At 38.0% G+C, this 72,089-nt stretch overlaps 1 protein-coding gene across 1 annotated transcript; it reads left to right on the forward strand.

The window, feature by feature from the left end:
• The first annotated feature begins 40,064 nt into the window (after positions 1 to 40,064).
• On the forward strand, positions 40,065 to 58,670 carry AQP1 (aquaporin 1 (Colton blood group)). Its single transcript, XM_026841615.1, has 4 exons — positions 40,065 to 40,552; positions 56,246 to 56,410; positions 56,799 to 56,879; positions 58,396 to 58,670. The coding sequence occupies exons 1-4, from the start codon at positions 40,169 to 40,171 to the stop codon at positions 58,573 to 58,575; spliced, it is 810 nt and encodes a 269-aa protein (XP_026697416.1). The 5' UTR covers positions 40,065 to 40,168; the 3' UTR covers positions 58,576 to 58,670.
• The last annotated feature ends 13,419 nt before the right edge of the window (positions 58,671 to 72,089 follow it).

Genomic DNA, 72,089 nt, shown 5'->3' on the forward strand with positions numbered 1-72,089 from the left:
TTGAGTGGATATTGTAAAATCAGAAATGGAACATTTCTATGACAATTAATCAGAGAATTTCTGACTTGCCTTTAAATATTTCTCAGTATGTGTCAGTATCACGATGTCTTAAATATGTCCTGTCAATATTGACATAAGATGTATAAAGTAATTGATAATAGAGCTTTACAGGCCTACACATTTCCAAGACCAACTAATGGGGCTGACTGCATCTCTACCATATGCTTCTTTGAGAAAAAATGTGTTATGATAAGGAATGAAGGAAAGTAACTCGATTTAAAATTTCGGTATACCATTAAAAATCTTTAAAGGCAAAATTCTATTCCTGCTAACATCAATATAATTAATTTGATTTCAAAATGAATAGAATTTCACTCAAAAATTAAAAAATCACCTTTGAGGTGCATGGAATCAAATAAAACTCCATAATTGAGAATGGAGTCTTAATTTGGTAGTTCCCAAAGCAATACAAATAGAATAGTGTGGAAACCAACTGGAGTCAAAGGTTAGGTGTTAGACCATTGGGCTAGCCTAGTGCAGGCTGAAGTCAGTTTCATAGCCGTGGTGCACTGTTAGTACTACGTTGAGGACCATGGTTGCCACACAATTGATCATACAGCCACTTTCAGATGGATTAATTGGGTGAACAGTTACAAATTCCTAGACAAAATATAGACTTGATTTAAACAGAAGAATTCTGTCATTTGGTATAAAATAGCTCTGGCCATTTAACCAAACTAAACTACAACAACATATTCTTTTTATCAGTTAATTAGAGTGAAAAATTTTAAACAGGGAGCAAATTGTTACATCCATGCAGTTTTTACCAAAGAAGGAAAAATGCAGAGTCCTTAGCCAGGTGAAAATAATCAGTCAGGAACTGACAAGTACAGGAATGTTTACCAAGGTTAATAGGAAAAAAAGAAAAGAAGACATTAAGAAAACTTGGAACTGAAACAACCAAATTACGGAGTCAACAGAAAATAGGGATGTCAGAAAACTAGTGCTGCTACTGAGGCAAACGTGCTGAAAAATTAGTCTGGGTCAGAGCAAACAGGACCTTTCCCTGCCCAAGGAGGCACAGGAGAATCATTATTGCCTAAACACTCACATAACATTCTCTGGGAAGCAATTTATAGAAAGCACCACATGCTCTCCTCCTCTCCTTTTAGGGAAGCTGTGTGAAGTGGATAATCATGGAGCATACTCATGCCAAGGAGCAAAAGGAATCAGTACTCTCTATCTGCTGCATTTAATTAATGTCTCCCTAGGTTTATTCTGTAAGAGTAAGAACTGAGAACAGACATGTCACACACGGTTCACTTTAATACCAGAATCCTAAAGACATCTCAGTTACCCCTTTTTTTTAAAAAACAAAAAAAACCAACCAAACAAACAAAAAAATTTAAATTAGTGACATTTTTAAATGGTTTTCACAATTTGAGAGCTGTCAAGATAATGAGAGCTATAGGGACTGTTATTATAATGAATGGACTTCCTTGCTACCTTTGTGCTTAGAAACATTGGACCAGATTGAACCCATTTCCATTAAAACATCTAATTGAGATGTCTAAGTATCATAGTTGCCATATGCTTCCAATAATATCCAGAGAGATATTATTTCAAAAAAAAGTATTCAGATTTCACATTCTTCTCTAATGATTTGGTCATGTAAGCAATAAGAGCTTGTTGCCACATAGTGGAGTCCAAGTGATTGACTTCTATGCTTTGAATCCCAATGTCCCAGGTTTTCCATTAGTAACAACCTAGGTGAGCAAAACATTTCACAGAATTCACTTATTTCTGTGACTTACAGCAAATTGTGCAAGTGCTGTCTGAATAATTTTCTTAAAGTACACTAATATATGAGGAAATGCTGCAAGCTAAATTGTAAACATTCAATTGAAAAGTGTAAGGGAAAACGTGTTTCTGATGCATGACAAATATCAGAAAGGACTCCATAACAGTGTTAAATCATCAGAGGAAAGAAAACCCAGCACCAAAATTTAGCTTCTTGAGTTTGATGCTTTATTCCAAACACAAACATCTCAAAAAAAAAGTGATCTGATTTTCAGAATTGTTTTTCTTCCTGAACATTTACCTACCCATATATATAAGCATCTCACTTGAGATATATGATAACAAAAACATGGAACACTGCATTGTAAATTAGAAGCATTAAGTTTTAGAAGGTTAATAATGGTTAAATTTATAATGGATACAAAAAAAATCTTCTGGAAACTCAGGTTAAAACAAGCCTGGAAGATGAAGGAATATTATTCCTTTTCCATGTTTTTCTGTTGATATTATATAATATCAAAGACTCAGTAACCACAGTTGAATCTGTACATCATAGTATCTGGTACCTATCATTCTTATCCCTTACTGGTTCCACAACAGTTTGGAAATTAAAAAAAAAAATAATAATATTCTATGGTAACTTTTCATTAGGTTTTATTTTACATGTCAGAGTAAAACATGGGTGCGACTCTAGGATGCACATAGTCCCAGGCAATGGTTTAGTTTGGTTAAAATTATTTGCATCTGTTAAGATGCATATGAAACTTACTTGATTTTTTTCCTCCTTTCCAAAATTCCTAGCACTACACCAAACAGATGGAAGTAAAAGTTCTAACCCTTAAGACTCCTGTCAACAAACGGAGGATGTAATTTGCTTTGGGGTTATTATAGCTCTGAAAAAGCCAAGTTAGATTTAACCTGATATTGTTTGAATGAATTTACAATTGAATAGAAAAACAGTGCTAGAGTAATGGCTTATATTTTTTAATGTAGGCATCTGAGATTTTTTTAATCAGCATAGATCAGCACTGTTGGAACACCGGAGAGCTTTTTAGATTATTTTCTTTTTAATTTGCTTAAGAGGCTTCATCACAAATGTTGAGCTTTTTGCTCAATTTTTCTCATAGTGAGGCTAGATACTGATGAAAATATTAATTTTACAGTAATAGAAGACCTTACAGGGAAACCTGAAGTTAAACATAACTCTTTGTGAAGTGAACATCTGTCTATTCTCAACAGGTAAGTTATTCTCAACAGGTAAGTCTTGTCAAGGACCTTCATGTTCAGCTCAGATGATTCCTCAGAAGTTCTTATTCGGGATGGAAACTTAAATGTTCTGGGAATCACCTGGGAACTTGCATAGTTTAATAACAATACAAAACAAAAATTTCTGGAAGTTACTTCTAAGGTGATCGGCATGTTCTGTGAATTTAAAATAGAACAAAGCTTGCTTAATTGTGTTGACTGGGTCTGAAATACCATGAATCCTACGCCTTCCGCATAATTCTGGCAGATTGATATTCTGTCCTAGCCAAATCTCAGTTGTACCACATAAAACATGTAAGTGAAATCATTATTTCACAGTTAGTCAATTTTTCACTTGTCAAGAAAGGTATAGATGAAAATTTAAGTCGGTTTTCATTTGTTCTAAATCAGTTTATCACCGAAAGGACAGAGCAGAAAAGAAAGATAATCATTCTGTGGGACTGAATCTATACCTTGTGAATAAACTTCTGTCAATGTTTCAGTTTATGATGAAGTGATTCAAATTTTATGCTCAAATTCTGTGCAGTACTTGGTTACCAGAAAGAGGGAGAGAGTGAAAATAGGAGATATATTGACAGCCAAACCACAGACTGCACCTAGAAGTGCAGAAGGTTTCTTGTGATTTCTGTCAAAAGAGTTTATGAAATTTCTTGCTATCAAGACCATTACCTGTGAGTAATTGCAAGAATTTGCTGCTGAATGACTAAATAAAGAATTTTGAAAATTTCATCTGGATTTGGGGAAGAGTGCTCTTTTAGGCAGTTTAGAAATCATAATAAAAGAAAACAAAACTGGAAAAGCAGAGCAGATTGTAAATGAGAAATGTAGCCCAACAGAGCTCTAGCAAACAGTGCTGTAGGCAAGCCTAGAGCCAGACTGCCTCTGACAAAACACTTTCCCAACTGTTCAGCAACTATGTGCATTTCTGCCAAGGGACATGAAATAGTTCATTATAAATAAACGCCTTTATCTATTGGCAAAGCTATTGAGAATGTAGGTGGAGTTATGAGACTATATCCTGAAAGTCAGAAGGGTCCAAGCCCCCACAAGAGGTGAGATTGAGGTTGCATGGATGCCCCTTCCTGCTCTTTGCTGAGCCCTCCAGTTTGAAACCTACCACTTTGACCTCTCCTGTCCTTTTTAAAACCCTTTAGAAGTCACCTCCAGCTATGTCTCTCCTGTAACTTAATCTGAGTTTCTGGTTACATGCCTCATACTACATAGCAACATTTCATCAAAACACATGTCTAATTAATATATTCTGGATCTGAACTCACCTTGGAGAAAAAGTCCAATTGATTTAAGTGGGAGGAAGATTCTTTGCTGTGTTCTTTTCCACTAAGAATGTACCAAGATCTTGTGAAGCGCAATCAAATAAAGCAATTTGTCTCTGACATTCTCTCCGTCTCTTATGAGACTTTAAGAGACTGTTCAGTTCATTAAAAGCACCTTGGAAATGTTGCTTTTGGAGACAACGAAAGGCATAAACATGATTAGCTGCAGATGAATAATTTCTTTTTTAAAATCAGGAAATTAGAATCAAGCTTTGGAAATCTATTTTGCTCTGGGACCCAGCAGTTCCTTCTCACTACACTTGAGAAGGATTATCTGAGCGATGTTACTTTCACAGTCACATGTTTCAAAGACGCCAATGGAGTGCACTGTAGCCAAGCCAAGCAATACACACCTCTACCTCTGTCAAAAGAGTCATGTTCTTTAATGACATTTTTTTCTCATGCACTGGTGTAACATATTGTGCTGATTTTCCAGAGCTGTAAAACCAGCAGATAATGGCTGGCAATGCACAGGAACATTTGCTGGAGGAATGATTGTGTAGAGACTGCATGCTGCCTTTGAGCTGATATTTTTCTTCAGGGGGGTGCTCATGACTAGTGATTTGAATTAATAGAAGCCAAATCAAAAGTGAATTGGAAAAAGACTTTTTTTTTTTTTTTTTTTTTTTTTCCTTATGGTAATATCTACAGGCCCAAATCAACTTTATTGCCTTTTGTCTTGGGCATTCTACACTTAAATTGGGTCTATGATGTTAAAGAAGAGCAGGGCTGGACCTACAATCTTCCACAGCGATCAAATGTTAGCACAGTTTTACTCCATGTAATTTTTCTCTTTCCCAGACAATGCTCTGAGATGGTTCAAGTAATATCACATGTCAGACACTGTTCCCAGTAGGTAGTATGTGTGAGGCCACACTTTTTTCCACATTGAAGAAAGTTTAGCGATACAAACATGAGATGAATCACGTCACTTGCCTTCAGGGCCAAGGAACAGGTCCTGGCCTGTTTGTCATACTTGTGTTCATGTATCCTTGTGTAATAAGAGAAAGGGCTTGCCTTTTAATACTTGTAATCTCAACAGAAAAGAAAATCAAAAGGGAAAAATCAAAGAAATATTATCATTTTCCAGATGGTACAGAGAGATTAAAGACATGTTTATTTAGTGCAATGGAGCATTATACAGACAACCTCAAGCTAGTGCTGACCTATTGTTGATACATATTTACCACAATAATAGATGGAATACCTTTTTTTTGTCTCATTGAACTTTAGAAGTTGGTTCAAATTCCATATAACCCAAAGACCACTGAGAAAACAGATAATAAGTATCAGTTGACAAGAGAAATAATACTATAACCCTTGTATTAAATCTGGAATGTGACTATATTAGGTTTGGTTCCATGCAAAACCTCTACTTCTACTGAGTAGTAGTAGCCAGTGTAATTTTCTGATGGCATTTCCCTGCTTCAGAGCTACAAGTCCCTTCAAGATCTGACACAAGAACCATCAGACTGTAGCAGTGCCTGCAAAACTCTTTCATCATCTTCACTTTTTATCTCCTTGAGTAATGAATTTCTTCACCCTTTTAAAATTTGAAAGAGTTTGAGTATTGATAGAACTGGAACATTATTTCTTCAATATGAACATCTCCTCATAGGCTTTCTGAAAGATTACAGATTTATGCTCATCATGTGCCAGTCCACTCTTTCGACAGAAGGGCATGTCCAATCAAAGTATATCAAGGAATCCCAATTCAACTTCCCTTTATCATGGGTGAATGAGTGGACTTCCAGCTTTCCAGGAGACACAGAGTGAAAGTATGCTGTTGCCTTCATACGCTCAGGAAGCAAATCTCATCCTCTCCAAGACCAGTTTGCAGGTTTCACATGTTTAGTCTTTGTCAATTAGTTAGAAACTTAGACCATGATTTGGCATGTAACAGGAGTTCCTGAGCTCCCCAATGAAATTCTCTAACCTTGATTTCTGCAGCGTACAGTAGGCCTCTTAGATCCGAGTACAACTTCTCATTAATATAATGAGAATTCCAGCAAAGATCATAGCTGTTCATACCTTGTCGCTAGCCATCATCTTGTTAATATCATTATGTTATGAGTGGAGAACCAAGAAACAGAAAAACTCCAGTTATTTTCTCAAAATTAGAGAGGAAGCCAAGACTGGACCAGGAGACCTGAGTGGACTGCATAAATGAAAGTCCATTGTGTTAACTACTGGACCATCTTTCCTGTAAAGGGGTTTGTGACCTGGTCCTATGGTAGTTTTAATATGAATAGTATTTCCTCAATTTTAGCCCCTTCGCCTTGACCACTGGTAATTTTTTCTAAAAACCTTTTGGCTGAAGACTTGTTCTATATCTCGCTTGTCCACCCAGTGGAATATTTGTGACTAAATTTATCTACCTTTTAAGTTGTTTTTAAATTGCCTTTAGTGTGTGATGTTTCCTTATCTTGGACAAGAGAAAGGAAAAAGGAAGGAGTCTATTTCTGCCATCTCTTTCCTCCTGCAAGAAATCCCCCTCCCCCTTCCCTTGTCCCTGCCTTCCATAGCTTTTGTTAATTTAAAATTAGCCCTTTGAGATGTTCTTGGGAAAATCAGACTCCACACAGTGAACAAGTCCCTGTGGAGAGGCCTGTTGCAGTAAACACGGGGCAGAATCTCAGTGAGTCACCTGGCTGGCGTTCCCCCACTGCGTGAGGGAGAGCAACGTAGGAAGCCCATAAAGAAACATGCCACCATCACCAGGGAATCCACGTGGGATACTTCAGCAAAATCATTTCCCATCCTATCCGGGCCTCCAACCAACTATTCACTGCAAGCGTCAGTCCAGATATTAATTAGCGGGCACTAGATGCCTGGCTCTGATCTCATTGCCATTGTTTGACCAAAGGAAGGATTCAAAACAAGGCTTGGGGCCAAAAATAAGTTCTGAAATGATTTTTTAATATTCAGGTTCTAATGCCCCCATGTTATTTTTTTTTTTTTTTTTAAAAAATTCCTTTACAGCTAATTTTTAGTGACACCCACTGGCCAAGGTTCAACTGTAATAAATCCCTGGTAGCCCTGGTTGGCTTGTGGAGAAGGTATTGGCTTGTAATACATCAGAACCATCTGATATATCTGTACAGACACTCTGTTCAGGCCAGCCACGCAGAAATACTTGGGAACACTGTTGCTTCCAAAAATGCCTTTGTCTCAGCCTGTCCCAATAAAGACATTGCAAGAGGGATGCGACAGACAAGCCATTCTTTGTGATGAAAAAAAGAAAGCACGTAGGATGTTTTATTCAAAGCACCTGTCATGTTTTTTTCACAGAAGCTGTGTGAAACAGGAAGACAAAAATACAGAAAATAACCTTTCTTGGCATCTTTGTTATCTGTTTTGTTGATGTACAGTGGAACACATGAATGAAGGCTTTGCTTTATGGGAGGAGCAGTAAAATAGATGATAGCAGCCTGTTTCAGGGGGTTAGCTAGGTGGAAGGTTTATAGGAGCTTCTGACATCTCTGAGGACAGAGGGAAAAGTCTATGCATCCATGAACAGGGATGATAAATATATTTAAGTCAGCGGTGATATGTGGGCAGTTTGGAAGATAAGCGTCTTTCCAATTCTCTTCCTTTTCTCACTTTCCACTATACATAGATCAAACTGCAGATTTTAGGAATCCCAAACCACCTTTCTAATGCTACAGTCATGTAGACCTCCAGTACTTACTGTGAAATACTGATGCTTAAATCTTGTTTTCAACAGCTTCCATACATTAGTAAACATGTTTGATATGAGTAAATGGAAATTTAGGTCTAAAGTCTTGCTGTGCATGTTTTTACGTCCTATACAACCATGGTAGCTGGTACCTTCAACCAAACCAGCTCTCATTCTAGAGGTGAAACAGCCACAGTAGCACAGATCTCAGCACAGGGTAATTATTTTGCCAAGGGATATTTTGGTCTTGTACATCAGACACCAGTGCTACTGCACTGGCATTCACTGCTCTCAACAGCCAAGGGATGCAAACAGGACCTTACTTTTACAGGCTGTAATAAATGTGTGGACTGTTTCTGAGCAAGTCCCCATTATTGTGGCACTTGAAGTTTACAGTACATGGTGGAAATACACATGTTTTCTGCTCCCCCCCTACCCAACCAAACAAAAAATTTTCTTCGGCTAAAGTTGTATATTTTCTTGGTGTTTTAGAATTGTGTGTTTTTATGGCCTGAACACAGTTATCATGAAGTAAAAGGAACACAAAATCAATGGTAGGTCTGATGTTTCATCCAGAATAGGGCAATGGCACAGAACCAGAGCATTTCATGTTACATTTCATCTTATGTTTTCATAGACATCTTTTACATTTACACATTTTTAAAGTGTCCAGAAGTTCCTTATAAAAAAAAATACCCCAAACCAAATAAAAATAAAAAGGACAGATGTCACCTGTCAGACCTATAATGATAAACAGTCTTTTCAAATCAAAGATTTTATCAAAATGAATAACAGTGCTCAGAATTGGGGCATATGTACACCATCAGGATAGTATTTTCCTTTTTTTTAAAAAAAAAAAAATTCCTTAATTTCTAAAAAATTTTCATTTAAAGATAAATTTTGCAGATTTAACTTTTCAGAATATCAATCAAATATAAAGAACAGAAAGTAATAGAAAATCATGCCTGAAATTGAATAATGAAGACATAAAGGACAATCGTCACTATGAAGTAGCAAAACAGGTGAATGAACATGAAGAAAACCAAAAGGCTTCATAGGCTGAGAGCTTGAGTGATGAAAATATACTAATGTATCACTCTTGCCTGGTTTTGAGTGACCTTTATAAACTTCTATATTTATGTGAATAATCAAGGACTCCAATTCAGGCAGAGTAAAGAAATGCAGAACTCAACTGACTATGGCTGGTTTACACCATATTTCCATTGTGATGTCTAACAGAACATGGAGTTTTATCCAAAAGAAAAACTTAACTCTACCCTAAAGTAATTCTCCTTCCCATATCTGATGGAAAGAGGACAAGTAATATCTCAGTGTTTCTTTTCCCTCAAAAGATTTTACATGGAAGAGAAGTTTGCAGCTATTATTCTGATGATCTTGATATTGTACATGGTAAAAGCTAAGACTGTTTAGAAATTTTAAGGGGAAGTTTTCTCTGCTTTCTAAAGATACGTTTTCTTGAGCACTGAAATTTATTGTTACTAGTTTCTGCTGCCCAGAACTATGCAACCCTGTACAAGGCAACAAGGAATTCCTTCATTTTATACTTGGAAACGAACAAAAAACCAAGCAACCAAACAAAAACCATTTTTTTCCTCCCTTTCATGTTTTGCTAAGGGTACAGTTTTCATAACCTTTTTGTTTCAGGATGCCAAGTCCCAAGACATAGCAGTAGATAATACTTTTTCCTTAAAATCCCTTAGAAACTGTATTCTGGTCTGAGTCATGGACCTCTATTGGGTAATTTAATGTGATGAATGTTGTGCTTTTGAGGTTCAAGACAAAATACAAACAGGCTGCTGTTGTTATCTACATAGGAAAGATGAAGTTGTGAGCCCTGACTGGATTCCCAGTGGCATCACCAAATGTTGACAAAAGTCCTTAGAGGCTTTTAAAGTTGCGGTCTTAACCGGTCTCTTTCTGTAGCTTATCAATCTCAGTGTGAGCGCCTTTCCCGGGTCACTCGCTTGTCCCTGGTCATGCCGTGGTCTTGACAGTAATGTAAGCAGTCCCGCTGAGCTCTCTGACACCTTGTTCAATCCTGTCTCACTGGTTTCTATCTCTCAGAAATCTTTCCAGGCTATGGTAGCAGTGAGTGTGTGGTCGTTCAATGAACTGTAAACCATCCACTTAGATTACCTTCAGTATGGTCAAATGTATTCAGGACTTGTCTTTAACAACTTAATTTCAGTGTTTTTCTAAGGTGAATAAAGAGTATAACCAGCTTTTAGAGGATAACCTTATTCAGCAGTGTCCACCACAGACTTCATTTTGAAGTAAACACAGGTGCATGCTGGAAGCTGGTTGCAAAGGTACATTATCTTGGTCTCCTTCCAAAAACACTTATTGAGAGGAACTCAATATTTCAGAAGGACCCTGGATATACCGTCCCCATGCATGCCTCTGATGTTATATATAACATGCTGTGAGCACACTGTCTCTGTTAAAGTGAACAAGTGGGTGGCTCCTCCATTCCCTGTCTGTCATAATTTCTCAGGATGCTTTTCTATACATGAAGGAAGGGGTGGGAAGAAAAAAAAAATCAAAAAGACCAGGACATTGCTAGGAGCATCTTGAGGACTGTCAGGAAAAATCAGATGGGACATGAAAACAAGCCCTCTAGCTACAAAAAATAGTTACTGCTTTCTTTTTAGAAAATCATTACAGATATTCAACCAAATTGAAGAAACCTCAGCAATAGCTTGTGGAATTAAATCATGTATTCCATTAGTGAATCTTGTTTGCTTTTTTTTTGAGCTCCGGAGAGAATTTTAAGATACTTCAAATTGTTTACCTTGACTTAAGTGAAGATTAATTGTTTTCCTTGGCTACAACTGGGCATGTCCAGAAACTGTGGGATGAGCATGAGATAAAAGCATACATGGTAAGTAAGTAGGCTAGCTTTTCATATAAATTCTGAGGAAGATCCCTCCAGATTGTAATATTGACTTGAAAATTATTAAAGGAAAAGGGGCTCTTTGATTCTCTTGATGCTTTTAAGATTTTCTTTGCAAACACTTTTCTGAAAAATGGTGTAAACTGATACTGTCACATGAATTGCAGAGAAGGAGTTAGTAAGTTCCATAGCTCCAAGGATATGTGTATTTTAAAGCTAAAATAGATGTTTTAATCATGTGGTTTGAATACTTCCTAACACAGGCCAGCATATCCAAGCCAGTAATTCCTGTGGTGAGTTTAATAACATCTTAACATCTGTTTGAGATAACCCAAGTGTTTCTTAACTGGGTTTCATAAGAGGCCTCTTCATCTAAGCCTTCGTGTCTTATCAGTATATGTTATTATATGAAATATTCCTGTTTTATCAATAGAATAATGGAAGCAATTTCCAAGGATGTCTCAGAGAGGGAAGCCCCTGAATTTCAGAAAACAGAGATTGATCTCAGACTTGAGCAACATTAACAGTTTAAATGTATGTTTATCAAAGGGTGTCTCTACAATCATAGAGATGATAAGGTGGATAACAAGCAAGACCTCCTCTCAAGCCTTTAAAACTTGCCTGGGGTGCTCATTTTCCATCCCTTGGAAAACTTAACATGTGGTGAGAATATAAACCTGGTTTGCAAAGCAGGAACAGTTCATTCCGAGCTGTTCAACACACCACTCCTTCTGTTTGCTTCATGTTATCAGCACGCTGGTTTTGGTTTCAAAATGCTCCAAATTAATCTCTTAGCACGCAAACAGGCTGGCTGTAGAGGTTTGCAGTGTTTTCTTCAGAGGGTGGGTTTACTCTGGAGGCCAAGTAAAGAGTTGCCAAGCAGCTGCCAGAACTGATGGATAGAAGGCAATTGCAGGAATGTCCAGAAATGTTTCATTGTTCTTTATTTGTTTAAACAAATGGATACAGGATGAACTCCAGGTTGTGCTGGGTGTGGTCATTGGTCAAAAGGGGGGAGTTTGCAAGTAATTTTGTTATTATTTCCTGTGTTTCTGCATTACTGATTGTTGGAGAATCCCAAGAATATAATAACTTTAGGTTTTTGTTGTTGTTGAAAGAGATTATTCAAATTCAGAAATTAGTTTAAGAAAGGGTTTGTATGAAATTGAGACCTAGTGGGCATAAATTTATTCTGTTATAGTGGTTGATGAAAGTGCTGCTGATACTACAAAAAAAGAGATACTATTTCTGTCACAAACAGTAACTATACATGTAGTGGTATCTTTTATATTTGAAGATTAAATGGTCCAACACATAAGGACATACCATGTGAGCACTTCTTATAGATAACGGCATTTTCCATTCGCAGCCTATGGGTTGAATAGGTTTCATACCAGACTGGCTTCTGGAACAAATGCCCCTTCCTGTAGTTTGATTGAATTGGAAAAGAAGTGGAAGGAAAAGTTATAAACCTGGAGTTTCTCACATATGTAAAATGCATGTGAAACACAAGTAGTTTATCCCTCCATTGTATCCTGGGATTTTATTATTTCATGAATATTCATTTACAGAATGAAGAAAAATAACCAAGGATCATCAGAGTGCCAGGTATTTAAACATTACAGATATTACAGAAAAATGTTGTCAGCTCAGAAATTAGGCTTCTAAATCTGTTTAGCAACCATCTAGCTGGCTGTGCTGTTGAAACAAACGGTGTTGCACATCTGGAAAATCTACCAATGTTCAAGTGCCTAAAAAATGGCAATTGGGTTATGATTTAGTTCTAAATAAATGGCAAAACATTCCTTTACCCCACTGAGGCAACATCAGGCTTTTAGGCAGATTAATTAAGTGTTGGCAGTGATACTGGCAGATTAAGGAATAACTTGCCTATAGAGTATTTGTTACTAATAGTCATAGCTGGTATCAGTTATTACAATTTTAGCCAGGCCAAGTATTACCTAAATAGGACAGTGAGGTCCTATGCAAGGTGACTCATTCTCTGCTATCTTAAATGGTATTTGAAAACTTTCTCATGTGGTTCTGGTGTTGTTGAAAAGGAATGCAATGTCTCCACAACCTGCAGTATGAAATATAATTTTTCATTCTGACCTTTTGAGAAGGTTCTGGTTTCTGGGAGGTGTTTTTGGTCTGGCTTATTCTGTGGAAAAAAAAAAAAAATCAGAGAAGGAAACAGTGAGTATGAAAAATAAGATTCTCTGAAATGCTTGCTGTGATAGAGACAAGAGTCCCTTCTCCACCTCACATTTTGTGCTTCTGGGCCACCTTGTTTTCTTGCACTGTCTTCTTTTGAAGACATTTTGGTCACATTAAACTGCCAAATAAGGCAGAATCAAGTCTTGCCATGAGGAAAATGCTTCTTTGACTGTCTTGCTTTTCTGTCATCATGTTTGTAGGACAATGTGCATCCCTCAGTAGCCTCCATAATACAAGGCAAGAGAAATTGTACTCCTTGAATTCTGGGTTGGAAGTTACTATCTTCTATCAGTATTAGAACATGCTGCCAGTGTTTCAATCACTTCATTCAGCTGTGGCACCTGGATCACCATTTTCTTGATGGAAACACACTCTTCCACCCTCGTGGCTAAGGACCTCAAATTTCCTGGATCCTTATGAATGCTGATTGTGGCAGATGTGGGGAGGCAGATGTTCATGTCATCTAATGTTAAGCATCAAATGTTGGTACAAAAGTCAGTAGTTTAGGCTCCATGTACTTCTCCTTATTCAAAGGAGAAGGAGGAGTGTTTGGAGGAGCCTTTACACCAATCATCTAGGATACTAATCACATAACTATTATCCCCTTCCCATAATAACCAGTCCCTAGGGACTACAGTATAGAGATTTGCAGCCCAGAAAAGGCAAATCCTGAGGAACAGATTTAGTCTTTGCAAAGTTGATAACTTCCAAGAGAAGACTAGTTATACTGCTGACCTTGGATTGGACCCAGTCTTGCTGAATCAAGCATTTGATGGATCAGGGAATTGTAGCTCAAAGATTCCTTTGAACAGGTTTTCTCCTACATGACTGGAGCAGAGGGAATCGGCACAGTCTTATGGAGGATTCCTGACCTAAGTTAAACATGTTACTTCTTACAAGTGCTGAGTAAAGAAATGACAGACCTCTCAGTGTCTGGAGTGAATCTTTGTGGCTGATACACGAAGGCTGGTTATTCAAGCTGTGGTACTGTGGCTAGATTGTGTGCACTGTGAAACCTGGATATTTGGTTGTATAGACTGAAAGAAATTTTAGTGAGCAAAAACTTTCCTTACTCTGATCTGTGCTTAATGCAGCTGACCCTGTGCCTGTGATGATACTTTCCCTTATTTCTACTTCCTTTGGTAAAAATATTTTCTCTTTCAAGTAACTGTCTTTAGCTATCCAGCAGGAGTGGCTTCCTTTGAGATTCATCCTCTTCCACATCTGCCTCAGTGACCACTGCAGTCCCAACTGGCCAGGAGACTTGTCTAATTTACAGTGAAATCAGCAGAATCCATTTTGTGGCCTTTAACAGACATTTTTGATTAGCCTCTGAAGACTGAAAGACAAACATGAATAAAAATTCTAAGCTACCACCCCATTAGCAAAACAGAGTAAAGCATCAGGAACACATTTATTTCACATTAAGGATAAAACTGTCAGAGAAGTCAGAATCATTAAATCTGGCAGAACAATAACATCTAGAAATTATTTGGAGGAGGTTGTCAGGGAAATCCCAAGATTGAAATATGAATTATGTTGAAACAGTGCTTATTTGGTGATAATTTAATGTTTAGAAAGACAACATCTGTGCAGTTTCCTCAGACTGATAAGTCCTGAAGCAATTCCATATGAAATTCCAGCTTCTACAGAGCCATCTTCTGTCTCATGTCCATCTCACTCTTGAAATGTTTTTTTAATAAATGCACAGAGAAGAACTGGAACAACATCAGAAGGTGATTCATAGGCAAAACCCACATGCAGTGGGTACACAAGCTTGTTTGTTGAGCAAAGCTGCTGCCCTAGGCTATCTGGTTGCAGACCAGGGTCTGGAGATAGATGGGTCAACAAGGGTGCACTGGAAAGAAAGCTTGGGGAAAAAAAAAAGAAAAATGATGTTTCTCTGCCTCATCAGTTTTGATTGTTTTCATCCTTGTATTTCTGATTTTTTCTTATGCAATTAATAAGGAATTAATGAACAGTGTTAATGACAGGGCATAGATCTTTACAGCAGAACAGTATGGGTGGTATAGTCAGATGTTATGTGGTATTAATCACTTCCACTCTTGGATCTATCATGTACCAAGGTGACAGGTTGCATAGTCTGATTGTGCTTGGGAAATTGCATGAACTGCTCTAGTAACTCTTCATCTGTTTTCTCACTTATGACTGATAGCAAACTACTGGAAATTAATGTCAGAATCTCTGTGATTCATTTGGCTTTTAGAGATCTTCACAGAATCACAAACTGTACCAATAGAAAAGGGCTAATAAATGGTCCAGATCCTTGCCAGCAGAGGTTTTCTTTCCAGTGCACACTTGGTTTTGAAAAAGCTCACGTTCAGTATTTCAAGAAATTGTGTACTCATCACTTCCCCAGGGGAAATATTATAATAGCTCTTGTTGGGAAGGTTTCCCCTCCATCTTGATAATTTAGCCTAGATTTTCTTAGGGTCTCTTTCTCTCTCTCTCTGTATATATATTTATATAAACATGTATATATACATTTTGATAGTTCTTTTGCCGTGTTTGCTGAGTTTTTTAAGTGCAGGTGTATGTTTCAGCGGCACTATTAATAAAAAAAATGCACCAAATGAATAAATGCAACACGGTTTTCCTGTTTCTAAGTTTGAATAAAAGAAAGTTGTCAGCAAATTACAAATAAATTCTATAAAATTATGGCAATAGCAGTAAAGGAGGTCTAAAACACCCTGAATGCTAATGAGAGAGTTTATTTCTCATGTATATGATACAGTTAGCAACTGGCTTCATACTTCTCACAGATTTCACTTTAATATAAATGTCAGGAATTGTGTTATGGGTGGGAATTTTAGATTAATGTGTTTTCCTGTGTGATGATTTGCATGACATACCAAAGGGCTAAAGATAGAATAATACTTAAATTTTAATCAAAAAAAGTACTTGTTCTATAAACAGTGGAATAAATGAAGACTGGTTATCACTGGTCTATATTTTTTCTGTTTTATTTATTTTCCTCAATGAGTAGGTTTTGTAATGTCTAGAAAGGTAGTTAAAGTTCATTAAGAGGACTTTTCTACTTAGCTGACTATTTTAATAAGTGTTTTAGAAATTTACCATTCAAGTTTTCCATCGTTCTCTTAAATTTGGTTGATATAAGCCAAGATCTGTTTACATGAACGAAACCACCTATACAGAAATGTATACACACTCTCATATGGCATCAAAAACACCAAAAAAAAAAAAAAAAAAAGGCTTAAATACTCCATTTTGTCCATCTTGCAGCACAGCATACTGCACAGAGCTGAAAAACAAGATTAAGTAAAAAAGTGGTTTCAAAGAATAATCCTGTACAGCTTGTAATTAATCTTGTGTCATAGCTGTGGTGAAGGGTATGAAAAAAAAAACAGACTTGGTAAGTGACTCACAGGTAAGAGAAAAGTTGTGTTCAACATCTTCCAACATCCTCTGTCCACTCCTCATACCTGTCTGTTCAGCAAAAGACATGCCCATAAGGACTATTGTTACTTATGGTTTACTTAAGCGTCATCTTTATCCATGTATATGCTGGTACCCTTCAGTTGGTTGTGTACCCCATAAGCTACACCTACACCATTAAGGTGCAGATGGCCAGGAGAGGAACTCAATAACCTGCTCACAGTTGTCCGCACTGTGTAATTTTCCAGCACAGTCCCTAATTGGTTTTTGGTTTTGGATGAGCAGCTCCTTCCCAGAAGGGGGCTGGATATGCTTTGGGTGAGGTTCACAATGGGTGTTATGGATAAAGGCACCTGGGGAGCAGAAGGATAATGAAGCTTTTAGTTGGGTGGCTTAAGAGTTTGACCACATCTTGTCCTGAGAATTGTGTCTAACCTCACCGTTATTCGCTAGTGAGGATGTGGTCAATGAAGACTTGCAGGATACTGTGATCCAGATAAATTCGTGGACTGAGTCCATGTTTGCAGGTTAGAGAGAGGCATACTGAGAAAGGTTTAAAATAATGTGAATGATTCAAATAAGTTCCCAACTCTGTTTATTTAAGACATCTTTAAGTGATATGGTACCCCAAACCCTGCATAGCCTACAGAATGGATAAACAATGGACTCTTATGAATCTCTTATTAATATTCATAATTTCTCCAGCTTGCTTCTAGTAAGTCACCACTACCTCATGGCTACAGTAATAATCAGGTCTGGGAAGACCTAATTTCAGATTCTTGCTCTGCCGTATTATTTCCATCTGACTATTCATCTTTACTTCTCTTCATTCCTTCTCAGTGCAAATGTTTTGGACGTTTTCTTTTCCCTAGCTGTCTCAGCTTTATCAAGATTGAATGTCACAGTTATTTTCCTGTCTCTTTTCTTGTCCCTGTTTAGAGTAGGTCCTTCCTGAATTTACTATTTTTGTTTGTAGCCTTTCTCAGATTAGTCTTCTCCATATATACAACTGCATGTAAAGGTTCCTATCTGCTTTTGTCTCTGAGTTTATGTACTGAAGCTTTTTCTCAGCAAATACTGATAGTTCTGGCCAACAAGTGCTCCTCTAGAGGTGAGCAAAACTTTCTTGTCTTTATTTGTAACATGCTTTTGGTACAGGAAATAATCCTACTCCCTTACTCCTGATCTGATTCATCCAGTGGTTTCAAAGAAAATAAAACCAGATTAATTTAAAGGAATTATGTCAATTTCTGCCAACGTACTTGAGAAATTTTGCAGTACCTTTCCATTGCTTCTGATGAAAACGCTGAAGGTTTCTGTGTGGGGAGAGATTGGCAGGTTATTTTTGTTAAAATGAGATAGCAATGTGTGGGTGGAATAAGGTTTTATTTGATTCAGTGATGGGAGGGGGGGGGACACACTTAATCTTGACTCCAGTATCCTTCTCAGCTCAGTGGAAAACACTTCCTCCAAGTGAACAGCTAAAAGTCTCTGAGAGCAGCAACGTGCTTGACAGTCTTAGTCATCATCCAAGGACAATGCCCAGAGCATATCTAAAAATTATATTCTACATCTGAAAACCAAGGAGAAAAAAAGGTCTGAAAGCTGTATCTACAAAAGTAAGATATGCATATCCATTATTAAATTGTCTAAACTACAAATAAATGGGGATATTTTAACCAGGGGAACATTAATGGATCATCACCTTCCACTTTACCCTGCCGAGTATGCCTAGACTGTGCAGGTCCCAAATTCAGCAGCTGGCTCAAACCAGCCAGGGGGAATCTGCTCCTAAATCCCCCTGTACATTCATATTAGACACAGGGAAGTATATCAAATTATTCATCTCAAAAAGCATTACAAGGTTAGGCATGATACAAGCCACCTAATTTTCTTAGTTTAGGGTCAGAAAAGACGTTAGTGATAATTTAGTTCAGCTGCCTAAACCCAAGAGAAATAGGTCTTTAATCTTCTAGCAAAGGGGGGTTTGGCTGGACACCATTGCCCCCTAATATAACCAGGAGTATGGGCAGCAGAAGGAAAAAAAGAAGAAAGTGCTTCCTGGTAAGCCTATTAGCCAAGGAAATGTATTTTTTTTCCCCCAAGTATAATTTTATTTCATATAAAATGTATCCAAACTGCATAAACACATCATCAGGTTCTACATGACTCCAACGGATGCCCTGTATGGAAGCAATCTATATTAGCCTGAGAAACCAGGTGGCTGCTTAAATGGAGAGCTGTAGTACTAGATAACCATAGGACTTCTATAAATTCTGGACAATTTGAATGGATATGTGAGCAGACAGGGTGAATTTTAATAGAAATACAATTTAATCTGAGTCAAAACTGGCCTTTATAAAATTTTTAAATCTTGCAAATTTAGAAGAATCCTCTCTAGAATGTTTCTAATGACTGATTTAAATTGGTCAGCTTGGCTTCAGAGCAGAGAGTCTAAGAACCTGGCTAAAAGCAATGTCTGAGAAAGGCTTTTGATGTTCTTTGCAATTACTTTGCGGAAGGTGAAGTAGAGAAAAAGAAGAATTGTTTAAGGTAAAGCAAGGCACAGGAATGGTAGGGATAATCTGAAAACTAATATGTATATATTTTGAAATTAGACATTCCTAGCCATGCTTCCAGTGAAGACTGGGAACTGCATTGTAAAGGGAGAAACAAAGGAAGGAGAGAAAGGGGTAACTGCTTGTAAGATGGAGCTTTATGTATTTACTGAAGCAAGAATATGGTATGGATTCTTTTTAACAGAAGTAGATTTAATTTGAGGATGGAAGAGGTCATGCAGCTCACTTCACTTTCAAGAAACAGATGCTGACAAAACCGTCTTCTTTGCACATGGGCTAGCTAAGATATTGTGAACACCATTCACATCCAAGCAAAGGAAGCACATGGAATGAAATATATCTCCCTGTTTTCCTCTAATATTTGTGCTCCAGGGTTGAGATGTTTTAGGAGATTAGGGACAGGATATGGAAGATTTCAGCAGAGGACAGTTTTTGAAATCAGGCTGCAGTTCTCAGAAAATGAAGAGGCTGTTTTATGTTCAATAAAATGATGTAGTTATCTCAGTCTAATTTATTGGGATGCATACCTAAGACTATGCTTTCATGGCCCAATTTATTGCATTCAATAATATCAGTGCCTTTTCAATCAGATCATGAATTTGAAATAGAGGAGTTAAAACTGGAAGCAGGTTATAATTTATCCCATTGGAAAATCACAGTACTCATCTCTGTACTAGAGACTACTACCCAGTGCCAAGGATGGTGACTTTTAAGTCCAATTTAATACAGCTTTTCCTCTTAGGGTCTTTGTTTTGTGTGCCTGAGGGATTTAAAGATGCATTAGACTTCATTGGCTTTCAGGGTCAGAAAAGACTCTAAAATAATTTAATCCTATCCTCTCCTGTACTGTACACACTCTTTGCTGTCATCATGGGAATTATTCTAGTGCTTTCTGATTATGTTTCTACTCTTTACTAGTAGGCCACTAGGAGTATACTATAACTGCTATATTAATCCAGTATTTAAGAAAAGTCAAAAACTTTGTCTGCATTTTTCAGTGTGGAGAAACTCTGACGTTTGTTGCTTTTGAACACTGGACAGAGTAGGAAGATAAAGAATCTGAAATAATATCTCATTCCCATCCCACCCCCTCTCTACCTATCTCCCTCTAATGTTCTACACTGACTATCTTTGTTAATAAACCTAGAGTGATGAATCAACCAGGCATCAAGACTCTTGATCTTACTGCCTGATATTCTTGTTACATAAAAGTAAACAAAAAAATGCAGACGCCCTGTGGCCAAGCCAACTAACGGAAATGGAAAAACACAACAGTCTACTAGGAAAGATGAGAGATTATTATAGTGCGGTACAGCATAGCTTCTTCCCTAGAGTAATTGGGAGCAAGTCTTTTGGGCAAGAACCATATAATCTACCCTCAACTGCACAAGTAACAAGAATCCTCCAAATCAAATGTCTGCCCTAAAGATGTTCATCCATCATTTCTTTTGCTGATGATGCCATCTTGGTCTTTTTACTGTGGCACAAATAGTTCATGTTATCCTAATGCCTGCCAAGTGAGCTAAAAGCAAAAAATCCACAGAGGAGTTTCAGCTACAGATCACACCACCTCATGTCCTGTAACAGTACCTTGTGGATCCAAGTGACTGAAGTTGCCTGTGTTTGTACTGGAAATTTGAAGGGGTCCAGGATCTAGGATATGTCTCCAGCAGACAACCATTTATACCATTAAGTTGTCACCATCATCTCTAGCATGATGTGGCTTGTTCCCCAGACTTTCTGCTGGGAGAAGGAGGCTAACAACTCTTCAGAAACACCAGAGAAGGATTTCAACCCACCAGACTTGGCTGAAACACTGAAGCTGAGAACCTAATTGTTGCAGATTCTATCCACAGTTGTGATAATGGGATGCTGTAGTTTGCTGGTTTCTTATGTGCATTGATGGAAGTCATCTAGCTAAATTTCTAGTGAAATCTTGGTCTTGGTTTTCCCAAGGTCTTGGTATAGAGAAGTTGAGCCTAAGTGTTTGTGGTTAACATATTATTCTCTTGAACAGCACATGTTATTTAAATGCTGTAGACCCTTGAATATGGAGGAGAATGCAGAAATATATGGAGCAGAAATTAAAAAATGTATTTCTGTCATCATATGGGGTCATGCTCAGTTGAACACTCACTACTACTGATATATAGTTCAGCCCCAATAATAGATGTTTCCTAGCAGCACTGTATGAAAAGAGTAGAAAATAACAATAGATTATCTATCATGTTTTTCTTTTCATTTTGACAATTAGTGTATTTAAAGCTGATCTGTATAATTATTAGTATGCATCAGTACATGCCATCTGTCCCTTGGCATTGATAACCAGGATTGCTGTCTGCATCATTTACATTCATGTCTTCTTTCTTTTCTTTTAAATTGCTGTGATTTTCTTTTTAAGAACAGTTTTCAGACTTTAATTCTCTACACTGAATAAATGTATTTATAAATCCTAGAAAACAGGGTTTGAATTCCTGTTCGTTTGAGCATGTTTGTCTTGTGCATTTGTTACTTAACATGCTAAAAATGTAAACAGAATTTCTGAATGCTTGGACAGAAAAAGTGGGTGTGCAGAGCAATGAAGACTGAGGCCCTCGTTTTTCCATGACCCAGGAAATGCTGAGAGCTCTGTGGTCTTTACCTCCTTTACATACCCAGATATGTTTTTACAAGAAATTCTTGACACAAGACAAGGACTGGTGCATTCTAACATCCCATCCAGATGAGAGTTAGGAATGTGCCTCTGCCTGCTCCCACCTTCTTTTCCCTGGCTACACAAATTCCCAGTGGTTTGTCAAGCCATTTGTATTTTATTTTAAAGCACAAGTCTCAGTCAGTCAGTGACCACTGGAAGACTTCCAAATACCAGTTAAACCCCAGCCTGAAGTATGCTATTTTTCCTTCTTTGAAACCTTCAGAACAATGCAAGAAATCTGTTTTCACTTTGTATCCTCAACAAGGCCATGTATCACTGATTAATTTCTGTTTCTCATCTTCCAGGACTCTTTTTTGCCTCTTATCTCATAGTCTGTTTCCAGGCATTTTTGCCCATAGAAGCTGTGGCTGCCCCCCTCCCTGGCAGTGTTCAGGGCCAGGCTGGACGGGGCTTTGAGCAACCTGGTCTAGTGGAAGGTGTCCCTGACCATGGCAGGGGGGTTGGAACTAGATGATCTTTAAGGTCCCTTCCAACCCAAACCAGTCTATGATTCTATGATTTTGATTGTCATCATAGAAATTGCTATTGAGACTTTTTTGTTGTAATTTAATGGGTACTTTGTAAGAAGTGCAGCAAAATCACAGGGTGTTTTTCAACCTGTGTCAGCTGTTATAGTAATATTTTTTAAAAATGGTGTGGTCCCTGAAAATCAAAGATCATCTCCCTAAGCCCTTTTTGTTGTGACCCTACACAAGAGGAGTTCCGCTATGCTAAGAGATATAATGCAGAGGGTGGGCTTGCCACATAGCAAGGATGGCCTTAGTATACTATTTGCATGGTGTGGTGTTGTTCTAAATAAGGCCTATATGTTACTTAATCTGTCTGAATATAGGCTTTGCTGTAGACCATGGCCTGCTGTGGTCAGTGGCAGAATAACTAACCATGAATCTGCAATTTGTAGTGTATGGGAGAACTGCACTGGGAAGGAGCATCTTTGAAGGGTACTTTTAGACTTGAATCAAAGGCCCAGGGCCAACATATTTGCACTGCAGGCAGGGTGAAGCTGACAATCACTTGGAAAAGAACCAGACCTTGGAGTAAGTTGCTGTATAATAGCTCATTCATTAATGCTGGTTTTTAGAAAATTGATTGCAGCATCACAAATACATTGCAAGAAGGGTAGCCTTACATCTCCAGCTGCTTTCTCCAACAACAATGCTTTTTTTCTGTTATTCTTTCACACTACACCACCATAGCTAGCTAGCTTCATTGTTTTCTTCTCTTGCATAATTTCCATTTATTGTACTGGGAAAATCTGTGCTGGAAAAAAATATCACCTAGGGGTCCCGACTTACTATTCTTACATTCTATATGTTCTCAATTTCAACAGAGTTATTTCTTATTTACATTTGGGTAAACAGGTTCAGAATTGGACCCAGGGTATTTAGCTTCACATTTTCAGGTGGTAAAGGAAAAATGCAGCTGGAAACTGTAAGTTCACTGAGTTTATATCTAGCTGATTATTTTATTCTAATTTTAACCTGTGGTAAGAAAAAAAAAAAAAAAAAGTAGACTGGATATTTTGAGTTCACTGTGTTTTTGTTCATATGAATAACTGGCATATTACTTTGCCAAATGGCACTGTAAATCCATGATGGAAAATGTTATGCAGAACCTCTCGTTTCTCTTCAGAATAGATACAGCTCCTTATGGATGAGAACACTTGATTTAAAATTTGTGCATCACAGAACTTAGGCACTTAGACTTATCATGTTTGTCAAATAATGAAGGATGCTATGTGTGCAGGAAATAGCAACATCATAATCCTAAAATACAGATGGACAATCCACAAAAAGACTTTTAAAATTATTTAATACTCACATATGACATATTGTGGCTTGGAAAACTGTTGTGAACTACATCATTCTAAATGTAAAACATCTAGATGGAGAGAGACTGAAATTAATTCAGAGAAACAACAAAGGCTGTGAAAGGGCTAAGATTTATGAAAAAAAAAAAAAAAAAAAAGGTTTTATAAATAACCAAATCCAACAATAGTTGAGGGGACTAAGAGCAATCTTAAAGTAGTGAGAGATATGTGCAACAGAGAAAAAGGGACTCAGCACTATTAATGCAGTGGAATATAACCAGGAGTATGGAATAAAATGGAAGAAAAAAATAATTTAAATGTAATGCTATAAACAACTTTATAATAGTGAGATGTGTCAGGTCCTGGAACAGTTTTCCAAGGGTAGTAAATAACACTTTGCAATTAAGAGATCTAAATTCAGGTTGGATAGAGTATAAAAATACTGTAGTAAGCAAGCATACAATTGATATATTAACATTACAATTAAAAGAGACTCATAATGGCCTGAAGTGAATGTATTGACTTTCTCAGGGTTTGCATCCAGGTATAATTTTTGAGAAATTTCTTGGAACACAAAATAAACTGATCCTTTCAATATGACTCAGTTTCATATATAATTAGAATTGTCTGTAAAATATGGCTATTGAACAAAATCTAATATACTTGCACTTTTCCAGGAAGTGCAAATCTTAAAATCCAAACTTTAAGCTTAAAAAAAAAAAATAAATCCAAATGAACTCCGAAATATTATGTGACAAATATTTTGTATTTTTCTTCTACATGTGTTTTTTCCAGCTGTTGATTAAAACTGTGCCTTCTCAAGAAATATAATGGGACACAGACAGCATACTAGGAAGCACAATGTCTAGGAATATGTGCAGGGTTTCACCTCAGAGATTAAGACACTTATATTTAGATGTTTACATCTAGATGTCTACATGGAACCGTGTCCCATCTCCCAGTGCAATTTGTGGATGTCCAATGAATATAATTGGTGGAGTCTAGAGAATAATTCAACTGGTCAAATATATATATGCATGTTGTACAACATAAACTTTGAAAGGCCCTAGGCTCTGTTTGTTTTACTAACTGATTCTGTTGCCTAAAGATAGAGTCTAGTGCCATTTGGGATGAATCTACATGGAAATGGTGGCCGTTACAGAAGACCTACAAATTTATGGACTAGCAACTGGTTATCTGATGGGAGAAGGAATCTCTGATGTCCTTGTTGTGAAAATATGCCATCTTGATGGCTTTAGTAAGGTAACTGAATTAAGTCCCAGATCTCAACTAAATATAAGGGGATCATAGGCACCTAATTTACATGTAGAGATGAACACTGGGGTTTCTGTTTTTTTGAGCTGAATGCTACCAGAAACTGCCATTAATAAAAAAATAAAGATAAAAATCATGGTGTTCCTACCAAGTGTTTAGATTTTGACATAGGTAATAAGTTTTTCAACATATAGGTTTGTTTCTTTTGGTAGGCTTTTGGGGTGTTCATTTTAAGATATAAACATTGCATGATTTCTTAGCTAGTCTTGGAAGAGAGATAGGGTTAGTGATAACAGAACAGTGTCCTCCTAGAGGAAGAAAAGACAATTCATGGAGATATATTTCATTCACAATACTTCACTGTTAGGTCTTTCCCCCAAATCCTAGCTTGTGTGATATCTGAGGGGTATATCACATGAAATGAGATTGTGAGATATCATAGTACCTGGGCTTCTGGCAGTTCCTGACCCTTTGAAATGTGTAGTCAAATAAAATACTGAGACGTGTGTTGTTTATGTTACTATCACAGAGATTTAAACCATCCCTCAAAGATTAGAACCATTGTAATTCATGGAGCAGGTTATAGCTGTGGAAATAAGATGGCTTGTCTCTTACAGAATTACACTGGATGGCTGTCTCACAGCTCAGCACAAGCTGTCCTCATGTGCTCTGCGGGCTTCACATGAAAGCTTGTTTCAAAGAGAGAGGTTGTGGAGCCTCCAACCTTGGAAATATTCAAAAGCCCTCTGGACATGGTACTGAGCAACCAGCTGTAGATGGTCCTGCTTGAGCAGAGGGTTGGACCAGATGATGTACAGGCTTCCCTTACAACCTCAATCATTCCGATATTTTGTGAAGAGGGTGAGTAAGGAACAAAGATATTTTGAACATATATGGAAAGAAATTTTTGGTGTGTTAAATATAACCTAGGAAAAAAAGTCTAAGATGAGATCACTTGAAAATAAAACAAATAAAGTTTGTCCTCACTGCCTGCTTAGAGGTTTGCATCAGCAGAATTAAAAGAAGATAAATATCCTCCATGAAAGTCTCAAAAGATTGAAAACAAGCAGCTTGTTTCATATCCCAGAAAAGGAATGAGGCAAGGGATCAGTGGAGAAAGATGACATATGAATAATTCCCAGTTAAGAAATGAGGAGGAATATTCAGGATTTGTAGTACCAAGGTAAGGTTGGGTAGGTTAAGCACTGAGGCAAAAGATACAAGGTGATAAAAGCCAAAATGAGATCTGCCCTTCTGTGGATGGACAGAATAAGTAATTTCCAATAATATATTAGTTGGAGTAAGGTGGGATGGCTAGTGACGTCTTTCCCAATAGCATGGAATCTTTGAAAACTATGAAAATTTGCATCTTATCTCTAGTTCCTCAAAGGAAGATGAAGAGAAGAAACCCTGAGCAGGGTAAGAATTCAGAGTGTACAGGTCTTGTTCCCCCTGCACAGAGGTGGCAGCTGGAAAATGAGACTATGCAGAGTAAAGATGTAGAAGGGGAAATATAAGGTAAGTGGTGATATGAGTCATTCTGACACATCATTAATTATGTTTCCAACCCTGGCATAAGATTGTGTCAGTCCTGTATGTTTCTCAAGGTGAAGAGTTCTAGCACTAGTCTGCACGTGTGTCAGAGAGGCTTCCAAAGGGAATTAGACTGAAGTGATTCATTATGGCTGAGCTACATTTCATTCTCTCCTAGTAAAAGAAAGAGTATTGGACAAATGTTCACTGAGTGTGTTCTAAAGCTTGGGATCCACCTCACCTTTAGCCATCTGAAAATGAATGGAGCAGGTTCCTCTCTAGGGAGAAGCTGGTACTTCCAGGGAATGGTTTGCATCACTTCTTTTGGAGAGAGTATTGGGACAGGGTACATTGCCATCTGACCATGTTGATATGTATCTATTGTCAATAAAGGGAGCCCACAGAGCTTTCATACACCTGAGCATTGATTTTCAATTCCCATACATCATTAGTTAGCTATTTAAGCTAGGAAACTCTTTACCATTGGGTAGCTGAGGTATCTACATAGGGCTAACAGATATGACAAAGAGGCAGCACAAGGAGACCTCTTTTTCTTGGTGTAGCTTCCAGGCAAGAGACTATAATGAATAAAATGATGCCAGATACTTATGTTTATGCAGAATTACACCATGTACTGGCCTGCTGACTGACCCCCAGAGTCTACTGACTGTGCTATCTTAATTCATTGAGTAATATGAAATTTCCATGCAGTGCATTCCTGATATAAAACTGCTAAACCACCAGCATTTTTCTACCCCCATGTGCACTTAAACTGGGATTACCTCAGAGTGACTGATGCAGAGGGTTTTTTTGATGTGTTTTATAATATTGCAATTAATATTATGTTTAATATTTTACTTCACTCCTAACCTACAGAATTATCTAATTCTCAGAGATCACAAGTGTGAGAAGTGGTCCTAAAGCACCAAAAGTTGCATGGGCTCCACATACATGACTGTAAAGAAGCATGAGGTAGATCAGAAAGTTTTCAAAAAAGAATCAAAGACAGTATTAGAAAGCTTTTGGTTTTCTGCTTTTCACCTCTGTAAACTGGATATACAAGTGCTCTTGGGTAAGACTTCTGCATCTGATACTGATGGGAAACATGTGCAGAAAATACACTGGAGAAAGAGTTCAATAACATGTTATTCTAAGAGAAACATTATTTATGTTATCCTGCCAAAGATATTAAGTCTTTAGGTAACTGGCAGTGTATGTGCTCTCTGGGCAATTCAATACCCACCACTGTACAAAGAAAAAGTTTCTATAAGTATAAAAGATCTTAATCATTTAGAACTCTGCATTATGTGTTAGTCTCCACTTCTTTCATGGATTTTATGGTTAGAGTGAGCCACTCTGAGCATTTATCCTGGAAAAATCAATGTAAATGAACGTTGAGAAGATCAACAGTTTCAGCTGGGCCTCAACTACATGATGAGACCATGAACCCCCACCTCTCAGGTGCCCTGATTCTTGTCTTTAACATGAGTAAACCCAATAACACTGGAATTGCTTGAGAGTTTTGGAGCATTGCTGAGCACATGGAAGGACAGGAATGTGAGCCTTGAACTGCAGCCATTCCTTACCCACTCTTCAGACCAAGTAGAGACAGTGCAGTGAGCCAGAGAAGTAATTTCATCAGTTGCTTGTTCTGCAAATCTGATTTGTAACTACAGCTTTTGATATAAAGATTCATAAAAAAAAATTTTGGAAACTTCTGTGTGAGTCAAAGTGTTTCTTTTCATGTTGATAATCCTGCAGGAACCAGGAAGACCAGGTGTCCATGAACTGCTGGCCACCTTGCAAAGAGTATGAATGGATGATGTGAAGTTTTTTTTTGATTTTTCCAATAGTGCTGCAGGTTGCACATGAATGCAAAAAAGTCAAGATATAAGGAGAGCTATAGAGCATACAAACATTAGGAACCTGAGAGCTGGAAAACCCAGTGTATCTTCAAAACTCAAAGCAGTAAATAAAACATTAGAAGAGAACAGTCTACAAGAACCTGCAGGAAAAGTTACAGACATGGATACAAAGGATACAGCTGTGAAACTGTTTAGCTTAAACACAATAAACATCAAACAGAACTAACAAGGCCTTCTGAATGGAAAGACTAGACAGAATGCTGCTCAATGAGCTAACAGCAGGACAGTTATCTGTTCCCCTTATAAGAAAATGAAGGACTCTGCATAACAATAAACAATGTGGTCAGCAGAAAAGACCGTTTGAGAAGTGATTTATTATGTCAGTTTTACAGAGATCTTTCAGGTTCTTAGGGCTCCAGGAAAGCACCTAAGAGAGAAAAAGATAAGGATAATCTTTGTCCAATGCTATCCATTGTTTAGGAACTACTCCACAAGAATATGGTATCTTTGTGTGTTCAGTTCTCTGGTATCACAACAAAGGTATAGATTAGTAAGTAATTAATAGGGTAGGAATGACTAAATATTCATAGTCCAATCAAATTTGTTTTAATAATGTCCAGCTGAAGCTAAAATGTCTGGGAGACAAGACTGCAGGCTGTATGTGTGGGAGGGGAGAAATTTAACTGGCAAGGGGCAAATGAAGCATCAATAACTGCCTCAACATGACTTATTATTATGGAAAAAAAAAAAAAAAAATGGTCAGTGCAACTTTTGGATGTATGTGAAGAACATTCAGTAGAAGACAGGAAGTGGCCTTGCCTCTATGAACTACACCATTTAAAACATTTCTTAAATGATGTATCCAGCTCTGGAGTACACATTTCAGAAGAGACATCTAAACCATAGAAACAGTTCAAAGGAGAACTACAAATACAATCCAGGGCAGGAAAACAGATCTTTCACTACGAACCCAAAGTTTTCTTTTTTCAGTTTGTAGCAAGGAAGGCTAAGGCACAATGTCATCTGATGAAAACAACTCCTGGTTCACAACCTTAAGCAGTCCCAATGACTCTACCTGGAACTATTGTCTCCATCTCTTTGAGAAGTCTGGAGAAATCTTGAAGCAGGCTTTATATGTGTCTCTCCAGTAGATGAAAACAGAAAATGAAAATAAACACTAGCACGTTAACACCTTGAAGTATTTGAGTTCCACTATGTTTTGGGATAGGATCAGGCACCAGAAATTTCTATCAAAATTCTCTCAAAAGCAGCTCATTTAATCCACTATCCCTATTAACAGTTATTTAGATTTTAAATTTATACACTGTTGACTTAATTTTACTGCGGTTTTACCTTACAAGCCTTGTTTCTTGGAATCTCTTCATTCCTTTAAAGCAATCTTGTGGCATATGACAATGTTTTGTTTTTCTTTTTAATTCACTTTCTGGGAATTTAACAGATCAATGCAATACTTACGTGGTTATATGCTGTAATTGGCTAACCAGTAACGAGCATACTGAACATACCAAGATCGTGTTTGAAACACTCACGGGTATTCTGATAGTCCCCCAAGAGGAAGCAGCTTGGAAAACTGCGATATAAAAACACAGACACACTTTCATAGCAGAATATAAATACTTAGTCTGGAATTACTGAGAGCTCTGCAAACCCTGGTGGGGGTATAATTATCCCAGCCTTCATTCAATGAAGGGAATGAATGCACAAATTAAGGGTGTGGCCCAGCTCTCTTTATGTCACGTTAGCCATAGTGGGTTCCTCTCAGTCCATCTTTTACCATCCATTAAAGGAAAGTTTCTACCCAGCCAGCTGACACACACCACCACATGATGTGCATATCCGTAATCTATTTCTGTCTAAGCCAAAGGGTTTATTTTAAGTCACTGCTTTGTGAGCATGTTTGAGTCTCCTCTGAACACAGACCCTGACCCCAGTTTACCTGTGGGATGGGGACTGTCCAATGCAAGGACGACACTCAATACAGGCATGTCTTAAACCATTACAGCAAGCTCCTAGAAAAGCTCATTTTGTGCCAGGATCACTGTTTTATATCCTGATTCAACATCAGTGAATCACTGTGAACTCACTCAGTGTCAGACGGTGAGGTGCTAGCATGCCCTTACAGAGTACAAATCTGTGTGCACTTAATGATGGAGTATTATTTCCTTATAACATCAGGATAAGATGGAAAAATAGGAGGGAATATGATAGGGACCACTTGTTACTGGTGAGATGAGAACAATATCACACAACCTCAAAACTGAGAGATTACTTTGGGAAACCCCAAGACTTTTAATGCTTCCTAGATCTCATCTTTGTTTCTCTGAAGGAAAACTGGGACATAATGTAATTTATAGACCCTTTATTGTTTTTTCAGCTCTTCATCTCTGACTACTGCAGCAATTTAACTCATCTGCTTTTTGGCAAATTTTCTAGATAGACTTTATGGTTATGCACATTTATGTTTTTCTGAAAGAAAGAAAATGGTCATCCCTATAAATATTCATGTCATGAATGTGACCTTATTTAGAATATATACTGCAAGGAATGATTAATCTCTCCTAATCTGCTTTTATCTAATTTGAATTTTTTATATTCAGATGGAATCCCAAATTATAATGATGGTAAGGTGTTTGCAAAGATCATTATCATGTAGGGAGATAATTGGAGATTATTCACAATATTTATTTCAATTAATTGGCTCCAGTGCCGATGTCTTTGCTGGTGTCCTCATGTTCTCATTTAGAGATAAAAAAGTCACAATGAAGGGCAACCCTTGTGTGTGTGGTGCTGGCTTCTAATGAACAGGATTTTCTAACCTGGAAAGAAAGAGAGGATCTGTCTGATAAAAATGAGGAAAAAGAAGAAAAGACAAAAAGTGAAACAGAAAGGGAGATGTGTTCAAACAGTGAAATGACCATATACAGACTCATGTTGCAAGGTGTGGTGATCCCAAGGAAGACAAAGTGCTCAGTGAAAGGCTGAACTATGTTTACAGCAAGTTACAGTACCCATAGAGGCCCAAGGATGAAACTGTGCCTTCAAAGGTTCATAAATGCCCATGGTTATTATTCCTGAGTATTCAGAATACGGGTAGTAGGTACCTTCAATATATAGAAAGAAAACAGTTGGTAGGAGAGCAGGAGAGCTTTATCACCAAAGATGCTTTAAGAGACTGTTTCAGTGAACACAGAGGAGTAGTGTATGTAGTGCTGTCTTTTGGCTATGCTAGAGAGAACCCCACATCCACTCACTTGAGTATAAAGAATATGGACATAAAGAATTGAGTTTAAGAATATGGACAGCTCAAGGCTTGGATTAAGTTTCCCTGTCTGAGATTTTCACTGAGAGCAAGGTAATTTCATCTATTTTAAGCCATCCAGAAATTAACCACTGAGATTAAACTGATCATTTGAGGTCTCTTTACAGCTATTGGAGGAAGACAGACACCTGAAAGTGATTTGTGTTATCTGGATGTATGGCAGAGGAAAGGTAGAACTTCGGGGTGAAGGTCATTGCATTTCCTTTAAATCTACCCTCCTGATGAAAAGTAATATTTAGAGTCTTCAATCCTTTCATATGCAGATCACAATGGGATTTTCAGGATGCCAGATATGCGTAAATGCCTGAGCCCTGTTTTGCAATGGCTGTGTAAGCCCATACTGAATGCAATCAGTATGAGACCTGGTGTGAGAAAGGACAAATCTTAGCTAAAGGCCTTGCAGATATTTTGCCTACCTGTGCCTGTATAGCTGGGCTGCATAAGTCTTCAATCTGTAAAGTAACTGCAGAACAAGGTTCCTGAGGTTCAGTAGATTTACTTGTGTGCGTGCTGGTTAATCATGTGGCTAAATATAGTGTTTCCTAATGAAAGACAACCACCAGGAAACTGATTCGGTCAGTAATAGTTCATGTCCACAAGACCATAATTCATTCCCAGTTGCAACTTCTGTTTTTGTTACAACCAAAGTAGACAACGTTGACAGAACTTCTTTCTGTTTTCTGAGTGCCAACATGCTCTATGCTTATTCGTGGAGAAATATGGTAGGTCTTGCTAATAATTCATGTCACAAACAAGCATAGTAGTTTTACATATTAAAGTTTACTTTGAAATAAAGATCTGGTCAACATGGTCAATGGTGTCTCCAGCACCATGCATCCAAAGTGGATGTATAAACAGATTCCATGAGTCAAATGCCAAAACTGCCTCTTTCTTTCCACTGACTGTAAGGGAAACAAGTATAACTAACATAATGGTAGATCTTTGAAGTCAGATAAGATGAATGTCACTATTGCTAAGGATTTTCTTTTGTTTTAAGGGTTATGTGTGGGTGAGTTGCAATAGGTATGTTATATCCTGACCTTAGAGAAACTTTGAGTTTTCTGTTCCTGAAAGTAAGGGAGGACAACAGCAGCCAGAATTATGAAGCTGCAGTAAGTGCATGACTGTTGGAAAACTACACCTGAGAGATAATTAGCAATGGTTGATTGTCAAAATTGAAGATGTTACTGAGATAGTGGCTCTTCTAGGATATTCTTCTGGTGTGTTATTTTCAATTGTTTTATGACATCTGAGTGATGGTGTAGTGAACAGGTGTTAAAACTGCAAATAGTACTGAATTAGAAGAAGCAGCAGTAATCTGGAGGTGCAAGATTAGAATTTAAGGTGAAACTTGTGAATTATAAAACTGGTCTGAAGTACAAAGCAGGCTATCCTATGGAGAAAACTCACAGTGATATGATCATACAAACACCAGATAAAGAACTACATTAATAGAGGTCAAGAAGACTAAAAGGAAATTTTGTAAGAAAATGAGTTGGATAGTCTAGAAAGAATAGGAGTAGTAATCTTTAAAATTCTCACACATTTCTGAGAGGAAGGAAATAAATTGTTTTCCAAGATGCATCTTGTTGGGCTTTAATTGCAACAAAGGAGTTTTTGGGTTTGAATGTTAAGAAACCTTTCTAACGGTAAGCACTGACATTGATCATATAAAGGGGTACAAGAATCACAATCCTTGAGGAAGGTCTTTAAGACAGCCTAGATAAACTGCTGTCAGGAGGATTGTAAATGTAATTGGAGATGCAGGAAAGACTGAGTAACCTGCCAAAATGATCCGTTTACTGTGAAGTTCTGGCACAACATTCTGCAAGGCATACAAGCACTCTGCCTATGGCTACTTTGTTTTATTGCTTTATTTCTGCAGCCTGTATTAAGATGTTGAGTTCTTTGCTGCTGCAATGTGATCTCATAGATTTGACAAGTCCAGCTGACACTTCACAGACTGTGGCTGTGTGATAAACCTGACAAAATTCACCTCAAGGCTTTTGCTGCTTGGGAAATAGGTCACAAGTTTCACCTCAAGGTCTCCCTTTTATTTTTCATATCAGCTCAACATCCAATGCCCTATAACACTTGGCAGTTAAAAGAAATTCATTATTATAAAGAAGTCTCTGTTGTTGAATCAGCACCTCGGACTGTGCCAAAGACAAACTGTGAGCCTGAGCAGTCGAGCCGTGGTGAAACAGAGCATAGAGCATACGGCAGTGATGAAATCTGGGTAACAAAACTCATGAAAATTACATAAAAAAGCCTCTCTCAAAACAAGCAAATAAACAGCATTGCTCCAGTGGAGCTTTTCAGCTTACGGCAGTAGAAGATTGGACATGATTTCTCCTGCACATTAAAAAAAACAAGCAAACTGTGATCCATACTGAAAGCTTTCCTATAGCAATAACAATGGTTTATTCACCTCCTGTGTTTGTAATGAACTACCAAGGCTTTCATTAGCACAGTCACTGATGTGTCATGCCCAGTATTCCTGGCAGACTTGTTATTTTATGTAACACAATGTGAAGAGCAGAAAAAAAGAGGAAAAAAATAATTGGTCAACCTCCTAGTGATGCACTGGGCACAGGAAACTCAAAAGGACAATTGTTGCTAAACATGTTCACTTTGGAAAAAAAAAAAAAAAAATTTAACCCTCAATGTGGTGCCATTTTCTAGTATTGACAGGATGATTTCACAAGACAACTATGTTTAAATAACACATATATGAGAAGTTTCATTTGGAGAAAGCTGTAAGATTTTCTCCTATTTTTTGGTAAGGGATTCATACCCCTTTTCTCACAAAAAATGGCTTGCTCCTAAAGTGTGTTGACTTTTGCTTAGTTAACATCCATTTCTACTATAAGAGGGACATTACTTGGTACATTAATGCTGCTGCAAGTTGCCTGCTGCTAAGAAGAGCATGTGGTTTCCCTCTCCAGAATAAGCTTGGGGAGAAAAAAAGCCTATTTGCAAGACACCTTCAGACAAAAGATGATCCTGATGGGAGCCAACTTTTCTGTATCCTTTCTCTAGCACTACATGCTTTGCATCAGGACAGCAGGCAGTGCTAAAGATTTCATTGCCCATAATGTTACTTCCTTTGGAGAGATGATGCTGTCAGCTTGGTGGTACAAGAGAATCAGGGTAAAAGAAAAATCTGGTATCTGATGCAGGTTGATTTAGCAGTTGTTTGGGAAATTCCCTTTTTGTTTCCCAGTTGGGAGACTGTCATCTTTATTATTTCATGTCCCAAAAGCATCAAAAAAGGTGTAATTACTTTCACTGACATGGTTGGCAGCTTTACAGCTCTCATGGGCCATAAAATTGGGATTTCCAGAGAAAGGTTAAGTGCTGACTGGCAGATTTTTGTCCTGTTGTATATTCACTGATAAACTTTTCTCTCCTATTGTCTTATTATGGCCTGAAGGGAAAGAGTTAAAGAAAAAGGAAAATGAAGAGCAGAAACAGGGAAGTGCTATAGTAAGGAGGCCCACATCTCCATATGTAGTGATTTAAAAAAAAAAAAAAAAAGAGAAAATCCCTCAAAAGAGAATTATGATAACTAGATGAACATGGAGGAATGTAGAAGTAATTTTTATTCCTAAGAAAAGAAAAAACTTGATCAGTCTTTAGAACTTGCTTTGATTTCACTGAATCATGACATACCCAAATGAAAAGTAATTATGTGGACTTTATGTCTTTGAATCATTAGAGAGTGACACACCACACACCATCTTGGTTCCCGGCAGAGCAGGTGATTCATGTTGTTGATAAATAACTTCTGATCCTTCCAGGCAAGTTTCTGAGAATTCAAGTCCAGTTTCACAAAACGATTTAAGTGTCCAGGTATGTAAGAGGTTATTACAGACTTTAAGTTTAGCATAGAGGGAACAAAGTCACATGAGTAGCAGTTGGCATATGGAGCAAGTGGGTTCTTAGACTGGCCAACAGCAAATACTAAGGAGGGGGATGTGTCTGAATTCTTCCATTTTTCCCAGATTTAGGACTGTTAAGTCAGGGATTCAGCCTAAACCCCCTCCCAGTTCTTGGACACCTTAAGCATGATGTCAGGTGTCAGCTGTGCTCAGGCACCTCTCTTGCAGAGGAATTCCCAAGTGTCTCTACATCGACTCAATTGCTACATCATACTTTTACTTTAGCAAAATGGGACGGGTTCTCCTTCTAGCAAGAGAGTGAATTGAACCCAGGAAGGAGTTACTGAATATTGCTGTAAATCTGTTTAAGACAGTGCCATTACTCTTTTAGGAAACCCCACCTCTGAACTCCAACTTTCTGTATGGACAGCCCTGTACTGAACACATGGGAAAACATATTCATTCCAGCAGTCAATGATGGGCAAAAATACATGGATCCTCTAGCTCTTCCCTGCTTCATGGCATTGCTTTTATACATGGTAGTGAGAGTCAGTGAAGCCTTGGAGGGGAGGAAGTCTATGGGCAGACAATAGGAATTGCTGTAGTCTCTGAAACTGTAATATAGTTTCCTTAGCAATTGCCACTTGACTGCTAAAAGTCTTGGCTAGCAGCGTCACAGAATAAATAATTCTTCTCAAGAGAAGAATACTTGTAGTTTGCTGAAGTTCTCCTGGTTCTTCCAATCATCTGGCTGCTGGACTGACATATGTTCCCTCTGCACTTCAACTTTGACTGTTCCTTCACCTAAGTTGAAGATTCCAGAGAAGTCATATTAGTCAGGACCAAGTTTGCAGTCACTGACATTTGTTTCTTGCTCAAATAATAGAGAGATCAGAGCAAATTGAAATGTAGAGGCACAGAATAAAGCCTACCACTTAAACAGGTACTTTAGTTTTCTGACTAAAATTTTTAAGCATGGATTGTTCTACAGACTTTCAAAACCTGGTTTGTTTCAAACAAAAAATGGATTGGTCCTGGGATCTTGGCAATTAAATATCCAGTTCTATGAGCTTGATTTTTCAATCAACTGTTTCTAGTATAACTAAATTAGAGAGTTGTGCAGAGTACACTGGTTTAAATAATCTGTGAAGAATCACTCCTCAGCTAAAAAGCTACTTTATCCCTCTTGCTCCCATCAAGTATATTCTTCATCGCCTGTCAAGCACGTATCTATGTCTGGATACATAATTACAGAAAAAAACAAACCCTACCTTAAAGTGTGATTTGGCAGATAAGCTAAAACTATGTCTAGAAAAGCTGTCTGTACAAAACCCTCCTCATCTGACATGCAGGACACTGGATTTTGCCCTTTGTTTTTTCCTGGTGGTTTATGGGGACGGGGTATACAGGCCTCTGATTACTTGGCCAAGTGCTGGGGTCTTTGTTGTCAGCCTGAGTAAAACGGGATTTGTGGAAAAGTGATGAGTTGGACACCAGTTTGATCTGCATTGTGGTGGGCATTTCCCAAGAGGTCCAACTGATGTCTTGCTGCTCTACTCATGTCTTCTCTCTCCTCTTTCATCATTATGCTTATGCGGTTGATTTAATTTGTCCACTCCACCAATTCCCTCTACTTCTTGTGTAGCATATTTGTTATTTTGTTGACATCTCCTTCTGTACCCCTACTTGGTGGTTCTTCTACAAGCAGGACAAGGCTCTCTCTGCTGTCTCTGTTTGCACAGCACTGAAGGCATAGGGCCCCAGGTATCACCACCATGCAAGCAATTAGTAACAACACAGCAGTGATGATCATGATTTTGTTCGCATCAGAGCATAGATGGGTGAGACTGGCTAATAGTTCCACACTTGTCTTTCAGATGTGTATTTTCCCTGTTTATATGTAATGGTTTCTGTCTGTAATTTATTTCACATGATTTTCTTTTTTGTCTGAATGACAATTTTATTGAATTATTGTGGCATCAAGTGGCATTTTTGTGGCATATTTGTGGCATCAAATATGAAATGAGATGTGGGTAAAGGTTATGAAGAGACCAACAGAGAGTCCCAGGATGAAAATATACACGTATTAGCTAAATCTCAAAGGAGGTGACCAACCTGCTATTCTCAAGGCACATTTCATTTGTGTGTTGTTCTTATATGCTGCTAGTCAGACTAAAGGTCTTTCTTTCCTGGCACCCTGTCTTTGGCACAGGCCAGTCAGGGATACCTAGAGGAGACTGTATAAATCAGGGAAACATTCTACAATACTTCCCCAACATATTTCTTCTGAGGGAGTCCTTCTCACCTTATCAATATTGGTACAGAGGTTGGCCATCCCCATCATAATTACAGGGAGAAGTGAGTAAAGAGGAAATCTCCTGTGGACACAGCTGAATATTTAGGCAGCTCCATCTCACAGGTGCTAATTTGGGACACCTGAAAACTCTTATGAGCTGTCCAAATGATTTCCATAGTTCCCTAAGGTATATAATATATGCCCTGTGTCTTGACCATCTGCTTGGTAGGACCAGAGAAGCTGGTCAGTTAAGATCTTCAAGTCTCAGAGACTTAAAGTTTGCAGTAAATAAAAAGTCTCACTGAAAGAATACAACTAGAATCAATTGTATCTTATATTAAGATTCCATTACATACTATGTTTGACTAAAATTGATTTTTGCTTTCTCTGACACATGGTTCCTCACTGAAGTCCCACTGTAATAAGAAAGGTAAAACTAATAATTAATTTGTTCCCATTTTTTTTCTTTTTCATTTTTTCACTGGTACAGTTCTGTTGTGTAAGTGTATTATAAAACAGAAGGAAATAAAATTGGTTATATGGATAATCAAGAACATCTGATGTCTAGAAAGAATAAAAACTTGGGAATGACAGGCTACAGACATCTGGATTTTTATTTAAACAGTCTTCAGCTTTGTATCTGAATAATCTTTTGAAAGCTGAATATATTCAGAAAAAACGTATTGACTCTCTAATACTATCCAGGTGTATATTTGATTTTATCTTTCTAGTGACATATTGTCCAAGTGAAAAATTCTTGAATTAAATAGTTTAGAAGTTGACACCAGTGCATTAAAATAAGAGGGAGAAAAAAAGAGGAGTCAGAGAAGTAGGTTGACTTTAAAAACTGATTGTAAAATTACTTTTAAATACCCATTTTTCAAGATATGTGCCTGGTGAGTTAGTTTCTGACTCTGGATCAGATATTGCATAGTTTGAAGTCAGAGCAAACGCCCTGATTAACAGCCGTTTAAACAGGCAGAGATCTGATAACACAGGGGTTAATCTGAGGTATGTATACAAGTCCTGCTGTGATAAAACCAGTGGCAGTTAGACCTTTTCCTCCAAAAGACTCTGACACTATTGAGAGATTCATTTTGTCTGCAAAATCAAGCATGTAATTTCCTTTATCCTTTGCTCTCCCCTTCTGTCTCTGTCTGTGGTCAGTCCTGTGGCTCAGCAGCAGCAGCTAGTCTCCCTGGTGACAAACAGGACAGCTGACCTTCAGCAGAGTGTGTGAGATATGCGTTCACTGCAGGACATGGTCAAGGAAGCCCCCAATTTGGCTTTTTTCCTGCTGGTCAGAAGGAGTATGGGAGAGCAAGCCTAAGGAAACCTTGAGACAGCTCTATGCTTGAGAGAAAAAGTGAAGGAATGATATAAATTAAAAAACCCAATCCCCCAAATCAACTGCCCCATATCATCCAAATTGTATCCATAGAAAGCTTCCAGCTTACTTGTAGTGTTATGTCAGATTTACACAGTGGTCATAGAGATCAAACCCGATCCCTATCATTCATCACTTAACACCAGCTTGTGTGAGTGAGCCTGTGTAAATACATGTGTCTGTCTGTACAGCTGTCAGGCTTGGCATCAGAAACAAGTCCAAGTCTCCATAGAGCCAGAAGAGACATTTCTAACCATTTTCAAATGAAACAGAGGTACTTAAGTCTCTAGAGTGTGGATTTACTTGTCAGTTTTATTTACTACTTTCGGATGCTGCTAGTGAAGCTGAGCATGAATAACTTACCAGCCTGCACAGATAACTTTCCTTTTTGTTTCAATCCAACTCAAGACAGAAATCTTGTAAAAGCTTTCATTCCACTCCATGTGCTGAATGATGATACAGGAGTTAAAGAAGTGAGGGTAAAATTCCTGAGGCACTCCTAAAGAGTTTTCCAAGAATTTTAAAAAGCCTTTTAAAAACGGCAGCAGAGATCGAATGCTGGGAGGGGAAAAAAAAAAAAAAAAAAAAAAAAAAAAAAAAGAAGAAAAAACTTTGGCAGGCATACAGTGTCTTACATCAATCTAGCAGTCAGCATCTATGTAGATGTTCTTTCCTCCTTTTGTGCAACACCCCTTCCCTCCTACAGACCACCCAAAGCCCTATAAATAATCCAAGGACTGCATTTTTTCTCCAGATTTCTCTTCAGACCTCGAAGGAAAAATATCAGGCAAAGGAAGGGAAAGAGAGAAAAGGGAAAGTGAGGAGGGAGGGAGAGTGAGAGAGAAAGAGAGGAAAGATGGCTAGTGAATTCAAAAAGAAAATATTCTGGAGAGCAGTGGTGGCTGAGTTCCTTGCCATGAGCCTTTTTATTTTTATCAGCATTGGTTCAGCTCTGGGTTTTAACTTCCCAGTGGCGAGCAACAAAACATTGTCTCAGGACAACGTGAAGGTTTCACTGGCTTTTGGGTTATCCATCGCTACCATGGCACAGAGCGTGGGTCACATCAGTGGTGCACACCTGAACCCAGCTGTGACCCTGGGTCTCCTGCTGAGCTGCCAGATCAGCATCTTCAAGGCACTCATGTACATCATTGCCCAGTGCCTGGGGGCAGTGGTAGCCACAGCTATTCTGTCAGGAGTCACCTCTTCTCTCCCAAAAAACCTCCTGGGGCTCAACTCAGTAAGTAGAAACTTTTAATTCCTCCTTAATTTTTTTTTTTTTTCTGGTAGAAATTTTGCAGTCTACTTTTGTAATCTACTAAATATGTGTGCGTGTGGTGTGTGGTATTGATGGTGGTGTTGACAGTGACCTCAGGCAGCTAATTGCTTATTGTATCAGGGGATCTGGTTCTGAATGATAATAGGATGGATCTATGTTATAGGGATGATCCTTCCCCTCCCCAACACCATTTTGGAGTTTTAGGGCATTATGGTCGTAAGAAGTTCTGCTTATGACCAATTTTGTACATTAAAGTTGCTGAAAGGTGCCTTTTGAGAACAATTTAACTTTGAAATCACTGGCATTTGCCTGATCAAGTCCTTTTCATGGTTCTGAAGGTCTCAGGTAACATGTTGATTAATGTGCATACACCAGTGTTGGTTTTGCTTCTGTGAATATGGTTCTTCTTCAGAACCTAATTAATAGTGTAACTGTGTAACCTGATGACAACTGTAATAAAAACTTATGCGAACAGTGAGAGAGATGTATAGCAAGAGAAACCTTATCACCAAAGGTGTGAGCATTACCTGTTGCATTAAGCAGAGTGCTCAGATCCTGCCTGACACAGAATCCCAGTTGCACTTTCTGTGTGTTTCTCCTTTTGCTGTGCAAAAATGGGAAAACCCCTGAATTTTCAGGTGTAGACTGGAGAAAGATTTGAGACAGCTACATTTAAAAGGAGTGAAGGTTTTAGCTCTCTCCCAGACAGGTGCTCACATCATGCTGCATAAATACTGCCTGGCCACAACTCCTCCTCCAAGTGTTGCCATTTTACTATTGTACCATAATGGAGAAAAATTATTTCGAGTTTAAAATTGTGTCTATCCTAACTCGAAATCATTCCGCTGCGGGAAGCAGTGCTACAGACACTGCAGTACACAGAGTACTAATGGAAATTGCCTTCTAGTCACTTATTCAACCCGATTCTGTTAAGAACAAGTATTTCACATCTTTTCTATGGCCTCTTTCTTGCAGAATATTCCTGACTGCAGTTTAAGACTTGAGCCAATTTGAAATCTCATGTTCATTTAAACTTAGAGAGATATTTGGGATATAAAGCTGCAAATACAGTCTCTCTTCAGAAATTTAGGCAAAAAGGGAAGAAAGGATCAAAAAAATTAAATTTAAAAATACAGTAATATATTTTTGCATTACAGTTAATTCAGAAAATGAAGCAGTTTTTGAAAACATAATAAAATCTGACACTAAGAAGGTGATTCCTGAGCATCTTAGTATCATCCACCCTCATGTTATTCTGGGGGTTGGCTGTTTACCTCCCTCGAGCCTGGTGCCTTCAGGTTGTGCCACTGTCACTGTTTTGGAAATTTTGATGGGTATATTCAAGGCATTTTAGGGAAGAAGGGCAAGTAATTTTATTAAATCCAGAAGGCTCTGGCTGTGCGTGCAAATACATGGTCTTTTCCTTTGAAACCACTGGCAGAGGAAACTGCTCAACTACATGGGACAGGGTATCCACTCAAGTGGTTTCCTTGAGACTTCCAACTGCCATTAAACAGGGGAGGTCTGGTTTCAATAGCACTCATGTTTCGTCTTTCCCTTTTGCTTGCCACAAAATGATGATGACTGGCTTCTTCCTCTATTCAAAAGCCCTGAAACTGTCCATTTGTAAAGGGGGTTGTAGATGATCACCGCAAACTCTTCTTGCTTCTCAGTCAGTATGTCTGCATATAATTCAGAGCTCTGCACAGGAAAATCTCAGAAGAGAAGGACCTATGGGGACAGCTAGAAAGATTAACAAAGATCAGGAAAGATCAGTGCAGTCACTGTTTTCAGTAAGATCAGGAGACTATGAATCTCAAAAATTTCATGTTAGGGTGGGAGCCTTGTTCCCTCCTGAGGAACACTTCTGGAATACAATCAAATACATGGTTTTCAAGGCCATAAAATACACTATAGGTAAAACCAGGTAAGAGCAAGTCTCCATCATACCAATTTTGCAAATCTGACAACTGCCGCTGTGTGTGAATTAATGGATAAAATAGTTCCTAAAAGCCCCAGTCTCAGTGCTTGTCATTGTCAAATACTCAGAGTTTTGATTTTATTTTATTTTTTTCCTTTCACATCCCTGGGGATGGGGAGGGCGGCAGCAGCTGTTCTTCTCCCTTACAAGAAAGAACTAGAGAGGAAAGCAAATCCATTCATTTCTCACTGACAAGCTTGGACTGTCTGGGGAGGGGAGGTGGGGGTTGAGGGGGGGAGTTGAGTTAGAGCCCGAGGCAGGGTAGAACAGCAGAATGGCTGTCCTTGTGCAGAGCTGATCACAACAGGGCATGTCCTAAAATTACAACCCAGCACCAAGAGCATGCTGCATCCTTCAGCAAATAGACCATAAGGAGAAACCACAGTGATTTGCTTTTATATCATGTTTTTTAACCTGTGAACAAGGAGGGGAGGGACAGAGCTGTCACCCCTGCCAACTGCTTTGTCTTCCTGCCCTTCCTGTGGAAAATGAGGTGTCGATTTATTATTGAGAAAAGGAAAAGAAAGAAAGGGAGTGCTGTTTGTTTGTCAAGGCTGGGAAGAGGGCTTGGATGTGCATGACTGTGTCCTCTGTTCTGATCCTGCCATGCTGTTATAGGGGTGTTTTTTACAGAAAAAATGTGGGAGCAGTTTAACGGAGTCAGTGGCTATTCAGTGTCCCCAGGGGATGCTGGGTAATTCAGGATTTCATACCTAAACTTAGATTTATCCTGCCCAACTGTAGGTCCTTCACTGAGGGGCCAAGTGAGCAGCCCTTTTCCATAGGCTTTTCTCTAGTTCACAGAGAAAGAGAGACAAAGGCTTTAGTTCTGTTGAGTTGTCTTCCAGAGACAGACAACTCTTTGTCATGATGAGGTTCCAGGTTTGGAAGCCTCTGTTAAGTATCCAAAATGAAATAGGATGAATCTATGTCTTTGTCATTGCTCAAAGGAAAAAAGGAAAATGCAAGGAAATGAAACACAAAAAACCATGGAAGGTGCAAAGCTAAAGAGAAGGAAGGGGGAATGAAAAAGCAGGATGCTCTTTTAGCATGTTCAATATTAAGGTCTGTTTTATACTAAGACAAGATAAACAGTCATGTATGAAGAGTTTGAAGTCAAGAAATATTTTTAGTTACTTTGGCTTGTTCCAAATAAGACATTTTGGACAATAGTCAGAGGTATTCAGATTACTGAATCCTTTTAAGATACTTAACTTCCCATATATTTTAGTAACCATGTGGTGCCAAAGTAAAAACTTTGAGAATTGAAAAAGCTGAAAGAGGAGTATGCAGTGGTTTAGTTGTTCTAAAAATTTAAATAGTTTTCCTTACATCATCTTTTATCTTTTTTTTTTTTTTTTTTTTTTTTTTTTTTTTTTTTTTTCAATTAGATTAGTACATGTTACAAATTCCCATTAGGTAAAAATGTAAGAATAGAGAATACATAATCCAAAGTGCACTCATCTGCCAGCATTTGTCTATTTTTTATAATTTGGTTATTGTCTAGTGAGGACAGATCTGTAGTTTGGATAATGGAAGAAACTATTTATCACAGGCAGTTAATGACCAACAAAGAGCTCAAGCAGGAAAGGCGGGTGAGAGGAGACTTCTGTGCTGTAAGGTAACACAATATTTGCGTTCAGCAATGATTATCTTGAGGCTTTTAACAATAAGTTTAGAAAATTTCTTTAGCTCAGGCTTTTTGGTTTTGGGTTTGGGTTTTTTTTGTTTGTTTTTGTTTTTTTTTTTTTCCATGAAAATAATCTGAGTTTGGAAAAATGCAGACACTGCTTTACAATATCATAATTTCTGTTCTTTGGCACACTGATTAGAATGACAGTAAATGTACCCCCTAAGTCTTCAGGCTACAATTTGGAAACTATTTGAAAACTCTGCCTGAAGTTTCTGATGAAACATATTATTTTAAACGTTGTAAGTATGTGCATCAAAAATTGTAGACAAGGAAAACAGACCTGAAGGTAGCATTGCTCAGGGTAGATAAAGAGAAAAGAAAAACAACCAAGAATAACAAATAGAAGGACTTGGTTTTAAAAAAAACACTCAGTGGACTGATAACTGTTGTTTATGTAACTAAAGAACTTCCTGGAAAAGCCAGAAGAGATCTGTCATTGAAAATGTGGAACATTTTCTTAAAACAGGTGAATAATTGTATAGATACCATTCGTGGGCTGTGGAAAGACACTTGTTGCTGGAACACCCTCTGGATTTCCAGTGTGATTGGCTGTGTTTCTGCCCCTACTGCTCAGCAGTGTCCCCAGAGTTAGAACAGCTGTGGCAGAAGAATTGGTGTACATAAGGGTGTGCTGTCCTTTGGTGATAAACACAGAGGCCCACTCCAAATCCTTTCTCAAAGACAGGGAGAAAGGCACCCTTTGCTGCCCTTGATTCTTCATACCAGGGCAGTATCTGCTACTTCGAGACACATTCCACCCTCACCAAAGTAGCACTACAGAATGAGTCTCCTTTCCATAAGTAACTCCATTTAGCTGGATTGTGATCCAGCAGCAGCAGAGAAGCTTTGAACCCCTAAGATGGAGATGTCTTTTATTCTTCTCTGCTGTCTATGTGTCCCTCAGATCCAATCTTATTCTACTACTTGGGAAAGCCGAAAGCTGGACAATCTCTTGTCTCCAGGAGACTGGAACATAGGATGGGACATACAATGTGTGTATCCTTAACTTCTGTAGATGTATTGTTCTATCATCAGTATTGGTGATTTTTCACCCAACAAATTTCCAAGGCACAGAGACCTCTGGTGAAAACATAAAATTTCCCCTGCACTGGGAGTTCCCTTTCACAAAGTTGAGACCTGCCACAACTTTTAATGGTGTGTGTGGGTAAGCACTGATATTTTTATCCTGATATTCCTCACCAAATCTTTCCCATCCTTTAGAAAGTTGCCTCAGAGGGGATAACAAACAAGAATCACCAGACTCCCCACATTTGGCCCAAACCAGTGCACCAGTGGTGGCCCTCTCACCATGGGGAGTGGGACTTGCATGGTTGGCTTTGATGACTCAGTGTTTAGCTTGTGATTTCCCTCTTTTTGTGCTCACGCCCTATGAGTCTGTTCTCCTCCAACCTCAAATTAAACAAAGTTGGGTTGAGTTGGAAGAACTTCCAAAATAAACTGAGAGCTTGACAGTGTGAGTGGACAATTGATTAAATGATGCTGCTTTTCCTCTGAGTCAGTATGGAAAATTGCATTTCCACTGGTGCCACTGGATGGACGAGACATGCAGCTGAGTTCCTGACCTCTAGCACTTAATAAAAATCCTTGGATGCCTTTTCTCAGTGCATTGTGCTTTTCTCAAGTTTCACTACAGTGAGTTTCATTCTCCTTGTCACTGCTCTCTGCCTTCCGTGTTTTCAATCCAATGTAGACACCTCCTGCCAACCCCTTGCTCGTGTGCTGTGACATCTGCACGCTTAAGCACTTGAGCTCCTAAAAGGGACAAGAAGTTGCATTTTTAGAGTGAGCAAAATGGTTCCTGTACATGAGATTAGTCTGAGATATTTATTTCTTAACAAAGAGTACCACAACAATTGCTCATTATTCAATTTCAATTTTACAGTAGCAGTCTTTCATGGCATGCCAGCATTGTATTGAATCAGACCAGGCCAGGCAGGTGGAGCACAGGAAAGGCACCTGCTCAAAACTGGCCATAGTCTTGGCTGCTTTCTAATGTGTTCACACAGTGACAACAGAAACATCTGGACTGAGATGTAAACCTGATGGTTATCATCCATCCTCTGGAGCATTTGGGATAACGGGGATTACAGCTCTAATCCTTATCTCAGATCTTAGAATTTATTTTGTATTTCCATTTCTACAAAGATTTACTTAGTGGTTCTATAATAATATAGCCTTATCCTGAGCTTTTGGCAGAGAGCATGCAGGGATGCAGCAGCATGGCCATTTCTGGCACAAGGCCTTAATGATCATCCACCTGCAGGCCAGTCTTTTGGTGCTAGAACAGAGTGATTCAAAGTGGATTTTGTAGCATGAACTGGGTCCACATCCAGAAGATCCTAGGATGACTGGTGCATTGTTTGAAAAACGCTCTACAAGCCTCAGGTTAAAGATCATATTAGTTTATTTCTACTTAGAAATGATAGAAAATGATGAAAGGGGTGCACAAAGGGTTGTAAAATAGTGAGTTGCAATAGATCTAAAAGAATTATTAATTTGGTAGATTAGTTAATATTGCAATTCAGATGTATTGGGATTGCTGGGATTTTTTGAGAATGATTATTTTCTGTTTGACCAGCTGTCAAATTAAGCACGATTAAGTACAAAATATAAGGAAATTTATTTTGCTACCACCCTTTCTTGGTGAATAAAGAGTTAAAATAGTTTTCCTTTCCTTAGCATTCTATGCATTATGCCATGTGTATTTGAATATATCGTGTGTATGAGTATACACACCTCCACACATATGTGCACATCAAAGAATTCTTCAGATGAGGTAAAACCAAATTTAATTTCCTAATTTAATTTAACTAGAAAATTTTTTTAAAAATCTATTAGTAGCTGTCTATTCTAAATCAAGATTTGACATGGCAAGAACCACAGCCTGAAAGCAAATGGAAATTTCCACAGTAAACATGAGAATGAATATTATGGATCTCCTCTGGTTAAATTGATGCAATGTTAAAACCAATATATAAGTCATTGTACCAGGGTTTATGTACCTCAGCAGATTATGTGAACATTCAGGTGAGTCAGGAATAGCATTTCTTTTACCAGAGAATCCTAAAAAATGTCACTATCTGTGCTCTATATAGCTCCCTTTAAGAGAAGCATTTTTAAAGCAAGGATACTAAAACACATCACAAGTACTAAAGGAAGAAAAAAATAACTCTCGAAAAATTTCCTGTTTTCTCAAGAGGAAATTGCCTCTTTTCTTTAGAGCGGTAGTACGTTTTTGCTTATTTGTCCATGCTCTAGCTTAATGAGAGAATTCAATAACAGAGAGATCTTTACCTGGTATCACAATTAAAAATGTCAAAGAAACCTTCATTCTTAGAAAAATCTCCATTCCAGAGTTAGGGAAACCAGTCCAAACTATTGTGCCTGTGTTCAGATTCATAGATAGCAAACTACGTGTTTGTTATGTGTCTGCCTTTCTCAGTTTCTGTATTTCCCTGTCTTTAAGCTGTTGTCTCTTTATTGCAAATATGCAGAAACAGAGGCACACTTTTCACTGTAGGCTGATACGGTACCTGGCACAATGAGACATTATGGTTTGTGGCTGTGCTCCTCAGTACCTCCAGGATAATAATACCAAGGTAATGGAACAAGTGAATGTTTCCTGGAGGTTTTTCTGGCCTGGCTGGGAGCAGCATGCGGTTCTGTGTATTTATTAATGTGCAACCTGTTGGGAAAGTACTGATCTTTCTGGCATCCAGAGCCAAAGCTAGTGCCCGTGTTTAACTGCTGCAACTCCACTGAAATCAATGAGATCTGAGGCTAAGGCACGACATTAACCTGTTATATATCAAATATATGCCTGACTGGCATATTGGAGGAATCATATTGCAGGAGGGAAAAAATATGTCCTGAAATCTCTGCAAGGGGTTTATCTTTTTGGCATTTGTGACAGGATAGGAACAAATAAATACTCTGTGTACTTTCCTGGTAAAGCCCCATGCATCCCTTCTCCAGGAACCATTGAGAGGTGCCACAGAAAACCAAAGGATCTTGCAGTAATTCTGTGCCAAGTGAAGTCGAATGTTTTCAAGGCAGAGCTGTGGCAACATGTTTCCTTACACATACGCACACTATTTCTCCTGAGTTAATGATGACTGTATTTGGACTGAGGAATGAATAAAGTAAGGTTTGGCCCCTTTTCCTTCCTTTGATATGACTTACTGCTTGATGAACAGGGTGGAGAAATGAAGGAGCTGGAATTTTTCCCCTAAGTCCTGAAATCCATTGCACGGATTCAGAGCTGGTTTTTAAATCCATGAAAATGCCAAATCTTCAATGCTCTGCACAAGACTGACCATATGAACGTCCTCAGACTTGGAAAGTTTGAAGACTTCACAGGTTTGCTGGGGTGTTTATCTAGAAGTATAAAATAAATATTTCTTTGGTGCAATTGTGAACAACCATACTGTGAGTTTTGTGGAAATCCACAGAGAGGAATATTTTATTAGGTTCAAAATTCAGATATGCCCAAAATTCCCCATCTCCTTCTGGGCTGACAATACAAGAGATCATAAATATCTCCATGGTATAAATGTGTTTCAAAAGTGTTATGGAAAATGAACTATTTGCTTATTTTTTGCTGGGTAAAGAAAAAAAACAACACCACAACTCAACATTCCTCATCCCCTGAATAGAAGTTGTTTATTTCTCAGCAGCAAGATTTTTTAAAAAATGTTTCCCCAAATCAACTTTCCCAGAGGCACATCAAAAAGTAAAAGTATAAATGAGACAAACGTTCTACCTCTAACTAGTTGTGCTAAATGGAAATCTGATAGAGGAATTGAATCTTACTGTCTGTTGCTGGTCTCACATGTAAACTTTATGTGCTCTGGTTTAATATAAAAGAAACCATCATCACTCTTCTCTTTATACCATACCAGGCTGCTGCAACACAAAGCCCTGGCTAGTTTCTCATCAGCCTAAAGGTGGGGTGGGAGGAGGGAGGTTAGTCTTGTTCCTGGAGGGTGTCTGCTGTCCAAAGAATGGAAAATATAATTTCTGCTTTGGGAATTGAATGAGTCCCCTTTAGAGCTCTTAAGGCTGTATTTATAGGAAGGATAATCTAGCAGAGGACAATATGTTTTGTCCCTAGGTTCTGCTTCTATTGTTGATCTAGGATACGATCCAGTGCTAATTCTTTGCCTCATAAGCAGCTTCTTCTGAGTGCTCCTGTCATATAGTTTTAAGCGAAAGTATTTAGATCTCTAGTCACTAAAGCAGTGAGACTTTTGTACTCTCTGAATCCCTAACACTCAAGTAATGGGTATAGACACATCCATTTTAGAGTGATACTCTTAAGTAGCAAGGAAAGAGAAAAAATGTAGTTAAATAGCTGGGAATAAAGTCTCTGAATACATTTTGACTATGAGTTAAAGGAAGATTTATAGCTATTGAGAACTGGGACAGACTTCCAACAGAATAAAGGTATGTAACTAAAATGGAAATTATCAAGTTATTTTCATGACGTAGCTGGAGCTGAAAGAATGAGAACAGTCAGACAAAATTAGAGGCAAGATAGTGGAAGGGGTTTCTGAGGGAGGGCTATTTATTCTGAGATTAGATTTGAAGCACATTCCATTAAACAACTTTGCCCAACAAAACACTTAAATGAGTTAGTTGGTATAAAGCGGCATAATTAATACAGCATGGGGATGAAAGAGAGAGCGTGAACTATTTCAACTAATGTGGAAAATTTTCCTTTTTAAGAAAAATAAGGAAATTCAAAGAAGGGAAAGTTTAAACTACAGAAAAAAAATGCAGTAAGACAGAGAGAATTTTCTTGAACAAAATGCTGAAAAACTTCATTTAAGAAAAAAGTCTGCCATGGCAGAGATAAGCTAATAATTCGAAATTCTGAAAGCAGCAGGCCTAGTGCAAGTTGTTAGCTCTGTTTTTGAATTCCACACACACAGAAGGAAGTCTGTCCAATATAAAGATATTATTTATTGCAGCACAGCTCCTTAAAATGCTAGAATTTGTGTTAACAGGAGAACATAGTTCTTCTCCTAACATAAATGTTAAAACCACTTTAATATAAGGTAATACATTTATAGTCAGACCACAACATGCTTCTTATTTGTGCAAACCATGCTGTTACTGGTGTTCTGCAGACTGTCTTAGCTAGGAGATGGCTGTGATATGCCAAGAAGTTCCAGCCATCAGTGATATTTCTGTGGCTTAACTTTCTCTCTCTAAAAGCCATCAGGCAGCACAGCTTGTAGTGAAGTGTTTCATAAGAATGGAGAAAGTTGACATTCCCCTACTGAAAAATAGAATTCTGCATTTCCAGACGTCTATCATTTTTCAGGAACAATGAGAGACTAATCCCTGTTATATGAAAGTAAACTGTATCCTAGAAAATACAATCCACAGCTAAGGATTTGTTGGATGAGATGGAGCATAGCACCACGTGATGAAACCACCTTGCATAACAAACTGTCTCATCATATAATGGGGAACAGGTTTGAACTTGATATACTTTTACTCTTAATGAGAAAAATATGAAGCCACTAGAGAAGTACACAGTTGGGTTTACCTTGGGCCAGTTTAATTTCCTGTCCCCATTTCTCTTCTGAAGGCAGACAACTAATAAATATCTTGCTCTTAAAAAAAAAACCAAAACAAACAAACAAACAACAACAAAAAAAAAAACAAACAAAAAACCCAAGCCCAAAACACCACCAAAAAAACCACAAAAGGAAAGAAAACATGCCATTAATTTGCCCAAATTACTGCTCAAAGCTGTGGAAGTCAGTCAGCTAAACATGGCAGTTAATGGCACTTCTGAGAAACAAGCTTCCATAGATCCTGTCTCCTCTTTGATGTGGAGAAATGGAAACAATGTGACCACTACCCATTTCCTAAAACCAAAACCCAGGTGTTTGTCTCAGTTACTCTCACGGTAATGATTTTCCACTAATTTTGCCCTCAGGTTTAATGGTCCTCATCTGATTATACTACATGTCTCTTGAGTCACTCACCAATATGGATTATACCTACACAGATCTGTCGCAGTGACTGATCCACCAACTGTGGCTCCACTATATGCATATGTCACCAGCTGGTTTTAGACATTAACTTGGTCAAACCAGAGCAGCACTAAGGCAATTCTGTCCCAGACCTTCCCACAGGAATTACCTTTCCAAAAAAACAAGGTCTTTTATATGATAATTCAGCTTGGAAGGGACCTCAGGAGGTCTCTAGTCCAATCTCTTGCTCAAAGCAGAGTCTGCACTGAATTCAAACCAGGAGTTGCTCAGGAGCAGCAGTAGCATTACCAGATAAAGCTAATCTTTGAATGGGGAACAGGTGTTGTACCTAATCCCATGTTCAGTAATACAAAGCTGAGAACTTCAGCATGCCCTAAGTGCTTCCCTAAGTTCCAATCAGTTGCACCTCAGGAGCTTTCTGAATGAGATGTATTTCTATAAATTTACTGAATTCCAGTGGGGTTTTCTTCCACAAACTTGTTCAGATTCACAGTGAACTCAGGTGAAAATATTAATCATAGAATTCATCTTACAGAAGGATACACCTCACCTGGGATGTCTTCATGTAGGCTTCTGCTTATCGTCTGGGTACTATTAGTCAAGGGAGAATTGCTCAGCGCAAGCTAATGCAGTCAGGATTGATTCAGGTGGTCAAATGTATGTGTCGACATATAACTCTCAGATCTTGCCAATGATGTAACCCGTTTCTGGTGCTTCTCCTGTCAAAACAGAGAGTTAGAGATAAAGTTTAGAGGAACAATTTATGTGGAAAAAAAAAAAAATAGGAGGAGAAGTCTAGATTGAAACCTGTGGTGTAAGAAACTGTGTTGGAGATAAATGTGGGCTTGTGTGCTCATTTAGATCCCTTAGAGCGTATTTGGTTCTTTAAAGCACTGAATCCACTCTTTAAGCCTCAGAAGTCATGAAAAGCTTAGGAGTTACTGTGCTGTTATCTGTGACATTTTTTCTGCTGCCTTAATGAGCATGACATATAATGCAGAGCATATAAGAGTTATTGGACTGAGATGAGAAGAGATCAGAGATTTCCCCGCAGATAAATCAAGGACAAATGCAGTGTCAGCCCACATACCTTGTTGTGACTGCTGGTAAACAGCCTACCAATGAAGGGAAGAAAGTCATAGCAGTGTGGGTATGGGTCACTGGAAAGGGACACCCCGACACTACAGTAGAGGCAACTGTGTCTTATGTTTCAAGGCACTGTTCTATCTATTTAAGAACCAGAGATATGTTTACTTTATATTCTGAATATTCTCAGTAGCAGAATGTTAGATGTTAAGACCAGCAGTTGATTTTTGCCTTTGTTTTTTTGACAGCCTCAGGTAGTCAGGTCTCTGTAGTGTATTGTACTACTTCCTACTAGATTGGGATTGAGCTTTACACAGCCCCGAAGTTTCAGGAGTCAGTTATTCTACAAAAATTCAAGCTTTCCTTAAAAAAACGCTATAACTAATGGAAAATACAATGAAAGGGTAATGAACTCATGTTTGTTACACCTATCTGGTTGTGTCAAGAGCTTAAAACAGGAGATTCAAAAGGTGCAAAGTGTTTCATATTTCATTGTTATCTGAATAAGGCTTGCAAAACCACTGTGACCAAGGATTATATAAATAGGATTATATAAATATACGTACACATACATATATACATACATATATACGTACATATATATGTACATTTTAACCGGATCCTAGGAAATGCACCTTCCAACTACCCATGTAATGCTTTGGCTGGGATGTGGTTAGGGAGGCAAAGACTCATGCTGTTCCATGTGTTCCTGTGCCATGGATGGTCCAGGCTGCTGCTGTAGTGACACTAGCTCTGACAAGTACTTAAATAATGAATGCCTGTGATACTACAGTTACACTGCAGATCTACAGACCACAGCAAAGCAGAACATCCAAGGTTTGCCTTGGTTTGCCTCATTTTGGAACATGGCCCAGAGTCCCTGTTCTCACAGTGGAATCTTACGTCCCTGGCAGGCTGGGTAAAATTACATGTTAGAGGAAAGCAAAAGGTTTCCTATGATATTTCCAGGTTTTCTTTGATTCCACACAGCCCATCAATAAGTGTTGATTAGCAGGGAGAATGACCTCAAGTGAGGTCATCTGTAAGATGTGTTTTCCTGGAGAGAAAGGAATAATATGATTTCCTCCTCTCAAGGATAAGAATTATCACAGGTTTTAAAGGCATAATTTTGCTCTTACTGTCTTTTTTCTTTTAGAAGTCCTTTCTTTTAGAAAAGAAGTCCTTCAAATGAATTGTTCAATTGTTTGAAGTGCCAAGGCCTTTTCAAATACTAACATGGATATGTCAGACCTCAGATCTAGATTCTCTGGGGTGTAACAGTTGCATGATGATAGAAGAGAATTTAGTTTCTTATCCACATTTGGGCATTTGCATATCAGTCACTTATTTGCCAATACACTTGCATTTTAAGTTTGATAATTTGACCTTCCAAGTGTGAGATAGGATTTTCCAGAGAGTCTATCGTCCAGATTTTTATAAGAATACTATTACTTTTGATATCAACGGAATATATTTGAAGCCTAAAACCACAAATCCCACTGTCTCTGCAGCTAAAAAAGTGTTGGGTTTGTTTGTTTGTTTGTTGTTTGTTTGTTTATTTTAAATAAGGGCATGACAGAAATAATAGAATATTAATTTAGTGATAAGACATTCATCATGAATTTCTGGATCATGACATTTTTACTGCCAGCTCATCTGTATATATTTATGTCAGACTTGTATTTCTCACACGTAAGCCCTATTAATGCTGAAGGTTTCATTAACTGATTTCAGTTTCTACTGTATGGATGTTGAAGGAATCAAAATGCCCATAATCTCAACCAGAATTCTCTTCTATCTGTGAATAAAAGTCTTCTAAGTCAACAGATATCAGCTCTGCATATTAAAGAACAAATATATTATTAATGCTTCATATTGGCAGGTCTTAGAAAACAGCATATTTTCACTACTTTTAATGTAGCTAATCAGATTTATGCTGGTTTAAGTCTCCGATTATTTTTTTTTTTCATTGTTTAGGAATTTGATATTATGCTGCTTTGTTATAGAAAAGAAACAAGAAAAGTGAATAGCAAAGGTGGAAAGTGAGAAAGCTCAACTAAACATCTTTGAGTTTTAAGGCTATTCAAATATTAGTTTGGGGAAAATTAGAGCATAAAACCACAAAAATAGATTTGAAGTGTGATTTCCCATAGTTTCATTGTTCTGGACAGGTCACAATAACATTTAGTTATGTTTTTGCCATGTGTGACCTAACAATTTTTAATGCAGAGGCTGTGACAGATGAGATAACCTGCTGATAACACTATTCCTGAGCACAAGTTTGCTTCCTACTCGGAGTCGTTCACATTCTCAGTTTCTCTGGCGTGTGTCCAAGCTCATGTTTCGTCCTATCCATGCAATGTAGTTATTTCTGCTTAACACCAATTTATTCAGCTCAGATATAGGCTTGTCTTGTCTTAACGAAGATACCACTGAATATAGCAAATAGAAACATATTTCAAAACTTGTTATAATATTGAATGGTTTAGGTCCATGGTTTCTTGTTAATCAAAATCTTCTAACAGTACTCCTGAAATATGACAGCTTTTCTACTGTATAATGTTCATTTATGTAAATTACTGTGATTTCAATGTATTATACAGCATTTACGTTAATAAGGAACTATGTTGTTTTCATGATTAATAATACAGTTGGAATATCTACGTCTGCCAGTGTGAGTTTTTCTAGAGAATCTGCTTTACTTTAGTGGGAAACTGAAATATTACCCCATCAGGCCCTTAGGATTCCTGAATTGGGGATGGTTTTTCATGGCCTCTAAAGAAGTTGAGTGAGATTCACTTTGAGTCTAAGACACCTAAAATTAGTCTACATGTGAGTTAAGTGTCTAAGCTCTTGTAGTCAAATGAGATCTAGCGAACACAAAATAAAAGACAGAGCTGTTCAGTTGACTCTCAAATGATCACCTACATTTCATCAGCTGAATGGATCTTATCTCCACTGAGTAATTATCTGTCCAAGTTAAAGATATGCTGCCTTAACATTGCCATCTAGAGACATTTTAGATACCTTTGGTCTTCTGTAGAACTTGTGTCACATCTACCAGACCCACATGAACACTGTGGATATCTCAGGGTATTCCAAGTGGCATTAGATGCATATTTTCAGGCAATTGAATCACAGTAATATGTCTTAATATTAATGCAGAAATCTGCCCATGGGGCCAGCATTTTGCAGGACATTGTCCACATGAAGTCCTTGTTTTGAAGAGTTCATACTGAATTACAAAAAAATAAGTAGTGGTGGGAGAAGAAGAGATTAATGTAACTTGTTAATAGCGGACATAAATACTTTCAAGCTACCCAGAACTATGCACTTTTCTTATTATTTGCTCCTTTCTCCTCCTGCCCCTGTTTGCTTAGCAATTGTTGCTGAAAGCAAGTTGAGCAATGTTTAATATGATCCCAGGATTCTCATTTGCAGAAGCAATGCATAAATGCCTCAAGGCACAAGAGTACACTTCTATGGGTAAACTCTACTGAAGGCAAATCTCTGGCTCATCTGTTTAGCACATGTAGATCAGTTATGTTCTCATTGTGTGTAGTAGTTGAGCATTCACTTTGGCTGGATGCAGCAACCATGCAACCATATTGAACCACAAACAAAAGCTGGTTATGCCAAGACTTGAGTGCAGAAGCGAGTGTTTCAAAACTAATTTCTCTTCAATTTTTTTTTTTTTTTTTTTTTTCCCCTCTGTTAAGCAAAAGTAACCTGAGAAGACAAATTACAAATTTCTGTGCAGGTCTCTGATTCCCAATTGAGAAAGTAGATCCTGCAAATTCCATCATACTGGTTGAAATCATGGAGGAATATCAAATAACATTTTCTCTTTTGTCACCATGCAGCTTTCAGAAGGAATCAATGCGGGCCAAGGACTCGGTATCGAAATCATTGCTACCTTCCAGCTGGTGTTGTGTGTCCTCGCCACCACAGACCGGAGAAGGACTGATGTCTCAGGATCAGCACCTTTGGCTATCGGTCTCTCTGTTGCCTTGGGACATCTTCTTGCTGTAAGTTTTAGCTCTCTTGATATCTTCAGTGTCCTACCTCAGGATGGGCCAGTGAAAGCAGAAAAATGATAGTTTCTTTCTTGTTCTTCCACTTCAGAGTCTGACCTTGTTTCTGCATCATGCATGGCCCTTCTTTCTTGAGCCATGTGACTGTGGCAACAAGTGATGAGGTTGCACATCTGGGAGGAGTCACTGAAGTAGGACCTTTTCCCTCTGGGACAGGACAGGCACATGGCAGTTTTTCCCTTTTCTGAGGAATAGTGGTTGGGATGAATGAAGCTGTTATGAGCATCCAAACCATGCTACAGGCTGCCACTTGCCCTCCTGTGTAATGAAGATGCCACATGTGTATCAGTGCCTCACCACTACTTCTCTTTCCACCTCCTAGATCGATTACACTGGTTGTGGAATTAACCCAGCCAGATCTTTTGGCTCAGCGCTGATTGCCAACAACTTTGAAAATCACTGGGTAAGTTGAATATTTTTTTTTTTTTTAACTTTCAAGAGTCTCTGAATATGCATAATCTACAAGATCAGAAACATTTAAACACTTATTAGCACCAAGTCAGTGAGTTCTGACTCATAGCAGTTCATTTAACTAAGGATAATCTCCTTCTGCTCCTTTCCAATCCTCAATCTGATATGTTCAAAGTAATACAGTAGATTTTTTTTTTGTTATTTCCCTTACGTTTATTTATTCCAAATATTTTAAATGTTAAATACTCATTACACAGAATCTTGTATCAAGTATTTATAGCTTAAACTGACTTTGTAAATTGTTACTGCTTAATCTGGTAAAACCTAATTTAGGAAGGTTCTTAATCAGGTTTATAAACTGAAATGAATCATCCAATATTTGGAAGCTAATACAATGTTCATCTTAAAGTTAACTGTCTGCTTATGTGCTTTCATGGATAAGTTCCCTGGAAACACTATAAATTTTAGATTATTCCCTGTGGTTAAATGTGGTTAAAGTGAGGAACTTTATAAAAATTTACTTATTTCACTAAAGAACAATAAAGAAGGCTGATATAAAAACCCTAAATGAGTATGTATTCTTGAATATTTAATATGTAGCTCGTTACAACTCTCCTACTCATGATTTTGGTAGCCAGTTGCATAAGTATTCATGGAAATTTAGTGGCAATACAATGGGGTGTGAAAATTTTGGATATGGATGCCGCTTTAATGCAAAGAGTAAAAGGAGGACACTGGGGAAATTTTGCCATTATCTCCCACTTAAACATTTCTGTTAGGGTACTAAGATAATGTATCTAAGCTAGTAGGTACTTCATAGAAGTACTTTTTGGTACTTCATAGAAAAATATTTTTTAGAGAGAAGGATATAGAGGTAATAATTCATACTAAACCACTGATATTGCTGAATAAAAGAAAACATGTTTTCAGACTCTGGAAATCTTTGGATATACAAATCCCTCAAAATGATCTGTTATTTCTAATAAAATCAACCTGTCTACTACAATACTTTTATTACCTCTCCTTTCAAACTTATCTTGCCTTAAGTGATTAGACCAGAACAAATACAGCAATATCACTAGCTAAATAGCAACTAGTAAAAAATTAAGCCCTTAATTATGTTGTCACTAAGTATTACTTTCTAATTCATCTGTCACTGAAAGTTAGTGGGAGACTGGAATCTAATGCCCTCGATGCTTTTAGAAATTGTGCTCCCCTGCTAAATCTATCTGGAGTAACTGAGATGTTTTGTTGGTAGATATCTAATTTTGAATACCAGAACTTTAAATCATAATTACATTTATTAATCTCTTGGTCTATTGCCAGTTCATGGTGAGAAATTCCTATTTTCTTGCCAGTGGTTAAGTAAATGTTCAGATGATAGGATATAATTTTAATATTTTTGCTGCAAATCTCATAGTGAAAATCCTCAGAGGAGATTTTCAGAACATCTTCAAATGAAGTATTACCTGATACATTTATTAATTGGGCTGGGAACTGTGTTTCAGATCTTCTGGGTTGGCCCAATCATTGGAGGAGCAAGTGCTGCCCTGATTTATGACTTCATCCTGGCTCCCAGAAGCAGTGACCTGACTGACCGCATGAAGGTGTGGACCAGCGGCCAAGTGGAAGAGTATGATCTGGAGGGAGATGATATGAACTCCCGGGTTGAAATGAAGCCAAAATAAAGACAGAAAAAAAAAAAAAAAAAAAAAAGAACATTGGTTTCCGAAGATTTTATCAGTGTTATAGACTCTTTGTAAACCAGCAAGCAGTACTTTTTCTCTTATTTTTATTTTTTTTTCTTTAATTCCATATGGTTTTCCCTTTTTGCCCCTAATCTTAATAACATTTTTATATTTGGGGTTTTTCAATTACAAAGTCTTCAAGCCAAGAAGTCATTAGACACTGTTTTGTGAGCTAAATAAATTGGGCTGAAGTATAACCTCTTCCTTGCCACCACCAAATTTTGTGGTGTATTTAGCATGAGTTGTTCTCCCAGCACATCACTCAGTAATGATAAGTAGTTCATATGATGTGTCTGCTGAAAGAATAGATACCGAGGACAGAGGACTATCTGTACCAATAATGGGGGGCTTATACATGAAAAAAGTATTTATACAAATATGCAAGGCTGGTATCTAACGCTAACAGTGTATGTGAAAAACTATCTGAAATCATTACCAAAAAGCATATTTGTAAGGAAAGGCCACTAAAAATTACTTGTTATATAGAATTAACCATAATTTTCTAAATGATTGATAATCTCTAAGAGAGAGGGCAAGAAAAGTTAAGCAAGACAAGAATCTCCAGAGCCCCAGGATCCATTTGGATTTCCCAGTTTTTCATTCTCCCTGAACCTGTGTCCAGGTCATTGTGAGGGGAGAGAATATATGACAAAAAAAAAAAAAAAGTATAGATATATTAATTCCTGGAAAGTAATAGCTAGAAGTCAAATTAGAGAGTAGTAATAACGGCAACAAGAACCACCTGATGTTAATATGTAAACACGATTTTATTGTTCCTGTGACTACTCTGCTTTTGTTCACCTTATGTAACTTAACTGCACATTTTAAAACAAACCAGGAAAATAAAGAGGCCCCTTTCCTTCTTATCCCATTCTAATAGTCAGTGCTTTGACATTCAGGGACAACAAATAGATACAGTATATTTTCTAATGAGGGACAAATGTATACCTGTGTGTAAGCCCATTTGGGGGGTCTTTGCTTTTTTTTTTTTTTTTTTTTTTTTTTTTTTTTAAATATATATATATATATAAATGTTTATATATATGTTTTATACAGAAAGCCTAGTATACTGTTTTGTAAGAAAATAAGAGCATAAGACAAGTGGAAAGAATTGCAGCAGTGCTTAGCAAAATAAATGACACTGGAAATGTAAAGAAAATTAACACTCTAAATGATGTGGAAAACTATCTTCTGGTTTTGTTTTTGTGTGTGTGCTACTTATGATTGCCCGAGTAACCCAAAGTAATAGCTGGTCTTGCCTACTAACTATAGAATATAGTTAAAGCAGATACATGTTGGTATACTTGTTCTGCACTAAACAGTTCTACATAAAAAATGAGCCCCAGAGGAACCAACATAAGAAGCTGCACACTTTATCATTCAGACAAATACCCCAGAGGTAATATGATGGAAGTCTCCTCTTAGAGAGATAGTGTGGACATGGGAGTTGAGGGATGGCTGACAGGGGGATCCATATAGTTTGGATCATTGCATCAAGTTGAGCAGATGTACAATGAAAAGAAATAAAAAGGAAAATCACCAGCAAAATAAAAGAGAATACATTCTATTTTTCTTGTCTACATTTGGTGTGCTATCCTGTGTATTGTCTATGTACATACAGCATGATTGGATTTTGGGGTGGTTTCAAAATAAACAAAATCAGTTGTGCTAACACACAAAATGTTCGTGATTCTTGATTTTAATTTGCCTTGCAACACAACATAAATTAATTTTCTATACCATTCTTCAGGTGTCAACCTGTAAGACTGAGACAATTTCTCCTTTTCCACTCCTTTTGATTTGATGCTAGCCTTTGGGTAAAGGAAGCTTTCTCTGTACAGGAGGCCCTCACCTGGATGTAACCTCTATCTAAATTATACTTAGAAATGAATCAGGATACCACCACCTTGTGCCAACCTTCCAGAAACTTTTCTCAACTTTATTTGCTGGTACCCTCATGCATCTACTGACCCAAAATTAAGCATTTTTTTCCTTGCAGAATCTGTGAGCTGGAACAGTTTCAGAGTCACCCACAGTAAATATTTTGTTTTGACAAGCTTGAGGTAACTTAACACATATAGTGATGGAGAAAAAGTGAGATGCACAATTTGTTCCTTAGCCTACACCCACGAAGAGCAATAATTTGGCCATTTTTCTACACTTCAAAGACCAGACTTTGAAGACAAGCAATATTGCCTTTCTATTTGATGTATAACAGGACTATGCCATGTTAGCTGCTTTAGCTGATGCTTATGATCACTACAATAATAAACAAAATGGATAAAAGATATACAATAACTCTTTCACTAGCGAAGAAACAAAAACCAGGTCAAAGTAAATGAAGTGTGATTTGTTGGTGTATTTATTCACAGTGATAACGCTTAAACAATTTACAGTAAAGTGTTGAAAATTAAGTGAAACCATATTTCAACAGAGTCCCAGGCTTAAACCTCTCCCTTCTTCTTAAAGAAGGAAAAGCTTAATGGTACATTTAAAGTGCTTTTGTGGTACTTAGATCATGAACTGAGAACAGTAGTTTCTATGGTTTTGTTTTGTGCTGGACAAGCACACTTAAAATTTATCATCAGCTCATTAAAATATTTGGAAGATACTCAACAAAGGAATTAAAAACATGAAGCAGCAAGCATCGAAAGACACTAACAAATGTCAAGCGGGCAAATGTATTCTACTCACATGTGATCAACCAGAAACTCAAAAAAAAATCTCCCTGATATCAAGAGGAAGCATTAAAATAGCTCCCATGATGTATGCACTATTAGTTACTGATCTACTGACAAATAGACCCTGTCTGTGCCCTGGTGAATCCCAGGGACAAACCTCTGTATTTATCACATATTCTAATAGGAAAAGATGATAATGAGTAGATGCTTTCATAGTAGTTAGGGACTACCTGCCATGGTCTCAGTAGCCATCCTGTCAAATAGCCCTTAGCATACCAAATACCCACAGAGAGTGGCTACACAGATGCTACTACATGAAAAAGTACAAGGAAATATTCCCAATTATGGGAAAGCAATTGCCAGTGCCTGTATGGACCATACCAACTATCATTCTCCCCAACTTTTCCTGAGCCAAGTTCAGCATGCAAAGATGACCCACTTTGTTTTGTCTGAGGGCCAGTTGTCATCCCAGGGGTAGACAGCACCAGCGGTGAAGATGTACTCACTTCGTGGTTTAGACAGCTGATGAAGTACCACCTGATTTTTGCATGCACCAACACAAGAAAACTTAGAAGACTGAGCAAGGTGCTTTGAATTTGTCCCTGGAGAAACCACTGCTGATCCATTGATTCTATAGACAATCTAAGGAGATATGGTTCCTAATTTTAGTGATCTATCTTTAGAAGTAAATACATGCTCTGCCTCTCTATTGTAACTGTGGCAATTTAATTTTAGATTTCATGTTGCTTGACTACATAGACTTTTAACACGTGCAAGGAAAGAAAGGCGATTGAAACATAACATAATGACAGCCAATATGCCAGGAAACTTCCATTGTCCTTCCATATCCACCAGCTGCACTGGTCACAATTCACAGCTTAATGTTTTGAAAAATTAAAATAACACTAATAGAGTTTCTCTTAGTATTTCAGTGTTTTCCCTCCTTTTCCCCAGATGAAGTTTGGACATGCCAAGAGTTACACAATAAAACTATATTAAGAATATGGCTGTTATGATTTAGTTGAAGTCTGGGCTCTAGTAAACATCTGTTGCAAGAAAGGTTCTGGGTTTTATTTAGTCAAGACTGATCTCCTTGAAAGGACCATATTTTTTGTATATAAATTGATATTACAGAAATTACTTGCACAGAATTTGTTCTGGAGACAACTGAATGATTTTATAGACTTTCTAAAGCTGAATTGTGAAATCAAACTTCTGTATAAATAGCTTCATTGATAATTAGACATCAGCAATCTATGAGATCACATCGATTTAGGTTCTTAAATCCTATGCCACATAGGGCTATGAATGATGTTCCTGAGAAGGCACAATTCCCATTGACTTCAAGATTCCCTTGTGCTGTTGGATAAATCTAATTTGTTCAGATCTCCAAAGGGAGTTACCAGACTAAATTCTGATTTGACAGCAGTGCGACTTCGCTTAAACCCTCTCAGTGAAATCCTATTCTTGCTGAAGCCACAGTCATTACCTGTTAGTTATTTTGGGAAAGCAAAATTTGACTCCAACCATTTATCACCAGATAAAAACCTAATTTACCACCAGATCAGTTATTAGAACTTTCTTGGGACTTGTGGTCCTGGCTGCTTCCATGTAACAATGAATGCCCGGCCACAGCCATTCCTTTTCTTCTATACTTGTCTAATCCTGCACAGAGACATGAGCAGGTAACAGCGAATGGCAGAGCTAGATAGCTACCTCACTTATAATCGTTTTCAGATGTGAATGTAAGCCCTATTGTCTGTAATAATGTGATAAATTACTGTATATGTCAGAATTTGATAGAGGCTGAGCACTAAATAGACACAGGAATGAAGAGTAGATAGAGGGAAGTGACACACCACATAAAAGGCAACTGGTTTGGAGATTTTATTAACATTTAGAAGGATTAATTCTCTTCTCACCTTGGTTGAACTATATAACCTACTGCCCTTGAGTCATGCCTGTTTGAACGAAAGTTCTTCAACTTTTTCAATCATTGTGTTATGAGATTTATAGATTTTGATAAAAAAGAACCTCAGAAACTCAGTACACTCCCCTTTTCATGATCTCCTGAACTTCCCGTTCTGTCATGCTCTAAAATTTGCCATGAATTGCCCTCATTGTGCCATTTCCTCTGTTTTGTTTCTATTCTTGTCTTAGAGCAGGAATTAAGAAGCTTGTTGAAAATTATCAACATGGTGATACTACTTGCCCATTTTTGTACCATGTCTAGAAATTTTTTTCCCCTTCCTCTTCTTTTCTTCTGTGCTTAATTTTCAAGGTCCTGAGAAGGACTACTAACACTTAAAGATGATCCCTCCATTTAATCTCTTCTCCCTTCAGCTTGTGGTCAGTTCTGTTTTCTAAAGGGCGTATCCTTACTCCTAGATGAAAACCTGGAGGGACCTTCTATTAATTCTCTCTCTCTTTTTTTTTTTTTTTTTTTTTTTTTTTTTTCCTGAAAAGTAAATGGAGCACTTGCAGGTAGCAATCCTTCCAAAAGATAGATGTGACTATAAAAATTACAAGCTGCAACACACACTTAGTTTACCTTGGAGATCGCTGACTTTTTCTTGTTTCACCATTTCACATTTTTAATCAAGAAGAACCTGGCATGAATTAAAGGGAAGAGGGGTAAATGATGGGCCTGCAGATTTTATATCCTATCACTGATGTGTGGGAAGAGAATTCATTTGTATTGTGACTGTATTTTCTGTTTTGGACCAAGATCTGATTTGCTCCAAAATATTTTAGCATTGTTCAAAGAGTGAAAGAAGAGCTAAATTACATTCCTATATGGCTTTACAGTGTTTTGCATTGTTATAGTAGTGTAAAATGCTTTTTGTGATACTAGGGAGCGGACACTAGCACTTTCAAGTCTGCTGCAGGATATCTGATCTCAATTCTGGCTTCTCATTAGCCAGGCATGGGAGTGAATCTCGAACACTTATTTCAATCTGTGAGATCCAGAAAGATCTATGATGTGCCAGTTTGACACACTACCTTTGTGTCCAAGCAGCACTAACATGTCTGCGGCTAGTGGAGAAGCCTGGAAAGTCCTGCCTGAAGTCTGTATTATTCAGTGAGACTTTGTTTTTTATAGATCTTATTCCTTGCTAATCCATGTTAGTCCATTTCTGTTAAATTTCAAAGTGTACTTCAATGAGACTTTCTTTGTATAGGTTGTTGATGAAGGAGAAATGAACTGGCAGAGACTTATTTGCCACAGGTGGGTATTTTGATTCTAGGGTAAATTTGGTTTTAATTGACATTGTTGAAGCTGACAGCATTTAGCCTTTGTCTATTGAATGCAGAGAAAATGCTTTATGAAACTAGGTTCACATTTTCATTTCATTCACATTTATATGGCTTGTAGGTAAACGACAAAGGAATGTGAAAGTTGTACATTGTTACTGAAAAAAAAAAATTAAGAAAACCCTTGCTCAATATCGTCAAGAAAATTCTTGACATTTGCTGTTGTGTTAGCTAAAGATGAACATAGTGCATTGTACTTGGAAGAAAAACTTTTTATCTAAGCTGTTCCTTAGAACAAAACCAAACCTAAAACACAGTACTCCCGAAGTGGCACTCAGAGCCCTGAATTAGGTCCTTCTCTTCCTCACCAGCCTGACAGGATGTGTCAGAATTCGGGCTGGAACCACCTGCATCACAAGCAGCTTTCTAGACCCAGATGGCCCTAGAAACACTGTCCATGCCCAGCGCATTGTTTCAAAATCAAGACTTCCCCAAGATGCTCCTTCCTCCTAGAGGTCTACACCTGTTCTTTCAGACATCTACAGTAACAAAACAAGACCAATGCATACTTTCTAGTGTTGTCCTGCTACTGCCCAAATTCTAGTTGCCAGCAGGCTCAACATGGCTCAGCTCTGTACAGTGCAGGTCAGAAGGTAGGATGTGGCTAAGTTTGGGTGAAAGCATCTTGGACTAGGAGGAGGAGAATTTAGCTGTATTTTTGCAAATCATATCATACTACTTGCCCTTGGGCCTAGCAGACAGGCACTGGATAATTTTATTTACTAGTACGAATATATCTTGAAATAACTGAATATGTCTCAGTGACATTTTCAGGACGAAATTACTTACTTTCAGTTGTCACCTAGCTCTGTTTAGTGCGTACACAGAAATGAGCGTTTAGAAAGCTAGAATGAGCTTTTAGAAAATTAAAATCAAACAAGGTGAATGACACCTTTGGTAAGAGTCTTGGTCCCCTTGATATGGATCAAGTGCAATCTGGGCATGCCTCCTGTTTTCAGAGAACTTAAGAGAAATTACTGATTTCTGACTCCTGAATGAGCTGTGGCAGGTGAAGCTGTGGATCTAATCGGAACTTAAACTTTAGGTTTTGAGGGACCTTAAAGACAATCTAGGCTTTGTGTACATTTAAGTGATTTAGGCACTTCAGATTTACATGTCTGAGTTCTCTTCATGTCCTCTTTCAAGTACTTTGGCTTGTCACATGAGGACTGTTCACATGACTTTTCAAGCACCTTACATTTCTATTGCATTTGGCCTTTTGTCAAAACATTCAGAGCGGTTAATTATTATGCTATGGTTTTCACTGTATGAACAATAACCTCTTTCTTTCCATAAAGGATTGTTTGTCCAATTAGTCAGTTTTGTACAATATTGTTAAGAAGCCTTGACTCTGGCTACTTGATAAATAATAGCTGTTTCCTGAGACCATTCAAACGTTGGAATCATTGTTAAATTTTAATAATGGACTCAGAAAAATTGTGCGGTTTCACCAGTACATATTTATTCCAAATATAAATCAGAATAAGTGGTTTAAATTGTGCCCAGTCCTATGAACTTAGCTTAGTAAATTCACAGGAATATTTTGCATGCATAAAGAAAATGGGATAGAAATGGAAGAGCTGCAAAGTCTTCAGATTGAATTAGTTGTCAATATAGGGAATTCAGTGATAGCTGAGTTGTGGAAAACAGTGGAATCACACACTGTTGTGGCAGGCACACTGTGCCAAGCTAGATTCTCAGAGTAGTGTATGACTTTCATGTGACTCAGTAAGAAGTGTGTATGTGTAGGTGTATAAACTTTTGTGCATGTAGTCTTACATATGGAAAAGCATGTATGTGGGCCAAAGTTATATAAAATTACTAGTGAGCCTGTGTGGAACACACTTTTCCAACTCCTGTTATACCAGCGAAGATGTATCACAGTTCTTGGCTGAGTTTTGATGAAACTCAGATTACAGCTGATATTATATTCATAGACATGATTTGGACAGATCTGTTCTACTGTTTTGTGTTGGGTTTTGGTTTTAATTCGGGGGAGGGGGGGGATGACAATATCTTTTCAAACTGTATTCTGCAAATATTTTGAATTAGATTATTCAAGGCAAATTTAGGCCATTCTCTGGGAATGCTTGGAGCCAAAACCTGCTCTAATGGAGAATTAAGTATGAAGGGCAGCCTATGGGCTGCTAAGCTATAGGAGAAACCTGGAGCTTGGGTTTTTAAAGTAATGTTTCTAACAGGAAGGCAAGTGAACTTTCTGAATAGACAACTTTGTCCATGTCTACGGTCTTCAACACTCACCTAAAGCCAAGAAATCTTTCACTGAATGTGACACAAAAGTTCCATTTTTTCCACATCTTCCTTACCCAAATTCAGCTGATAGTTCACTAAATTGGCGTAACTGCTGCCAGGTGGCTACATATTGAAGCATGAAGACTCTGAGCCCCTCCAAAGTTGATATTTTGTAGGAATGGATCTTCCATTAATGATTCTTATTTGCACAAGATCAGGCCTGCCTCTTTGCTGCTGCATTTCAGTCCCTCAGGATCCCAGGGATGCTAACAGGGGGCCTTGCTGGTTTCTGCAGTTCTGTTTAAAGCAATCCCCAGAGAACTTGTAGCTAAAGAAAACTGTTTGCAACCTGGAGTTTTAAAAATAGAAGCAGATGGCTGGAATGCTGCAACCAGCTGGGCTACAGTTAGCAAAAGCTCATGAAAGATTTTAAGGTCAGCCCTGCACTGTGGGAACAAACAGGCTGTGGTATGTTTGAACTGGAGACTGAAAAACGATCCACAGCGGGAACTTTTCTCTGATTCTTTTCAGACACTTTTAGAAAGGTTGTTCTGCTTGGTTGCCTTCAACGAAGCAGCCTGGAGATGGGACTGCATTTGTTGCACTATGAAGAACATCTCTTGTCAAAATGCTGCATCCTTTTTGCATCTTTTTCCCACACATCATAATATTTCCATCCTTTTTTATTTCATATTATCTTCTTTGTTAACAATTACTCCAATATGATTTGCCTCTCCTCTTGCTTCATACTGGAATATGTCACTGGACCAGTCCCATTTTGGCTTAGTACCTCCCCTGATGATGTATTTCATACCTTTGTCACTGCCTTAATAGGAATTTGTTCTCCCAGCTCTGCAGTATCTGTCCACATTAACTTTTGGAGCAGATGTTCTTCATCCATCAGCACTCCATGCAAACAGGAACTGGGCAGCTCTGCTTCCACCCTTCTCACAGAGCTTCTAGCACCTCCTGTATTTCAGGACATAGTATCCCCCTTGCACACTCTATGCTCTGGGCTTACTCTATCCAGTATCAAACAGCTTTCTGAAACTGAAGTTTCTTCTCCCTCTTGCTCCTTTTTTGACCCCAATCAAAATCAAAAATCAAATCTCAGATCATCACTGAGACTGGTAATTCGAGCATTGGCAAAATTGCTGGGCATAGAGTTGGATTTAAACCTGGACTGCTGAAAGGAGACATTTGGGAGTAAGGAAAATTAGGAAGCAAACACTGGAGTAGAAACCAAAAGGAAGGAAAAACATGATTAGCATTTTAAGAGTCTTGACCTGAAATTCAGCCAGCCTCCATGGAGAATCCTGGTTAACATAATTTCCAGGCAGCTGGTGAACAACCTGACTTTGAGAGACATAATTTTTTTTTACCCTTCTCCCAAGCTCTTTCTTCTAATGTTTCTTCATTTGCTGGATATAATGCACCTCCAAGTTCCCAACCCCAAGTTCTCCCCAATCACCTCCACAAGTGATACAAGAAGTAATATCAAGGCTTGAGGCATCACGAGGAATGAAATATTGGACTCAACAGAGCAGACAAGCAGCAGATGGAAAAGGCAGAGTCTAATTGTGGATTCTGTAGAGGTGTGAAAGAGCAGCACCTGGGACTAACTGGGGTGTAAGGCAATGCAAACAGTTGTCTTGAATCCAAACCAGTCCTGATAGGCTATTTTATGCTTTGATACAAATAACTTATGCTGTCCTTTGAGGTACACCAGTTATTACCATATAAATGGAAAGTGTTTTCACCTTATATTTTCCCTTGATGATTTCTTGGGACCATGGTGTAACCATGTGATATAATATGGATATTTCAGTAAGAAAAATTTTCCCATTTTCCCTACTCCTTTGCTTCTAAAAAAAAAAAAAAAAGTGTTAGCTAATTACTAAAGGTACAAGATGCAGGGGAGTCAGGGTGAAGAGAAGACTGAAAGGAGGAAAGTGGACAGACAAACCATTTCAGAGTCAGGAGGCAAGTAACCAAAAGCTTAAATCTCTTGTTCATCTCTTGTTTCCTAAAGTATTCCAGTGAACACACAAAATATGTGAATATATGTATCTGCTGTCTGGCATCTGCTTTGATGTATACATTTTTTGATGTGTTATGTATTTATTTATCTCGAATCAGCCTCTTCTTTTCCCTGTTAAAAAATCCAGTAGCATTCCCAGATGTAAAACTTTGACTGGGACCACAAATGATAGGGCCTTTCTTTTGTTCTATCATGCTCTTTTTTTTTTTTCTTTATATTTTCTTTTGCCACAGAAGAAAACAATTTTCCTTAAATATATCAGGTTTGAAAAAAATACCCTAAAGCATTTTATATACCTGGGTTTCCTTCTTAATTTTTAAGAAGGGCATTTCTCTAGCACACTGTAGAAGTTACTAGCTGCTCCACAGCTGGTTTAAAATATCTAGATATCCTGTTTCATGTTTTGCTTTTACCCAGACATCTCATTAGAAATTGAAGTACCTATGAAAATTAGTCTGATAAACAAATGGGGACATAGCACAATCTTATCTACCTGAAGGCAAAGCTCACATCTTGTCCAGTGAGTGACAAATGTTCAGTGAAATTGTAGTGGTGAAGGACATGCAAGTGATGATTTTGATGATGGAGGTCTGCAGAACATTTGTGTTGAACAAGCACAAAGAGAAAACCACATCCTCGAATTTTCAGGGCAGGACTCGAATCCTGTGAGCTTTTGCAGATTATTACAAATGCAATCTGTGAGCAGCAGAAAGGCACACCGTATGATAGATATACTACTCAGGCTGTTCCTTGCTGGCATTATGTCACTGGGAAACACACCCCTTGTCTGAGCTAAAAGAGGGGTAGGAAATCTAAAACCAATATTTAATCCAGCAAATGTAAGCTCCTTGGATTAAGTCATTTCAAGGCTTTGTGAACCTGGTACAGCTTTGTCAGATATCTTAAAAACAGTATTTTTCTGAAATGGGGCCAAAAAGAATGACGACTGCTAGACTAGGTTGCAGTTGTGACCGAAAGGTTAACAATGGTTGCGGTGGGAGAGAGAGCTGGAAGAATGAGACCAACAGGGAAGTATTGCTGCCCACACAGATAAGTGATTTGATGGAAAAAGTTTGCCAAGCAAGGACTTACTGTAGTGGAAAGTGCATTGTATTCAGACTTCACAGCTGCTGTGTGTCAGAGCCCTGTGAGACAATTGCTCTCCTGCATCATGGGGATTTATTACATTTAGTTGCTTTAGGTACCTCTTGCAAAGCATCCTTTTTACTGTCTAGGAAAGAGGGATGAGCAAAACAAACTGTGATTCAGCAGATGTGCCCTTTGAAGACAATCAAGAAGCAGCCCGAAGATACTGGAATAAGGTCAGTAGGTCTTGCCAGTGTAAAATGCCATGATGTCAGCCTAAGTGTGTTGGACACAGTGAGGTTTCTCCCAGGAGTCGTTCCTCCTCTTTTATCAAAGGCAAAGGCTAATTCTTAATCTCCCAGTGTGACAGAGACTGTCTTGAGATGGAGAGTTCCCTCCTCCCTCTTCAAGGCCATATCCCACAAGGTCCAGAGATCCTTTGATAACTGGACAGCTTTCAATGCCATCCAAGTGCATTTCTCAGTTAGGCCCTTCTCCCTCTGAGCAGGGAGGACAGCCAATCTGCTTCTTTACAAAGTAGCTTTGTGTTGTCCCTTTGGCATCCAGAGACACAGCGTGTTACTATCCAGTTTCAAGGGCTCTGTTCTTTAAAAAAAAAAAAAAATCAAATCCTGCAAACAAGCAGAATGAGGAGACAGTGAGACCCAAGTGACTTGTCAGGATATTCAGATGGGTGGGTTGTCCAGTGTGCTTTCTCCACCCCTACTTTCAAAAAGTTGGAAAGTGGGGCTGCCTGCCTTTAATAAATATAGCCATCAAAGAAAGGAGCTGGGGAAGGAGAGGCTACCACCAGGGCTGTGGTCAAATTAAAGGAAAAATAATGATTTTTTAAAAAAATTATTTGAAGATTTGGAGCAATTCTCTTAAATGGACTTACTTAATGCTCGTCTCTGAAAGGCTTCAATTGCCTCACAGCCCCTGAGAGTGGAGACTGGTATTTCAGACTGGATCAAGATGTTTTTTACATCTCAAATAAATTTGCAGCTTCCATATATCTTCCAGATAATGTCCTCTGTCACTGTCATATCTTAGTGATTGAAATAGTGTGCAGATGTGTGTGTGTGTGTGTGTGAGGGGGTGTGTGCATGTGTGTATAGGAGTGTTTGCATGTGTACATATCTACAAATAGAATTTCCTAGCCAAGGTCTAGGGCGCATGGTGCCAGCTTGGTGTTAAGCCAATATTGTTGTGTTCTGGGAAAACATACGAGAACTTTTATTTAGGTTATGATAAGAGTTAAATTTAATCACAACAGAAGCCAAGTCATCTCAAATTAAAGCTTAATGCAGACTGTGATAGCAATGAAGTTGCAGCATGTAGTTTTCAAAGAATATGAGCTAATGTCTAGAAAATGAGAGCAGAGGAAAGGCCCTGGGTTTTGTTTCTGGCATTGCCACCAATTCCACTTCTGCTCTCAGACAAATCATGTTAGGCAATATTTACTATCCCGAAGGAAAAAGAAGCAATGTCCAAGTATGAGATGGGAAAAAAAAAAAAAAGAAAAAAAGAGGATCTTTGCAGAACTCTAGTGTCAAACCATAACATGCATCTAAATAGGGATGTAGAAGACCAACACCCAAGTTTGATTTTTCTTCCCCTGAGGTGAGATTTTCAAAGACATTGGACAGAATTAGGAACTGAAACCTCAGCATTAATTTCTGAGGACTTCTGCTTCTAATTTGCTCATATTTCTGAAAACTTTGACTGTGATATGTCATTACTTCAATTTTCTTCTCTCACTTGGAGAGAACTTCTATGTCAAAGCAGAGAGATGCAGAGGGACGCATATGGAAATTAATTGCCGGTATTTATACAGTAATTGTGTCACTAGCAACAACTTCTCAGAATATTTTCATATTAAAACTGCAAAAGTAACTTTTTATTACCTCACAAAGGTGTTGTGAAGTTTGTTTACTCACTGACTTGCAAATACTCTGAGGTACAGTTTTCAGATCATGTTTATTGCTGTTACTTTATTGATATAATTACACAGGATAAAGTTATAGCTAGCATTTCTAGGTTAATATCAATCTCTTTGGCTTTGAGAGTTTAAACAT

The sequence above is a fragment of the Athene cunicularia genome (assembly GCF_003259725.1).
Source record: "Athene cunicularia isolate RWA chromosome 2 unlocalized genomic scaffold, athCun1 chr2_part1, whole genome shotgun sequence".
Taxonomy (NCBI): Eukaryota; Metazoa; Chordata; class Aves; order Strigiformes; family Strigidae; genus Athene; species Athene cunicularia.

What these genes read in the sequence shown, in the direction of transcription:
- AQP1 (XM_026841615.1), top strand. Translation starts at nt 40,169, where the DNA reads ATGGCTAGTGAATTCAAAAAGAAAATATTCTGGAGAGCAGTGGTGGCT. An exon ending in ACCTCCTGGGGCTCAACTCA is followed by an intron (nt 40,553 to 56,245) that starts GTAAGTAGAAAC and finishes GTCACCATGCAG; the next exon opens with CTTTCAGAAGGAATCAATGC. An exon ending in ACAACTTTGAAAATCACTGG is followed by an intron (nt 56,880 to 58,395) that starts GTAAGTTGAATA and finishes ACTGTGTTTCAG; the next exon opens with ATCTTCTGGGTTGGCCCAAT.